The following is a 66480-nucleotide window of genomic DNA, read 5'->3' as shown; positions in this document are numbered from 1 at the left end:
TGTTACAATTCATCCTCAAGGGAGCATGAATGTCTGTGCCAAGTTTCATTGTTATTTGTCATTCAGGAACTGTGAGTGTCTGCACAATTGTTTGTGTCAATTCATCTGGTAGATGATGGGATATTTCACTTGATAAGTGAACATTTTGACCTACTATCATCAGAGGAAAAGTCAGAGATCACCAAAGTCAATAGGATTCATCCTCTGAGGAACATGAATTCCTGAACAGAATTTCATGGCAATCCATTGAATAGTTATTTACTGGAAGAAGTGTACCAAGGTGTTAGCGGCATGAGCCCTTGAGCCACTCTAGCAGAATATCTGGCAGTGCAATTTTAACCTGTTTCAATACAACACAAATCAATTCATTTCTAGAACTTTCTGGAACAAAAGACTTTTTGCATGATTCTAATGTTTCTGCCTGTACGCTTTCTTCTGGCTTCTTTAAACCTCCAATGACTGACATTTTTTGGTCACTTGGGGGCAGCAGAAACAAGTTGAGAACAAACAACATGTTCTCATCCCAACTCGTCACATGCTGACGCTTTGTCAGACCCCTTGGCGTCACTTTTCGGTTGCAGTAAATCTGTGGTTAATGTTGTTAAGTAAACAAAAACACTTGCTTAGGTTCAGGCAATAAAACCACTATAGTTAGGTTTAGGAAAAAACAACATGGTTTGGGCTTAAAACTACACAGTGAAAATGACACTGAACGTTGTGAACACAGCACAGCTGATTGTAACGTGATGCACGGGACACGAACAGCGGTCTCCTGGATGAAAGCCTTGTGTTTGTTGGGCCCATCCACTAGAACCCCACGCCCTCCCTTAGTGTGTCTCTTTTGCTCTTTAAACTACGTCACCGCAGCACTTTCTCTGAGCTTTCAATATTCAACACGGATGTGTTAAAGAGTAGTTAATGGAAAGCCCAGTGCGTCTCATACCATCACTAAAGGGTGCCTTGAGCGTCGGTATCTAACTCCAACGGCCGTGACAAAGCGTCAGCATTTGAGGCGCTGGGAATGAGATCGGGCTGGAACAAAACGTTATTATCACCTCTCAAGTTGATACGGTGAACTTGTTAGTAAAAAGTTGCTTACCCAGCAGATACGGAGCAACAATCTCCACATGCTCCTATTTTCACCAGCTCGTCTCCCAACTGTGTCTGTCTGCTGTTTGGTGCTGAGCAGGTAGTGTGTGTACAGAGAGTTTTTAGAGCTTTTTTTGCTGAAAACAGCAGCCTGCTGCAGCCGAGAGCGGAGAGAGTGAACCAAAACAGTAAAGTCGTGGGCCGGAGAGCCAAACAATGAGCCAAAACTCTGTAAATCCGAGTGGAGCTACAGATTCAAATGAGAATTCTCTGTATAGGTTCATCACTACGAGCGACCCCTTTCACATTGTTATTTGCTACACGGCCACTTTAGAGTTACTGACACTCAATTTTAAAAAGGTTGAAATAATCTTCCTGCACCAGCAGATAATAATAAAGGATAAAATATTGATAGAGACCAATTTGTCTGCTGTTCAAATGCCACAAAGTAGATTTTCACTTAAAAAGTCAAGCCGAGGGCTGATTTTCATCCTCACATGCAAACATTGGCTGTACAAACTGGCACTGATGAGCACGTTCCCTGCAACATTTCCCAGGTATTCCACAAAACTGAGGCACAAATTACAGAAATCGCTGAGATCACATATGAATTAATTTCGTGCAGCTTCTCCGCCCCGCTCTAACACGCCAGCGTGTCTCAATGGATGCTGAACAAAGACGCAGCGAGTCCTCAGCCCCCTCAGGACTCTCACAGCAGCACCCTGAGCTAAGTTGCTGCGCTATAACAAACCAGTGGATAAACATTGTTTCAAAATGGCTGAAAGGATCCAGCGATGCGAACACTCGGAACCCTCCCTCTGTCCTAATCTGCTTCTTCCCTCAGATTATTGCCGTGAATGGGCAGGCAACAAGAGAAGAGACTTATCACTCCCACCCTTTCATAGTATTTGTTGTGTGTATTTTCCCTGTATATTAAATTTGTCTCCTTTAAAAGGCGCTGACAATGTTTGCTATTTGTCTGTACGGTATTCGCAGCTGCAGCGCGACAATAAAACGCAGGCACTCGGTAAACTCCGAATTGTGGCGCTTGTTGAATTACTCATGAGTTTTGATACTTTGCTTTTGTGTAAACGCTTAATTCCACTAATCCCTATGGAGGAACAGTGAATGGCGTAAATTCCCTATGATATCTTGTCTAGGCTAAACATTTGCTCACTTACGTATACATTGGGTACAGAAAATTATTCTTTTGACAACATTACAACAGATTTAACCCAGTGCCCCGATTATCCCGCAATGACATGTATTAGCTGCATTGCGTTGGGAGGTACATTTCCATTTCAAATTACAGCTCAGCAACACACACATGGATCAAACATTCTTCTATTCGTTGGCAGTTGTTCTTCAGCTGAATTAATAATAACGGATTGCTGCATTTTTTTAAGTGCAGAAATGAAAATTCAAGAAATATTAACTCGCATGTTCATTATTTCTTTTAACTGTGTTAAAGGCCTTTTCTTCTCCGAGCCCCTCGAGGTCAAGCTCTGCAAAGCCTATTTGGCAATCAAACACCGTCCCTCCCTAACCCTCTTTTTCCTCCTTTCTCCACACACACCTCTCTTGCCCTCTTTCTCCTCTCATGGCCTTTTCTCTGCCTCATCATCCCCCCTTCTTTCTCCTCCCCTGCCCCACGTCCCTTTCTGTCCGACTGGCCCTCTCAGCGGGGCTATAGAGCCCTAACTTGTCTACATTTACCCCCTGCGTTGGCTGACCAATGAGGCCGTTGCGCCGGAGAGTCCCTCCTTTAGCGCGCCGCCATTCTCCCCGAGTCAGCTCATGCTCTCTGTTTTCCCAACCTCTGACCCCAGGCCATGGCAACAGGGGCAGGAATGTCAGGAGTGATTGGCAGGATAAAGAGCGCAGCCCCTCTCTCCTGCACAAGCGGATTTGAGACACTTTGAGGAGCGAACAATGGCGGATTTGGGCTTGATTGGATCACTGATGAGCTGATGACTGTCAAAAGAGCACGTCGTCTTTACATAAGCCTGATTATCTCTGCGTGGCGGAGGAGCGGAGAAGAGTAGGAGGGGTAACTGCTGCGGTGGGGGGCCGGGGGGGGGAATTGGCAGGGAGCTCACCCCCATGCAGAGAGCCTGGAAAGGGGATAGATGTGCACACGAGGGCCAGGCTATGGGGCCCGGGCCTCTCTCATCCACTGGGGGGCCTTTAACAAATCTATTCAGGCGACCAGGGGCCCTCACACATGTGGCCATAATCACAGGAGGATGGCTGAGGGTGGGAGTGTGAGGGGGGATGACACATGGAGGCAATCATTGTTCAATCCCTGACCATCCCATCAAGACAGACAGAGAGAAAGGACGAGGAGAAGGAGATATAGAGAGAGCGAGGTGCTGACAGAAAAGAGCAGTGGGACAGGCAAATCAAAGACAAATCCCTTCCATAATCTACCTCTTTAATAGGGATTAGAACTCACCAAAGAGCCTATATCAGAATACCAAAGCACCAATGAAGACTCTATTCACACTGAGAGTTTGAGGGGCTGATGCGACTCTAAAAAAACTCCACCAACAGAAGTGTTAGCGCTGGTTGTTTTCCTCCCTCGTGGCTTATTTTACAGTCCTATTTTTGAAAAAGTTTTGGGGCAGCTTGGGTGACAAACAACCAAACATGAAGCGTCAACTTTGAAACTCTGAAGAAGTTTTCCGGCAGCACCCGCCAGCAAACACTAATCATATTTTGGATCTGCTCACTTTTTCCACTCCTTTCATAACAAGACATGTTTTGGACACGCTGTGTAACTGATTAAACGGCCATTTGATGTCATTTTCAGCCCCATCATGCTAAGCTCACTGATATCCAACTCTGAAAGAATACCATATTGTTTGGGTACTTGGAAGAACAGTAGCGTGATCTGGCTGGGATGAAGTGTGGAAAAAGTGAAGTGTGTATAAGAGAAAGAGTGGCTGATATCCTCCTCAGCGGTGCTGATGGCAGTCTGTCAGAGTTGGCAGAGGAAGTGAAAATGGCCTCAAGTGTCTGGCTTCCCTCCATGCTGTTCTCACATCAATGACAGCTCTCGCTGCATCATCTCTCTCCCTCTCTCTCCCTCTCTCTCATTTGCTCTCTTTAGACTCCAGTTTGCTCTTTCTATCTCTTGTTTTCTGACTCTTTCTCTGTCTGTGAAAGAAAGGATGGATGGATGGATGAATTAGGAAATACAGACTTTTTTTTATCAGTGAGGCGAAAACACCAACAAAGTCACGACTCGTATTATTTTCCCACACGTCAGCTCTGACGCAGTAGTTCAGCATTTTATGAAATAATATGTTTATTTGTTTTCTTGCTGATGGTTAGATGAGAAGAATGATGCCCGTGCAGTAAATATGAAGCTACAGCCAGCAGTCCGTTAGCTTAGCTTAGCACAAAGACTGGAAACAAGGGTAAACAGCTAGCCTGGCTCGGTCTAAAGTTTAAAAATATTGCACTTGCCAGCACCTCTAAAGCTCACTGAGTAACACTTTATATTATATTTGTTTAATCAGTCCAAAAACTAAAGTGTAAAACTTACATTTCATGGTTTTTACAGGGGGTTGTGTGTCATCTAACTATTGACAAGAAGCGAATTAGTGTAATTCAAAATGTCAAATTATTCCTTTAAGACTGTTTGTAGGTTAAAAAAGTCTGATTAGCATTGAGAAATATCCAGTATTCAAATAAAAATAAAATATACTGAAATATTACAGTAGTACACGTATATTGCATTAGATGTATACTGTAACCTGTGATGTTTCCAGTGTATTTAAGTCATAGATCACTTAGAAGCAGCTTTACAGCTCCGAGGTAATAGTTTTTAAGATTATTCAACAAATGTAATGACCAAATGTTGAGCCTATTTGTAGCCTTTTTCAGGTTAACAGTTATAAAAAGGAGCATATTTTGTGAAGTACATGTTTCACACATCCTCCATAAAGATACACATTAGTTTCTGGCATGATACGTGTACATTTGTCGCAAAACAAGATGAACAATAAAGCCAGCATGGAGCCTGACTTAAAGGAGCATTTGGCAGTGCAGAATATTTTGTTCATTTGAGTCAAATATAAGAATGAATCAGTCATAATGTCATTAGCAGCATAAAATCGCTTCCCGTGCGATGAAAACCATGTATCTCCAACTCGTCTATTTTTCACAAAAAAAAATTTTGACAATGCATTTTTCAAATAATCTATTTTTTACTCATATTTAAGAAGTTTCTGTGGATTTCAATAAAAAAAGAAAAATTCAATATCACCAAATTTGAAGATATGTGGTTTTCAGAATGAAGCGACAGCATGCAAAATTTAGCAAAATTACCGGGTTGGTGTCGGTGTTTGTCAGCTGAAATGACAACTTTGTAAAGTATACGCCAATAAATATCTTACAGATGTTTACATTAATTAGGAATTTAAGAGTATAGACTCGCAGAAAGCTTCAGTGTGTTGTACCTCAGCGTGGACACACAGTCACAGTTCATAAAGTACAATTCTGCTTTACTTTTTCTGAGAGTGAGGTGGCAGCATTGAGTTAATCTGCAGGTCTGTGAACCTGGTGGCTCTGGTCCTGCTCAGATCACCATTTAACTGTGTGCTTTACTGTTCTGCTTTACTGTTCATCAGCCCTGCTGGGCCACACCCAAACAAAGTCCCCATTCTATTTAGGCAAATAATACTAAAGTAAATACAAAAGTTCCCCTTCAATTCAGCTATTTAACACATTGCCATACACTTATTTGTTACACCTTTGCAGACAACGTAACCAATTTGACCTTTGAGTTTAACCTAATCTTAACCATTTCACTGAAATCTCCAGCAGTACTTGACTTTACTAAGAGGCCACTTGACAGTCCAATCCGCGTTGGACTATCCAAATTAAGTGTGAACCTAAAACAGCTGCTTAATATACAACTTTTAAAGATTTTGTTTGTGTGCATAGCGAGTTTAAATTTGCAATTAAATCTAAATTGTGTCTGTATGTGAACCTGAGGCCTCCGGGCCCCTTGAGAGGCCAGAGGACTCCAATCATGTGGCATGCATGACCTGCTGCTAATCCAAGCATGTATATAGGACCACAGCTTTGAGAAACACTCACTATTAACAGCCCTGAGACCCCCCACCGTCCCTTTACCCCGACTTTGGGCCTGTGAACGTCAAGGATGGCTCACAGTGACACACAAACCCCCCTCCCATCCACCTCCCCCTGAGCTGCCGCCCCCATACTGGCTGCTGGCCTTTCCTGCCGTCTGATCCATATTTCAGAGGCGGCAGTGGTGGCACTGAGGGGGTATAATCCAACATTAAAGCAATGAGGCCTGGGCTGAAAGCACAGGCGCAGGTTCATAAGGTCCTGGAAATCTTCAATTTCAATTTCCGCAGCGTTTGCAGTGGCTTCCAAGGCGCTGGCATATAGTCGCAGAGTTTTGGCGAGAGTGCAGATTTCAATAAGGGTGAGAGTTTTCTTGCTAAAAAGGGCTGACACTGCATGGTTTAGTTGGCAGGGAGATTGTGAAACAAACTAGACACAGTGACGAAGGGGTCAATTAAAAGGTGGGGTGCACTGTGATCATCATTAAACAAGTGGAAATCAAGATTCTCTATATGTATTATTGTATAATCATTTAAATTTATGATTTGCTCTAAAAGTACAAAGTCATCTATGATTTCACACTTAATGTGTAAATAAAAAGAGATGATGGGATTAATACTAACATGCACACTAAAACTGATATCTGTCAGATGAAATAATATACTGTGAATTAACATTATATAAATCTCGATCAACCTTAAAAAAGATTATAAATACTTTCTGAAAAATAAGAGTTGGGCACCAGCTTTAGGAGTCGCCTCTATTGCACTCCCTGATTTTCTTTTTCATTTTTGACATTTTGTAATTAGAGAAAAAGTTTCCAATAATAAATGACTATAATGACATTTATTTAGTTCCCAAAAAATATATTCTTTAAAGACAAATTCATATCCTGTATTTACAATTTTGCAAGGTTTCCATTCACAACAGAAGAGGCGAAGAAGAAACAGAGGACATAAAAGGAGAGATACAAGCAAATCTGTGACAAAAACAACCATCTCTTTTGCATGTATAGAAGCTAAACAGTAATACTATGACAGGCAGCACTGTCAAAAAGAAAAATAGCCTTCAGTTAAACTGTTCTCCGTTAAATAAAATTATTCCTTTCTTTTTTGTTCTTTTCTTTGTCTTCTCATAATGTCGTTGTCAGAACTCGCTGTGGTGCTGTGCCATGGTGAGGTCTGGAGTTGAGGAAAGAAAAGAATAAAAGGTCAGAGGTTAAATAAGTGCAACAGTGGGATGCATTTCCTCAAATAATAGAGGGGGGAATATGTGTCCTAAATAATTAAAATAACACACCAGTTTCATTTTTAAAGATCATCTAAAACCAACTCTATTTATGCAAATTAAAAAAAAAAAAAATCACTAAATTGTTTTATGTCTTTTCACCCTCCACTGCATCCCTGATGTTGCTATCAGCGTTTTCTTTGACATACATTAGCTGCATTCACTGAGGGGGCGTGAATAAATGGCGGCAGATTATTTAAATGACATAGGTGGTGATAACTCAGCTTTGTTGGAGAGGAGAGGACTGGAGGGGGGGCACCCTGCAGGATATATTAGACTGCTGCCTGACGAGGCGTTAAAGTGGAGACTCAATCACATGATTTATGTGCTGAGGTCCACCAGTCAGGTGTAACAGTGTTTACCTCTGCGTTCAGGTTCATTTAGCAGAAGACATGTGGAAAGAAATCGAGGGCTGATAATGTCATAATGCCAAATTGATTTCAAATGCATCAACACAGAAACAGTTTTTAAAGCTAGTCACATGTCAAAGACGATTTTTGGAACAGTAATGCACTTTACTATGGACATAAATGCTGCTAAACACGACTGCAATTTGGGTTTATGACTGCAAATTGGGTGAAATTGTGTCTGAAACGTATACTTATGTTATTCTTCTATTGTTATTTTTAGGTATTGTTAATTTTAATAATTATTTATTTTATCCTTTTTAATGCACTGACGGGAGCTGCTGGGAGAAACGAGATTTCGTTTCCTTCTTCTGTGTATGCAAATACTCAGTGAAATGACAATAAAGTGAATCTTGAATCTTGAATCTTGAAATGCAATGAGGGTTTACCTGTCAGTGATCAGCTGGAATGGGGACTTCAGGGAGTCAGGCCTGTGGTCGCTCTCTTCGTCTGTAAAAAAAAAAAGTAGAATAAGAGCAAATAATTAAAAATGTATTAGTTAGAATTATCTTCAAAATTCCCCCCTGTAAATTGCACTTATATCGGCAAGGCAGCTTTATTTGTATAGCACATTTCAGCAACAGGGCAATTCAAAGTCCTTTACGTAAACATTCAAGAACATTGCGACAAAGTGCAAAAAGAACATTAAGACATAATTAAAACAATTATTAAAAACATTAAAGATTAGAAAATAAAAACAAGCTAAAAATAAAAGCTATAGGATAGAAGCTCAAATAGAATATTATAAAGATCATTATCTGGTTTAATATAAAGGCAGCAGCAGCAAACAGGAAAGTTTGAAGCTTTGATTTAAAAGAACTCAGAATTGGAGTTGGTCCTGCAGGTTTCTGGGAGCTTGTTCCAGATATTTGGTGCATAAAAACTTGAACTGAATGAACTTCTGCATGTTTAGTTGTGACTCTGGGGACACTAAGCAGACCTGATCCAGATGAACTGAGAGGTCTGGATGGTTCAGAACATATAGCAGAAGATCAGAAATGTATTTTGGCCCGAAACCATTTAGTGCTTTATAAACCAGCAGGAGATCATTATCTGTAGATCATTATTTAGTTGGATCACTTCTTGTTGATATGAGGCCTGTTTCAGTAAAACATATGAATTATAGACGAGTTGTAGTCCATTACCATCTCTTTTTGGGCTGAAGCTTCCCGACGACTCCACATCACTGTCGTCCTCCGTCCCAGAAGCTCCATGGCCCGCTGCAGCCGCCGCCGCCACCGCCGGCCGTGCGTCATGACGCGCCACCGGCACCGCGCCGTGGAGAGGCAGGTGTCCGGCCGGCGCGCCTCCGAGGAGCGACCTCATGTTCAAAAGAGAGTTGGCGTTCAGAAAAGCCGCGTTGGCCCAGTTGTGCAGCTTGCCAATCTGGCACGTGTAAATCCCATGACCCGGGAGTAAGGCCGGGTGGCCGGCGGAGGCCAAAGCAGCAGCCGCGTGGTGGTGCGCATGATGCGGGGAAGGTTTGTGAGAGCTGTCCGGAGCCGTGGCGGTCTCAGCCAGGGACCAGATTTTGGGTTTGCTCTGCGGAGGTCTCTGTTGGCACTCCTGTCTGCTGGGAGAGTTATCCACTGCTAGTTTGACAACAGGCGGTCTGTTGAGAGAAATAGCCGCCTCCACTCCTCCTCTCAAGGCCTCCGCAGAAAGCGTCCTGCTGCTCTCAGAGCTCCGAGGCTCCGAGGCCTGCTCTCTGTCGGCCAGGCCGGCCTCCACCTCTCCATCTCCGGCTACCTCCTCTACCTCTCCCGCTGCCTGCTGCTGCTCCTCGGGTCTCTCGATATCGACCGTCTCCAAATCGATCTCCTCCTCTTCGTCCTCGTCGTCGCTGCCGTTCTTGCCGGTTTCGTCCTCGTTGTCGCTGCTGAAGATGCGTCCGTCCCGGTCCTCCGCGCTGCGGCCCCACGTCACCTTGTTCTCCTTCTTCAGACGTCTGCGCGCGTTCGCGAACCACGTCGACACCTGGATGAGAAGAAGAAGGGAAAAGCGTTTTTTAAAGCATTATAATAAAATCAGAATAAAACAAATCACTGCTCCTTTGACCGGGGCTGCAAAAGTGGAAATATAATAAATTATTAAATATGTAAAACAAACTCATTATTCTTCTCCATAATTATTTTAAACGAGCTTTGAAATAAGAAATATCTGGAGACTTTTGCTCTCTTGGGTGAAAGTGTGACTTTTATTCAACTGGATTATCATATTACGCAATGAATCAATTAGATTAATTAACTAATTGCTCTTAGAGGAAGTGATAAGAATGACAAAAACAAGTATTATCCTTCTGTATGGAGATTCTTATCAAATGTCCCCCCAGGTATATATCCTCCTGAGACCCAGCCCATTGACATGTGTCCTCTGTAGTGGACATTTTGTCCACATGCATATCCTCTTACTCGTTTGACCTATACTCTATCAACCCCTATTGTAAAGAGGACATCCTAGGCTTTCCATGGATATGGCATGTGTTGTTTTTTTTAAATCAATTTGAATGTATTCTTGGTTTAATTTCACTCTACAGCCATAATAATCTGTTCATTTTTTTCAGTCTTTTCACACTGAAATAGTGTGCAGTGGACAATAAAAATAAAGTTTACCAAGCCCTAAATTGTTAAGATTTTCTTTTAACCCTAAATAGGAAGGAAATCACACAAAAAAAGTAATTGGAAGACACTTTTTTTTAACTCGGTTCCCAGGAGGATATAGGGCCCCTACTAATAATAATAAGAGGCTCATCACACACACACTAACCCACCTGTGTGAGTGTCATCCGGGTGATGATAGCCAGCATGATCTTCTCTCCTTTGGTTGGGTAGGGGTTCTTCTGGTGCTCCTGCAGCCAGGCCTTCAGGGTGCTGGTGGTCTCCCTGGTGGCGGTCTTGGCCCTCGACGGGTCCCCGTACGGGTACTGGCCGTATGGGTAGAAGCCCTGAGCGGCGTGGACCGGTAGGGAGGCTGGGTGGGAGCCCGGGCTGTCCTTCAGCTCATACTGGGAGCCCTGAGAGAGAGAGAGAGAGGTGACAACTTGTTGAGCAAAATGATTTCTTCTCCAAGTTCAAAGAAGGCGTAAAAAAATCCAGATTTTATTAATTATGTGTGCTGCAAAAAAGTTTTGAAAAGTTTCAATATTCCGTCAATTTGACACCAAATAGGCTATTTATCAGGAAATCAGTAATTAGACATTAAGAAAATCATAAATCATAACAAATCATAGTCAGCCAATTATTTAATTTCCTAATGTGGTTGCTTTTTTTTAATTATATTTAAACGTTTCAATTTTTGTTTCGATTTAACAAGAAAATAAGGAATATAATTAAACGGTCTCTGAATCTAATGTTTCTTACGTTATTAATTATTCATTGTGTTTTTTCTAATTAATAAACACTTAACAAAGGTCTTAATTAGATTTTCCCCTTCAAATTTCCATAATTTAGGCCTATACACACAAAAAAAATGACATTTGCAAAATTTTATTTTAACCTTAAAGATGACACTTTTTTTTATGTGTGTGATGATTCAATATTTTGCCATGAAGAAACCTATATACATATATATTAAGCATTTAAATCACAAAGATAATGGAATGTTAACTGAAAATTGGCAGGTTTGGACTTGAATAAAATTATGAATTATTAGCCACAAATATACCCCCAGAAAAAAAAAAAAAGATCTGTATTTACACATCTTAAATCACTTGACACTATTGGATATAATAGCGCATTATAGTTTACAATGAACAAGAAGCTCAGCCAGACAATGCTAAGTGTGTCATTAACACCTGAGCTGTGAACAAGGATCAACTCTCTCACCATCTGTGATATGAGTGCGAGGTCTGCGGCTCCGCTGTACGGCAGGAAGGCGCTGTAGTTGTGCGCCGCCCACGGGCTGCCGTACATCCCCAGCATGGAGCCGACGGCCGCGGCGGTGGCGGACGAGCTCAAGCCGCCTTCAGCGCCTCCTTCCCGGGCAGAGGCCGGCCGCTCGCCCGCGTACACCTCATGAGACGCACTGAGGAACTGGGGGTACCCCAGCTGAGGGAAAGACATGTCCGGATAAAATCTCCCTTCTCCAAAAGCCAAAGTCACACAGCAGAGAGGAGGCAAGGAAAGAAAAAAAAAAAAAAGGAGAAATCCCCCAGAAAGAAGTGTAGAGGATGAAGGGGGGGTGTCTAAATCACCAGAGTCCCCCTTTAAGAAACTGTCAAGCTTCCACACTTTTCCACCGACCCGGAGTTGTATCAGAGCCGCAGTTTGGCACCTCGAGTGCGGAGTGATGATGCGCGTATATCTGGCCGCAGGAGCTTCTGGATGTGGAGCTGACTGACTGATTGGCAGCCTACTTAAGCACCAAGCTCCTCCTATGCCCGGGGCAGGCGATTAGTGCATTGGTTAGCCTAGGTCGTGTGTGTGTGTGTGAGTGTGTGTGTTGGTGTGTGTGTGTGTGTGTGTGTTGGTCTGTGTGATCTAATTTCTGCAGTTCTTCACTGTGTCTATACAGAGAAAAGAAAACCTGTGAAGTGTGTGCAAGTGTGTGCATGAGTGTGTGCACGTGTGGTTAGTGTATATTTGCTCTTTTTGTGGCCAGTATGACTTTTTTGAACAAACACTGTTTCTTATTGTTGTGCACATATTGTTATATTATTAGCAATAGTTGTACTGTATAATAATAATAATTATTATTATTATCATCATCATCATTATTATTATTAATACGGTTTCTTATTGTTGTGCACATATTGTTATATTATTAGCAATAGTTGTACTGTATAATAATAATTATTATTATTATTATTATCATCATCATCATTATTATTATTAATACGGTTTCTTATTGTTGTGCACATATTGTTATATTATTAGCAATAGTTGTACTGTATAATAATAATAATAATAGTTATTATCATCATCATCATCATCATCATTATTATTATTATAAACAGCTGTTGCAATTTTGACAACTAACTGTTTTAACTAACTATAACTCGCATATTTTTTAGGTGTCATCCTTCCCTCCATATATACGCTTTTGACAGCTGATCCTGCAGGGTGTATATGCCGGGACATTCTGTCCAGCACCAGCACCAGCAGATGGGCCGGGAGGCATCGATATGCTCGGTCAGATCCGAGAGGAATGTCCGTGATTATCGACGGAAGTCAGTGGAGCATATTTTCAGAGCGAAGATAAAGGAGTGTGGAGGTAATGACAGAGATTGACGAGGATAAGAGATAGCAGAGATATGGAGCACACACATGGGGGGCTGTGGAGTGGAAAATGACAGATGTTTGTTGAAGAAGAATGAACTACTGTATACTCTGTTGTGGGCCTATATATAGGTATAAAGACACTAATGTTGAGTATATAATGTAATAAAAAAAACAAAGAGGTGAAAGTATAAAATTGAGATAAGATATGCATAAAATATTAAAGCTGTTAATCGATTAAAATATTTAATCGCGATTAATCCCACGATTGTCCATATAGTTAATCGTGATTAATTGAAATTAATCACATTTTTATCTTTTCAAAATGTACCTTAAAGGGAGATTTGTCAAGTATTTAAGACTCTTATCAACATGGGAATGGGCAAATAGGTTGCTTTATGCAAATGTATGTATATATTTTATTACCGTAAATCAATTAACAACACAAAACAATGACAAATGTTGTCCAGAAACCCTCACAGGTACTGCCAATCATAACATGGCAAACTGCAGCCCAACAGGCAACAGAAGCTGTCAGTGTGTCAGTGTGCTGACTTGACTATGACTTGCCCCAAACTGCATGTGATTATCATAAAGTGTCTGTAAAGGGGAGACTTGTGGGTACCCATAGAACCCATTTTCATCCACATATCTGGAGGTCAGAGGTCAAGGGACCCCTTTGAAAATGGCCATGCCAGTTTTTCTTCGCTAAAACCTAGCAGAACTTTGGAGCGTTATTTAACCTCCTTCACAACAAGCTAGTATGACATAGTTGGTACCAATGGATTGATTTGGTTTTGTAGTTTCATATGATATATGATGCCAGTATCTTCACTCTATAGCTTTAAAACCGAGCCCGCTACAACCTAAAAAATTGCACGTTGCGTTAATGCGTTAAAGAAAATGAGTGGCGTTAAAACAAAATGTGTGTTAATGCGTTATTATTATCCCGTTAACTTTGACAGCCCTAATAATAAATCTATTATTTTTATAAGGGAAAACGGGAAGGATACAGATTGATGTTTCCTCATTGACAGGCTTAACTATCAAAACTCTGTTTCAATCTGCTTCTTTGAACACACACACACACACACGCACATGCACATTCGGGCAGTGCTAATGAGGTTGAGCACCCTGCGCCCTGCTCGGTGGCCCTGTGGCCCTCCTGGGTTCCCTCAGAGGTTAGCTGTGTAATTACTCCATCCCCATAAATACAGATTCATCATTTCACACTGGAGCCCCTGATGAGCTTGGCTGAGCTGAGAGAGAGAGAGAGAGGAGAGAGGAGGAGAGGAGAGGAAGGGATGGAGGGAGGAGGAGGAGGATCTAATGATTTAATTACAGTGCTTAAAGCCCACTCTGGCTAAGTGATGGTCCTCTCTGTCTCTTTCTCCCGTTCTCTTCCCTCCTCAGCGCTGGCACCTAAAGGGCTTTACTCATGAATCTCAAAGCTGTTTTCCTAAACACATATTATGACGAGCACCGCCGCCGCCACCGCCACCACCACCGCTGCTGCTGATGTGTGTGTGTGTGTGTGTGAGAAATGGAGAGAGAGAGAGAGGGAGAGAGAGAGAGGATGCTTAATCTCCATGGCATTTTAAATGGCATTCATGGAGAGCGACTCTATCCTCATTGCCAAGGTAAATGGAGCCAGGGGACTCTCCATTTCAGCTCGATAAAAGAGCAATGTTAAAGACCCTCACCATTTCTCCCTCTCTCTCTCTCTCTCTCTCTCTCTCTCCCTCCCTCCCTCCCTCCCTCTGTCTCGTTTCTCACTTAAAATTAATGTTTTTCTCATGACAGGGAAGGGAAACGAGACATATCCACCATCTAATAGGATAATATAGCCCCATTCACCACCACCACCACCACCACCACCGCCACCACCCCTCCCTCTTCTCTCCCTCTCTCTCTCCCTCTCTCTCTGCCTTTGTAGCTGCCTGATTTCCATAGTGTCTCTGTGGAGAGGCAGTTAATGAATTCCTCTGAGCTGGAGAAAGGGGGAGAATGGTTTGGTGGTTTAGAGAGAGAAAGAGGCAGGGATAGGGGGAGGAAGGCTTTGAGCTATGCCATTCAACTTCACAGCCTCGGCCTGCTTGTGCATTCACCATGTGTGTGTGTGTGTGTGTGTGTGTGCGTGCGCGTGCGTGTGTGTGTGTGTGTGTGTGTGTGTGTGTGTGTGTGTCTTTTAACATGAACCTGCTAAGACTACCAAATATTTAGACTGGCCTCAGACCTCTTTTTATGGCGACGGTGGATTGAGGGATCTCAGGAGGCAGCTTGACTCTATTTGAATCCCATTCCCTGCTATTAGCTCGGCCCAGACAAAGGAATAACTTACTGCAGGAAACATTCAAATAAAGTCCCACAATCCACTTGCACTGGCCATTTCCTCTTGGGTAATTTGCAGTGAGGTAAATGAAGTAACCCGAAAACATCACGAAGCCGATTTTTATTCTTTGTTTGCAAACACTTCAACAAAGGAGGGATGATAGCAGTAATGCAATGATGATTAAATAATTGCCATTCATAGATACTATGTAGACGATCTCACTTTTTATTTGTGTAAAACCTTGAATTTAAGCAGTAAAATCATCTATAAAAATGGCCCTCTATAGCAGTGTTGTAATGTATTATTTAGTTACACATTACAGTAATGTGATGCCTTTTTTCAGTTTACTGATCCCTGTAACGCTGCGTTACTTAGACAGTTTGTAGGTCGGCTTGTTTGCAGTTTTACCCGAAGTTTGATGAAGAGTTGATATCAGTTTCATCTCTGTGTGTTCACTGGACAGACTGCTGGGAAACATGTTAGCTTAGCACAAAGGCTGGAGGGTAGCCTCGAACAAAATAGGAGTTTAACCAAAGAGTATAAAAGCAAAGAGACCAAACTCCGGTGTTTTTTTTTTACCGCCATTTTGGACTGAAAATACTTATTATATTTATACGATTTTTTTGGTAGAATATGACAATAGAATATACGTAATTTTGTCTCACTTTTGTACGGCACTTTTTAGGTAGATGTTTTACTGGCGTCCGGTAGTCACTTTCAGTCTAAAATGGCGGAAGCGTAGCTTTGCTGCTGGGCACTGATGTTGCAATGGAACGAGCAATTGACTTTCACTTCTTGGCAATATACGGTCTTTGGTTTCACTCCAAAGGTGTCTTTGGCTGTGCCCAAATCACTCCATATGGTCATTATGTTTACTCTCATTTTTAGAGTAAATCTACTTTCTGCTAACAATCCCACAATGCAATGGGTTGCATGTCAGTGGCGACGCAAAATGGCAACAATTTATAAAATGTCCAAAATTTCAATTAAGGGGCTCACAAAAGAGTGTGTGGAGGTCCTGGTAACACATTTTTATGCTACAACTATTGTGGCCAAAACATATGATGGTAAATGGTGTCACCATGATATCAATGAAACTTGCTGAAACACTATTAGAGCTATAAAGGAAGTCCCTTGTGGCTCATCAAAATAAAACTGCTAATGAAGGCAGGAACACCGTGCCATGTTCACGATGCCCTCTGAAAACAACAGTAGTTATGGTACTGACATGTTGTTGCCATCAGATTATTTCACCATAGTAAACCAGCACACCTCTATTTAGGGAGTATAGTCATAGACTGTATGTAGGAAGTGGACGTAGTCACCATGACTTCACCCATTGGTTTGTGGACTGCCGTTTTGAAGCCTCAAGTTCAGCATTTTGGCTGTCGACATTTTGATTTTTTGCAACCAGAATTGACATGAGAGGGTGGAGCTAAGTACAACCACTGAATAAAACATTTTTAGGCGACCGGACATCGCCATGATAGCGACCTGTCAATCACAAGGTAGCCAGGCCCTAAAGCATACCCTGCTTTATGGTCTATTTGACTCTAAATGGGACCATCATTTACTAAATGAACATCATGCTGTATTGAAGAAGACTTGAAACTAGCGATTGAGATCATAAACTCATGTTTACAATGTTTACTGAGGTAATAAATCAAGTGAGAAGTAGGCTCATTTTCTCATAGACTTCTATACCATCGGACTTCTGTTTGCAACCAGAGGAGTCGCCCCCTGCTGGCTATTAAAAAGAATGCAAGTTTAAGGCACTTCCATTTTGGCTTCACTTTTCAGACCCGGAGGTGGCCCACTGGTATGTACCTGTGTATATATATGAAGATTCTAATGAAGTTTAAGTTTTAAAAATAACGTAACAATCAATGAAATTAATTACTTTTGCTCTTAAGTAATTAGTTAAGTAATTTTTTAAGTAATATTTTATTGATTACATTGCCCAACACTGCTCTCTAGTCACATATACTCCTGTGAAATCTTGACAATATGTGAAATAATTCCACTTGTTTCTACTGTTGTCTTCCTAAAACAAATGTTAATTTCCTGAAAAACAAAGCAGATGAAGTCAGCCAAGAAAAAGACACTTGATAAGAGCCGACATGCTTTGCAAAGAAGCAAAATGAGCTCACTTAATTGTCACAGATTCCTTCCGTTGTTGTTTTATTTCGCTAAATAAATCATCTCCCGCTGGCTTTTGTGATCAGTTTCCAGGATGTCCGAGATGGTGAAGAGAGCAGCGGCGGGGAAGGAAGGACACCGGGCAGAGATAAAGAAAAAACCTGTCTTCACCTACTTGACAGCAGAGATAAGCAGTGATAGATTCAGCACTGACCTGATGTTAAAACAGATGGATCGCTCTGACGCATAACAGATAAGCCTGCCAGCCCTAAGGTAACACATTCAGCTACCCAACGTTTTATGGTCCCTCACACTGAGCTCCTGCTTACTTTATCGCTCTCTAACACTTTTTTTAATCACCGTGATATTTGACATACAGCACGCAAGATGTCATTCATGGTCTTAATGGCTTCTATCACCTATTAAATCGGCGGCAGTGTGACCTGACAGCCTGGAGATGGATCCTTGAACATTTTGACCCAGAGGGGAAACACTCGACAAAGAGACTATCATTAGCAATTAACGGGCACGCCGGTGTTTGTTTGTTAATAGCTGCTTTAGAAGTCCAATGGGACTCATTTACAGTGGATGTGGCTGATAACAAACCCTGACCTCCAGCGTGGGTCGCTTTGCTCAAAATGGCTGTGAAAAACTCAGCCGCGTTGTCTTTTTCTATTTGCCGACTGCGGCTGAGAGCGGCCATTAAATACAGCTCCATCATTCCCCGTAGAGAGAGCGATGAAAACAAGCGATGTTCAACAAGATTGCTGACTGAAAAAAAAGGTGAATTCCCACCTCCTCCTCTTTACAGAAAGACTTAGCGGGGGGCTTTTCTCATGGCCGGGGATCTGATTGTTTTCTAAACGGATTATTAACTCTTTTGTTACAGTAGGGGTCACTTTAATGCTTCTTAGGGCCCATTAGCATTGCTTTAAAGAGCACACACACACACACACACACGCACACACACACACGCACACACACACACACACACTCAGATTGCTGCGTTCTAGGACTTGGCGTTTCTTGTCTTTGTTGTTCACAGTGGGAGCGGAATGATACCGTTATAATGCTGTCAAAGACAATACCTCAACTTAAAAGGAGGAGTGTGAGAGAAGGGATGTGTGTGTGTGTGTGGGTTGTGATGAAAAGGTGCCCTTAGGAAGACCAGTAAGCTTAATGCAATAGTGCTGACTTCAATGGATACCTCAAAGAGAAGTGGCATTACACAGTCCTCTCTGCTGAAAATCCCCTACAAGTCCTTGACTGAGAGAAGGATCAGCTCTGTCTTCACTTCAGGACTGACAGAGATCAGCGAGGAGTTTGGATCCGATCGAAACCCGTCACCTATATGACAGATATTGTGTACCTGTGTTTTTTTTTATATGCAATATTTGCTATTCGAGCACAAGTTATACCCTTGGGAAAATCAAAAGACGCTCGGGTCAAAGCATCACGGGGTCTCTGAGGCGTTTGGCTCATATTGACCATATGAATGCGATGCCGGTGGTGGCGGGTGGGCCCCAGAGACCCTCGGAACCTGGCTGGGTGCCTCCTCCAGCTTTGAGCTCCTGTTCAGGGGGAAGGATAAAGAGCGTATCCCTTACAGGCCTGACCTCCAGCCACCCCCTCCATCAGAGTGAGGGTTCAAAGGTCAGATCAATTGGCTCCCCGTGGTCCACTGTCTGCATCGGGGCTTAATCACCTATTAACTGCTAGTGAGGAGGAGATGGCGATGGGCTGTGTCTCTTTCATCCACCTGAAATTGAAGCTCCTTGGTTTATATAATGTCATATTCTTATTGTGTTTTTCAGAAACCTTCTTGTCAGGTCTAATGTTAAATTCATATTTTTGTACATATTGCGGTGTTGACTTGAATTACAGTATGACTGCAGTTACAGCAGACAAAACTGAATAATATAAGCCAGTATGGGCATGCCAATACAAATTGGATACCAGCCAATATTGTTATCAGTTGCTGATATGATGGCGGCCACATAAAGGTCTAAATGGCCATGTGGAGACTTTTCAAAAGAGGTCAAATGAAGCACCAATGTATGGTTTACATTTTGTATTTCCTTGTCATTTGCAAGTCATCAGTTCAAGTCTGAATTGTTAAGAATGTTTTTTTATTAATTAACTAACTGTGCACCAAACTGCAGTCAACAATGTGGCCGTTTGGATTATATTAATGTATGAAAAGCATTATTCCATGTTACTCATTGAAAAGGTTATGACATTACTTCACTAATTAATCAACGGCTTAAGGTGCCTTTAAAAAACAGTAATGTAGTTACTGAAAACGTACAATGAATTGCAAATAAATCAAATTACGTCAAAGAGTATACAGTAAATCCTGTTGTTTACACTGTTTTTACCCCTTTATTATTTTTGCACTGTGGATATGTTGGGTGAAAAGTCAACCTTTATGTACTCAGGTCAAGTTTATTTCATTTATATAGCCCCAACATCACAATTTTGCCTCAAAGGGCAAAATAGTTAATCTGTACATCACACGTCACCCTTCATCCTTCACCCTTGATTCAGATAAGGAAAAAAAAAACTATTTGATGGATAAAAAAGAAAAAAAAACCTCAGGAAGATCAACCAGGGAGAAATTCCTCTTCCAGGACAGACAGAACTGCAGTAGATGGTTGTGTGGACAGAGCATACAGAAGTAACAATATAGTGAAATGACACTATGGAGAAACAGAGTGACAATATTGGTAAATACATTGCAAACATGTACAGTGGTAGGACCTGGACCACACAATCTCCTCTACCTCCTCTACCATGACCACCTGAAAGGAGGCCAGACTGCACTCCCACAATTATTATATGTAGATATACTGTATATCTACATTGATTCAAACAGAATATCGTTGTAATTACGTCCAATTTCTGGCATGAAAAGTGTCAACCTTGCTCTGAAATTGAATCTCAGCAAACATTCCATTTGAAATCCATTCTAAAAAGTATCATTACCATCAGTAGTGACCTTCAATATCCATATCATTCATATCCTTGTCACAAATATTAGCACACTCCCTCAATAAACCAAAGCAAACAGATACATGAACTTGAACTAACTGCAGAGATGTGCTGGAGTTTTTTTTTTTTGTTACTTTCAGGCTTTGACCACGAGCCATTTGGGTGTGCTTCCTGCTCTTAAGCTCCATCAACTTCCTCCTAAACCCAACACTCGCTCGAAACATCTCCACCCTGAAACAAGGCTGGTCTGACCTGGAGGAGAACCCTTTGGGTGAATTGTTGGCTACACAAGTAGCCTGAAATCTGCCTAAATACTTCAATGTACAAGTCATATGATTATGAAAACATCATTTATGTGTTCCCAAACCTGATCTCATGGGAAGGCGTATACTGTAAATAGCACGACATTACAAGGATATTCCGCGTGTCCCGAGGATGCATTTTAGGCTTTTCTATGGCAATGTCTGCAGTTAGGTTTGGGCACTCAGTTGGGTTTAGGCAAAAAAAAAACAGCTAGATTTAGAGGGGAAAAACAGTAAGGTTTATGAAAAACCTCATGGTTGGGCTTAAAATAAGTACACAAACTAAGTAAAATACATACGGAAAAGACTTAACAGAAGTACGGAAAATACGTCACAAACGTCACTAAAAAACATGTCACCAAATTTACAAACGTAACTAACGTAACTTGAAAAAAAAATACCAGTCTCCTGGTTGACTACATGGCGTGCAAACGACACACCAAAAGCAAGAGCTGCGTTCTTATTGCACGCTAAATGTTTTGCGAATTATCGTGTGAGTTACAAAATCACTCACTTGGGTCTAAGCAACAAAACCACTTAGTTAGGTTTAGGAAAAACCTCATGGTTGGGCTTAAAATATATACGGAAACTAAGTAAAATATGTACGAAAACAATGTAATAGAAGTACGGAGAACACGTCACAAACGTCACTAAAAAACACAACACCAATGTCACTTCATAAAAAAACAACGGTCTCCTGGTTGACTACATGTCACGTACAAACAGCACGCCAAAAGAAAGAACGGCGTTCTAATTGCACGTTAAATGTCTTGCAAATCCTCGTGTCATTCATACGCCTTTTTGTGCAACCAGGCTGGTTTCCCAAAAGCTTCATATACATTTTTTTTAAGATAATAACATAAGATAAAACTTCAATGATCTATGTGGGGAAGAGACCATACAGTATGAAGAGATCATACAGCAGCAATATTAATTAGATATAACACAGACAAGAATGTAAATAAATGGTGGCGAAGAAATATCTGCAACATTTTCATATAAATAAATGTTTGTTTGGAAATAATATAATTCAGCTTACACCCAGTTTATGAATCTTTGCATTCGCTAATCTAAACACCTGGTGTCTGGTAGGGCTTTCCTGGGTGAAATCCTCTGGCACACAGGAAGTGATGGGCTGTATTTGTTTGTTTGAAATAAACAGAAGAAGAAGAAGAAGAAGAACTGGGTAGTTAGCATCAGTGGTGATAGCCACCACGGCTAAACAGATGAAGAAACTCGCACTCTTGTCAACTGGAAATTCAAGAGAAAGATGACATGACACTGGCTGCAGTGTTTGATTGACAAGTGCTTTTTGGGAAATGTAGTGCAATAAACAAACTTTAACCTCAAAGTGTGTTTTGAACAATTTCAGCAATCAAATCATATCAAGATATATTCACAAGTGTAAAAAAAAAAACCCATCAAAACCAATTATAGCGGAAAAACATAAATAAAGACTATACAGTGACTCAGTGCATGTATGGATGTACGCAGTCAAGCCCAACAGAAGGCCAGACTGTCACATATCTGTGCAAAGACTCAATAACAGAGAGTCTGTCTTGCCGCTGTCTGTCAAGCCTTTGAGAAGCAACAGTGGAGGTGGGGAGCGTACATTCCTCACAGCGGCTCCATGCAGCTCGGCCAATTAGCAGCTGAGTGGTTTGTTTAAGTCCAAGTGATGATGAGATGTTGTGCTGGGAGGCAGCCCAGTTCATTAAGCACACTGTTGTCTCTGGTTTACCCAGCTTGCCGGCTTTAACAGCCTCTCAGCGCTTGTTTACCAGCCGCAAATATGACAGACTGTATGTCTATTTGACCGTCTGTTTGTGTGAGTGTGCATGTGTGGAGGTGACGGAGGAGGTGGCGAGTTTGTGCGCATGTGGGGGTGCGATTTAAGGTACTGTATATGTTCAGGAGGTGGACACAGCAACTACAATATATGCATTTCAATATAAAAACTCTACAAAACTCCTCGGAAATTACCATAAAGTTGAATCAACACCTGCCTGAAAATGTTTTTAACTTCACAAATGAAGCATTTACTGCAGAGCGGTTATATTGGTTACTGCATTGCATTTGATTGTATAGGGATTCATTTGAATGCGTATGCCTTTGTGAGGAGTGACACTGATGCATCTTGACTGAAGCTTGAGCTTTGAATTGGATCATTTTCATGCCAAATAAATAAATAATAGGTGTTTTCCCCAGTATGCTATCCTTGTTATGGAGAGGATGCCTTTGAAACAGAACATAGCATCCCTATCACCAGGAAAGAACATTAATATTGGAAAATTCTGCAAAACCTCGGATTATGTCCAATGCCGATGTTTCACAATTCTTCCTTCCTTCTACAATATCTATGCATGCCATCTGTGGTGTGGTTACGGCTAGGAAATGATCGTGGTTGTTGCAAATACACTGTGGTTAAACCGTTTGACATCTTGGAAAATTCACTTCTTCCCAAGAGTTTGATGAGAATATCTATATCAACCCGATCTCATGGGAAGGTGTATAAATAGCACAGCATGTCCGCATGTCATGATAACACCACATCATTACTGTGAAACGGTCCTGGTTATTTATCGGCAACAAAACCACAAATTTAGGTTTAGGAAAAATATTATGGTTGGGCTTAAAATAACTACGTTAACTAAGTAAAATGCATACGAAAACAATGTATGTAACAGTGTATGAGAAGTATGGAAAAAAGGTGACAGACGTCACTAACGTAACTTCAAAATAACTCAACAACACTTTAGGACACAAACATCGTTCTCCTGGTTGAAAGTCCTGTGTTTGTTGGACCCATCCACCTCCCCTCCCTCCAGTCTTTCTCGCTTTTTATTCTACATCACTTGCTCTGAGCGTAGCAGATTTAGGCGGTTGTATTTACATTACAGTCAGTGCAGACTACATGGCGTACAAATGACATGCGAAAAGCAATAAAGGCATTGTTATTGCACGCAAAATTACAAAAATACCGTATCATTCATACGCCATTTGGTGAGACCGGGCAGTCAATATCGAGCCTTGTCGTCACCGTGAGATAGCAAGGAAACCAGTAGACCCTTCGAGTTTTGGACGGATTGAAAAAAATGAGATATGGTGTGTTAATTTATTGTGTATGTTTGTTTTTTTTTTGTTTTTTTTTACTCCTTTAAGGGACGGTTAAGGTAAGGCAACTGCAACACTTGTTTAAAAACACACACCAGCAGCATGACGTGCATCAAAACATCCGCAGACATTGTTTTCTATGTACATAAGCAACACACAGCAGGGTCGGTCTTGATGGATGTAATTGCGGGTTGATGCGTGTTAATACATCAGGCTACTGTTCGATTTCCTGACATCGATCTACGTCAGATCTCCCAGAAAGCAGCAATCAGCACACCCGGGCTACTGTATCTATCGTCGCAATGCTAGGTGATGCTGCCAATATGTGCTCCACTTTACTTTCAGCCCGTTCTCATTCCCAGGGTGTCAAAATACGAAGGCTTTGCCACAGCTGTCGGCGTGTGATACCGCCGCACAAGGTAACCTTTAAACCTCAATTGTACCATCGGACGGACGCCTACATGGACAGCTGCAGACACCACGGACGCATAGTAGTTCTGTTTAAACTATCCATTTGGAGGACACGTTCTACACATGCGCAGTAGATCGATATGCTACCTTTTGTAGCGTAGTGGCCACCGTGGACAAGGCTGGACAGGTCCGCGCTGTCACAAAAAATTACCGGTATACGCGGACATCCACATGATGAAATCATGTGTCCCGTGCGTTAAATTTCACTTTCACACTCGTGGTAGTTTTAAGCCCAACCATGTAGTTCTTTCGAAAACCTAACTATAGTGGTTTTGATGCCAAACATAAAGTGACACAAAGGGGCGTGACAAAGTAGCAGTATGTGACAAGTTGGGATGAGAACATGTTGTTACCTTCCACTTCATTATATATTGGGCACACTACTTTCTGTATAAATATTGGCACTTAATGTAAATCATGCATGGCAGGTCCAGAATGAAGGTAATTCAAGGATACATATAAGCGTGCAGTTGTACCCAGGTAGAATTGGATCAAAATGCCTCATTAGAATTAGTTCAAATGGAGATTTTTTCAAACAGAAAGCCATGAAAATAAATAAATACACTGAATTATAATGCTGTAACATTAATTCAGATTAAGAAACATCACTGTCTGTCTGGAGCCAGGAACTAAAGAATAAACTATTTATTCTCCAACTAGGAAAACAAATTAAATACACTGAGAAACAAAGAGATCACCAGGAGCCACAATTCAGCTTCAACTCTGGGCTATGATAACAAACAAACTGACCAAGAAGTCAAAGAACAGACAGGTATAAATACACAAGGTGCTAATCATCAGACCAGGCTGGCCCAGCTGGAGAGGGCAGGGAACTGGAATAAGGAGGGAAACATACTGATTGGGTAACGAGACAACGAGGACTGGCAACACACAGGTGGGACTGACGAGGCTGGATACTAAACAGGTGTAACTAATCAAGGAGGAGGGAGGGCAGGAACTGAAACGACAGGAGAAGTTAGCCTTTCAAAATAAAACAGGGGACTGAATACATGACAAGAAACAAAGAAAACCTCAGAGCAGAGCAGATCATGTCACTTTCATTCTAAAATAATGTTGTTAGAAATGCTTCTCAGTGCTTACGAACATGCAACACAGCACCAAACGCATATGTATTTAGGGGTTTAAAACTACAGTGTAACAAATGCAAATGTACAAAAACAAATTCATGAAGCTGCAAGAAGAAGCAGACAATGTAATATTAATCATTATAAAAAAATCTAATATAAAATAGAGAAACAAAATGATGATTCATTGGATGGGAAGAATTAGTATTAGTTCTTCTGTACTTCTGCAGGCTGAGGGGTTGATGCTTTGGGCTCAACCAACTGTGAAAGAAAAAGTTTGACAATGCCGTTACAAAAAGTTGTAGTATTTTCTTTAAAACACCAAATATTGGCCTTAAGAAAACCTCATGTCTTTGATGTTCCTTTGTAAGAATTGCCTTTGTAACATAGACTGTATTTAAGAAGTGGACGTAGTCACCGTGACGTCACCCATTGGTTTGGGGACTGCTGTTTCAGAGCCTTGAGTTCGGCATTTTGGTCGTTGCCATCTTGATTTTTTTGCAACCAGAAGTGACACGAGAGGGTGGAGCTAAGCATAAACGAACGATGAATAAGACATTTTTAGGCAACCGAGCATCGCCATGGTAGCGACCTGTCAATCACAAGGTAGCCACGTCCTAAAGCATACCCTGCTTTATGGTCTCTTTGACTCTAAATGGGACCATAATTTACTAAATAAACACCCTACTGTATTGAAGAAGACTTGAAACTAATGATTGAGACCATAAACTCATGTTTACAATGTTTACTGAAGTAATAAATCAAGTGAGAAGTAGGCTCATTTTCTCATAGACTTCTATACAATTAGTATTCTTTTTGCAACCAGAGGAGTCGCCCCCTGCTGGCTGTTAGAAAGAATGCAAGTTTTAGGCACTTCTACATTGGCTTCACTTCTCAGACCCGGAGGTAGCCCACTGATTTGTAATGGAGGAGTGGAGATGACAGCCAAGAAAATTTAAGGGCAAATAAAGTGTGATGCAAAAGTTGTCATCAGTAACCAAATGATTCTGACTGAACCAACCAACAGCTGATAAAACTGCTCTGGGGCTTCATATATATTATATTAGTATTTAAAAAAATATTAATTGTATTGTGCATATTGAAATGTATCACAAACCAAGACAATATTAGCTTGAAAGTTTGATTATTTTTCCATATTTCGCCTGCCGTTCCACATTAATGCTCAACATTCATCCGACGTGTGCAGCCATTCAGCCCAATAATGACTCCTAATCAATGTGACTAATGTCGCCTTTCACCGCTTGGACAAATATTAGTCCAATAGCAGCAGTTAAAGTGCAATTATACCTCCCCTTGGCCCCTTTGTTTTCTCATTCAACATAGTGTGTCAACCATGCCAAATAAGCTACAATATAAGACCAGAGGATGTTGACCTAATGAGACCCAAGCCCGCTCTACTCTTACTGATAAAACAGAGCCAGAGTCACCCTCTTTTACACTCCGGCAACACTCGCACTCTTTCTCTGCGAAGACAAAGAGCGGTTATGAGCGACGGAGAGGAGGAAGAGAGACTTGCCGTGTGTCCTTTTCCCTTTTTTTTCTCCCCCCACCCCCCGCCCCTTCTTCCTCTGAAAATTTTTTGAAGGGCGGTTTATTCAAGATGTCACAGCTGCATGCGTCTTAGTTGGAGCGTTCAGGAGGGGTCACGGCTTTGTGACCGTGTGTGTGTGTGTGTGTGTCAGAGCGATTCTTAAGGCAGTAATGCAGTGGGCGATGACAGATCACTTCATTCACGCAAGACGAGGGCAATTACTTCAACCATGACAGATTGCCTCAGCAGAACTGAGTTTAGGATAAAACCTCCCTCTCTCTTTTTTCCTCTCTCTCTCTCTTTATATTTGCCTCACCCCTCTTCTTCCCCTGTTCAATAAGGAATCTTATGGTTTTCCCAGCTAATGACTTCCTCCTCACTGTTACACCATTGTGTGTGTGTGTGAGCAGGGGGTGACAGTACCATCTGTCTGGCTGCTGTAGCCCTTGCCCCTGCCCAGCTGGTGGGCACTGAGTAATGGGAGAGGACTTCCTCATCTCGCCCCCCTGAGAAACACACACATTAGTATGCAACACCTACTGTCAGAGCGAGCGGGAGAATAAGAGACACAGAGAGAGAGAGAGAGAGAGGGTTCTTTTTTTTTCTGTTTGAGCATTGAAACCTGAGCAGCTCGGGGTGTCAAGTGATGAGCACTGAATGCTCCGAGTCTGGAAAAATTGGCACATACAGCAACAATTTCTGTGTGTGTGTGTGTGTGACTGTGTGTGCTTGTGAGTGACAGTTTGAGGAATGTAAATGAGCTTATACTAAACCGCTGGATGGCTTATTGAATGGGAGGTGGAGGGAAAGGTGAGAGAAGGGCATAAAGTGGCAATGATATAAAAAAAAGAATGTGTGAAATGTGTGATTTGATATATTTCATTTGACATCACATGCGTGTATCATGTGAACTTTTTCATGTGTGTAATGTCCAAAAAATATGATTTGTGTCATCTCTTTACTGTCATTGTCCAATAAAACACACCTGAAAATTATTATTTAAAGAAAAAAAATAAACAAATGTAAGTTGAAAATCACATGTACCTCTATCATGTGAATTCACATGGGAACTGTTACACTTAAACTGACAGCAAAAACAAGTACAGCTGCAATTTTTTGCGACTGATTACATTTTCGATGAATCAATTATTAGTCATGAAGTTTATGAAAAAAATTGAAATGAGAAAAACGGGAGAAAAAAAAGGTCAATCATAATTTCCCAGAACCCAAAGAGACATCTTCAAATTACTCGCTTTTGCCTGACCAGCTGTCTAAAACCCCCAAATACTCAATTTACACCACAGAGACAAGCAGCAAATCATTGCATATGACTTATGAGTTAAATTTAACCAATTTTACTCATCACAATACTTGTCATGATGTGCACTGCTCAGCCTGTGAAAACTTTTGAGGAACTTTCTAAAGTCTGATAAAACGACCATGTGTCTCAGAAATTAGTATTAAGCTTTCTACTAAACTGCAACAGCGAATACATTTTGAGGGATACGTAATTCTAGAAAACGTTGTCAATGAACATATCTTCATCGGTTCAATTGTCAAGCAAATTATAGGAAAACTTCTGAAATGTCGCAAAAAGGAGATGCGAATTAAGCATGTTTCCATCAACTGGTTTGGAGCGAATAAACTCGGCTCGTTGGCTAAAGTGTCGTTTGGTCAGAAGGTGTCGCTATAGGCTACGCATGGCTTTAATCCGCCAGTAAACAGAGTGGAAGAAGTAGAGGTTGCCAACCGGAAACAAAACATGTCAAACTACCTCAAGCGATCATAACAACTTTTTTTGCGTAGTTTGATATAATTTTAACATTTCCATGCAGCTTTTCTAACGCGCATAAACATACGTGAATGGAAACACGGCTTCTGACAACACATTTCATTGGTTTCCAATGTGCCAATATGGTCTTTTGTAATACAAGATGCCCTCATAGCAACTGAAGCTTGATTACTTCATCAGGGAAAGATGGTGGACATCATCAGGGTTATCTTGGTTTGGGTTTGGAGATTTTCAACGGAGGCCTGCGTTACAATCTGTGGGAGTGGAGTTTGAGAGTTTGAAAGACATGGACATTTACCAGGCAGGGAGGGTCTAATGAAGAGACTCTTCTAAGCTGCATTGTGGGAAATGTAGGATCCAATGTTTTTGGAGCTTGACACCAAACTAGGGACTAAAAGTCAGGACATCTCCGCCTCTGCTGCTTCGATTTTGACCATTCATTTTTAAATCTGTCTCTCACAAGCCCCCTAACTTTATGAACATTTAACACAAATAATTTGCATACCCCTTTAATTTTCTGTTTATTAGCTTATTGATTAAATTGTCAGCACTACAAAATAGCAGCAAGGTTCAAAATAGATGACATTTTCCTTTAACTTTAACAGCAAATAACCGTTTGTTAGTTTTAGTTTGATTTCAGTCTAAAGCTTTATACTTTTATTGAAATTAATTTAAAGGGAAAGTGATGAAAAGAGTAGAGGAGTAACACTTTCTCCCCTCCCTCAACAATGGGTGCCATGCTGCCTTTGAGCAACTGAACCAGCTGCTCCGCTGACTGTGGCTGTATCTTCGAACAAGACAGCAGAAATAAAAGGTAACAGAAAAACTGGAGCTGGAATTAAACATGTTCGTTTGGCATTTGACAGGAGCCATCCTGAATTAGACTCCTCCAACATGGCTGATTAATGATGTTTCTTTATCTCCACGCTGGCTTCAGGCACCGGGTTGGAGCCGCAGTGTGTTGGCCCACAGAGTGTGATACCATCCCACACTGTGGCAAAAACCTCCTCTTTCTAAATCTCTCTCTCTCTGTTTCTCTTTCTCTTCCTCACACTCTCTCTCTCTCTCTCTCCTCCATCCCCTTTTTGTCTGGGTATCTCTCTCCCCTCGCTCTCTCTCTCGCTCTCTGTCTCTGTTTCTTTCTCCTTTCAAGCGTGGAATCATTTAATTATCGCCTATAGCTTTTTTGGCAGGCTGTTGAATGCCCACCTCTCAAAGCCTGGAGGAAACAATTTACCCAGGGATATCACACACACACACATGCGTGCACGCACACATGCACTCACACACACTTCAAGGGGAGGATTTATTACAGCAGGTCCATCCGCAGTTCACAGAAATCCATCACCAATTCCAGATTGAAGAAATATTTTCAGGGAAAAAATAAGATATTAGCCGGACTAAAAAAAAAATGTTTGGGCATTGCTCGGATCCTGTAACATTTTTGCATACGTCCTGAATGTATTTTTTGACAGATAAGGGTTGCGTTTGAGGCAACAGTTTGTGTGTGTGTTTGTGTTTGTGTGTGGGACTGTGCCTGTGTGAGGTAATGATTAAATGTCGTAAAGCATTTAGAGCGTTTAACTCCCCATTATAGGAACAGTAGGAGGTGATTCATTTAGGACTCTTGCCTATACTCGTGCATGTGTGTGTTTGTGTGTGTGTCAATTGGACCCCTATGGGATGGAGAAAGCCATCCCTATAGAGCTGGAGAGGGCGAACAAAACAGAGCAAGCAGAAGAAAGGAGAGAAGACAGGAGAAGAGGGGAAAACAACTGGGATCCATTGAGAGGAAATTAATGGCCCATCTCATATTGTCAGCATTGTTATTGTATACGGGGCTTTAGAGGGAGGGGAACCCTTTAAAATGATGTCTGTTGAGAAAAAGAGCACTAAAAATGAAGACAAGGCAAAGAGGGGGATGAAAGAGCGAAGGCTGTAAATTTTCGACAGAGCTCTCAGTTCATTACAGGGTGATCAGAGACGAGGCCGGGCCAGACAAAGGGCCTCAGTGTTGTAAGCCAGCTACGTCAGTGTTACACCGGGGTCAGCTCTTTAACTCACGGGCAATGAATAACTGGGCTTTCAGCTGGGACAATGGCGGGCCAGCTCTCCCCAGCTCCGGGTAGGACCTGCCTATTGTCGAGGAGTTGAACCGGGGAAGTCACCAATCTGTAGGAACGCTGAGAAGTTAAAAGACACGACGAATGAGTCGAGGAAAGGGAGCTGCAGACATTTAAGGTGGGTGTGTGTGTGTGGGGGGGGTGAGGGGGGGTGTGTGTGTGCAAACCTGGAGGTCAAGAGTACTCTATCATCACCATGTCATTAAAGATTAAAGTGCGCGGTGCTCATGGGGCCCACAAGAATTCAGTGGCCTCTGTGTGTTTTGTGCTGTGGTTTCTTTTACAGGTAGCTGCTCAAAGTCTGGACTGAAACAATCCAAGAAAAAACCCATAAATGAGTCACCCCCCGCCTCCTCTTGAGTCAGCAGACGCACGCAAATTAATCAAACGGCATCAACTTTACGATGGATTTGGCTGTGTGGGCTGCATTGAATGACTGCGAACAAATGACAGCCGTAGCACATACTGTACAATATGTCGTACAGTAAGTCAGTAAAATATTGAGCTCTTGGGAGGGATGGATAAACTCTGAACTTAAAGGAGAAGTTTGGTACAGCACCTACCTGTCACTCAAAGGTCATGCCGAACTTTAAGCCTTAATATAATTAAAACGGGTGAGTTATATAAAAACATTACACTCCCTGTCCTGTGTCATGAACGGGGAAATTAGCTGTTTAGAGACTAAAACAGATTTTTTTATACCAGGCTGTAAACATGTTTATTCCTGCTGTAAAGTTGGGCATTTCAACATGGGGGTCTATGAGGATTGACTCGCTTTCGGAGCCAGCCTCAAGTGGCCATTCAAAGAACTGCAATTTTTGGGCACTTCAGCGTTCATGGCTTCATTTTTCAGCACCGGAGGTTGTCGCTTGGTGGCATTGTGCCAACAAAAGGCAGGAAAGAAGAAGACTGCTTGCTAGTAAACATGAATATAAACAATGCAGGCTTCAAATCTTTAGGAAAAATCGGCTTTGCAATTATGAGGACGGAAATGCATTTATCACAATTGTTAGACCTAAAGGTTAAAAATAATTTGTTTCGAAGTAACACGGCTATAGATGTTAACACTCCACAGGTCACATTTAAGTGCTGCATAACATTTAGTTCAGGTCAGCTCCTGGTCTCAAGTGCATTGATTTAGTGCCAACCTGGTTGAAAACATACAACCATTTTACAATGAATTTCTTTAAAGAAATATGTTATATAACAAAGAACATATGAGACCGTGTGAAAAAGCCCAACAGCAAAATGAAAACTCAAACCCAGTTGGTTAGGAGGAAAAATATTACGTTAGAATCAGTGAAAACTAAGAAGTAAGCTAAATAAAATTGAAACATTTAAGCCAAGTTTGGATGGTTTGAAGGTAAATCTTTTTAATGAAGTGGTGTGATGCATTGAATGAATTGATCTAATAGGTACTATTAGATGGCAGCAGTGAGATGCGCTATCTTCCTGAGTTCAGTTCAAATCTGATCAATGGTGTCTCAGATTTTGCAGCTGATGGACAAATGAAAGCTCAAAATAAAAACAGCAGAACAATCCTCTGTTAGTAAGTTGCTGTCATTTCCTTGAACAACACATAGCCCATTTTTGCAAGAAGTTTAAGTTTGATAAATGCGGCGAAAACACTAAAAAGGACAAAAGACGACAACAAAAAAGGCCAAATTCTAACAAATAACCTTTTTTTTTTGTCTCTAATAGTTTTGTAAATATGTAAATCCCAAATGTCTGCACCAACCATAAAATCTAATTTTGTCATACAGTAATTGCTTGTATTTTCTATTTTATTTATCTCACATATTTTCTCTCATGTCACCAGTTTTTTATTTAGTTTTCCGGCTGCTTCTGTTCATTAGATAAAACTGTCTGTCTGCTCGCTTCTGTTGAAAACTCATTCAAATATGTAAATGAACATAACAGACCTGTCACAGTTGAGCCCCTTTTGAACCAGCACAGTCCCTCAGCCCGTATTATGCTCTCCTTGTGCTGATGGACACCTGCCTGCCGATGATCATCACATGATGATATTTACAGTATATCGGCGTCATTCCACACACCATACACTTCAAGACGTTAAATAAAAAAGGGTCCTTTTCTTGATTGACTGCACGCTGCAGTATTACCTCTTAACACCTGATTTAATCCGGCATTTTAAACCCTATAAATCTATTATTTTTTGCCAACAGCTGTGAGATCATTTAATTTGTTTCCTATGCAAATCAAGTCATGTGTGGGATACCACCTGAAAACTGATGCCTGAAACATTTGACGGACGGGTGGGTGCACACACACAATTACCACACCCCTCACTGGCGGGGGGATAAAAAAATGATTTCTTAAGCTGGGGTATCACTCACAGTGAGTGCACACACACATACACACACACACACACACACACAGACAGAGCAGCTGTCTGAGGCAGGCAGGGTCAAACGGTGGTTAATTAGTCCCGTCACCTGCTCAGGTCATCACACCTTCAGCTCTGCTCGGCTGAATAATAATCCTGCAATATTAACACTGTCACGTTGGCTGGGGTGCTGGAGTGAACCTGTTGTTGATATAATACATTACATCCCGCTGTCTCGCCTCCCTGACACACACACACACACACACACACACACACACACACACACACACACTCTCTCCTGCTTCCCCAGCTGACTGAAGGGCCACCAGAAACTGTCACTTTGCACTAATGACTGCTACAACGATGTGTGTGACAGGTCTCCTCTCCGTCTCTATCCTCGTCGCAGCAGCAGCAGCAGCAGCAGCAGCAGCAGCAGCATCACATGTGATTACTCAGCCTCTCGCTTTCTATCTGTTGCTGCTCTCTGTAAATTATATCAAATGTGAACCACCGCCGTAGTGGTCTGTCAAACTGTGAACCGGTTTTGAAATTTACTCTCTGAAATGTGTCTCATTAGCTCGATCTGCCTGCAAGTTCCGGCGACGGGAGTTAATGATGTATTGAGAATATTCTCAGGTTGTGAAAAGGTAGATTTCAGCATCAAAGCGTGTGCCAGGAGGCTGTTTAGTGTTTGTTTCTTTGGGGGTGGGGGGGGAGAGAGAGAGTCCCTCTGTATGGAAAACAGGCAGGTGCTTCACGGACGCAGGGAAAAGCAGGAATGATTTCCCATCTGTCTGTTCCGTAGAGAGATAACGGGACCGTCTTATCCGAGGTGGAGCGCATCTCCCTGCACTGGGAACCTTTTAATGGGGCGGAAAACCTGCCTTCCGCCCCTTAATATCCACCTTGGAATTCCCATTTCCAACAGCCTGTGACTACCTGTCTTTTCCAGAGCACCTTTCCCATCGATTTCTGCTCTTTTTTCTTAGATTCTCCATATCCTTATCACTGCATTAATTTGCCTATAGATGCAATTTATGTTAATATTTATTTTGATGCAGACAAATATCACAATAAATCTAGCCTGGAGATTGCTTTCCACACAAGCACACACCACACACACAAGGGGATAGAGGGCTGGATAAACGCCAGCCAAGCCTCATTAGCTTCTTGCTGCTTTTCTGGAAAGACAGGCAGAGCGAGACAGGAGGGGGAGACAGAGAAAGGGGGGAGGTTAGATAAGCAGAGGGGAGTTGAAAGGGAGCGAGAGGAGGCAGAAGGAGAGGAAAACCAGGTTTACGAGGGGCGGCAGCGAGGCAGAGCCCAGCACGCTGACCTGTTGGATTAAGACTATTAGAAACCCATCTGGGGCTGCTTGACCACTTCACTGGCGGATCCTCCCCCAGCAGCCGCTCAGCTGACCCCCACTGACACAACGCACCCCTGGGAGACACACACTCAGCAACACACGCACACACACATACACACACGCCTTCTCTGTTGGAACAGATGAAATGCTTCATGTCAGTCCCGAGTTGCTGCATGTGACCATATCTCTGACAGATGGAGAGGTGACCCGTGAGTCAAATATGGCTCCATTTACTGTCCCATACAGGGGTGTTAATGTGCTAAACCCATAATACCTGCAGTCATATTATGAACTCGCCTGGGCTGACCAGACTGAATTTTTCCATTTCAGTTTACTTCAGTCATTCATTAAAAATATGTGTGCTCGCTTAAAATTGCAGGTACAAAACGGGTTAGGATGTTTTATAGTGTTTATTGTTTGCGTGTGAGATTTTTTATGGCGATTGCAACTGAAGTAGTTACACCTAGAGCAGTTGAAGTATCAGGTGAAATTGATGAACTTAAAAGTGCCCGTTGAAAAGCTGAAAGAAGCTGAAGTCAGTTGAAAGCAATTGAAAGTGCAGTTTAAAGTTGAAGCCCTTTAATTAAAATTAAAATTAAAATGTAATTAAAATTCAAATTAAAATTTAATTAAAATTCATGGCAATTCATCCAATAGTTGTTTCAGTCTGGACCGTAGACAATATGTATATAATAATAATGTATATAAGAAGTTGACGTAGTCACTGTGACATCACCCATTGGTTTTGTGGACTGCTGTTTTGAAGCCTTGAGTTTGCCATTTTGGCCGTTGCCATCTTGGTTTTTGGAACCAGAAGTGGCACGAGAGGGTGGAGTTAAGTACAACCGAACGCTGGATAAGACATTTTCAGACGCCGAAAAAGGTTATAATTAACATTCATGAACTGAAAACACACTGTGAAAGGGGTAAAGTTGTAGACGAAAGTAGCGACCTGTCAATCACAAGGTAGCCACGCCCTAAAGCATCCCCTGCTTTATGGTCTATTTGACTCTAAATGGGACCATAATTTAATAAATGAACATCATGCTGTATTGAAGAAGACTTGAAACTAGCGATTGAGACCATAAACTCATGTTTACAATGTAATCAGACTTCTTTTTTCAACCAGAGGAGTCGCCCCCTGCTGGCTATTAGATGGAATGCAAGTTTAAGGCGCTTCCGCATTGGCTTCACTTTTCAGACCCCAGAGTTGCCCACTGGCGAGCACTGAGAGTATTTGAACAGTTGTAAAGTAATGCTGCGTTCGCACACTCAGATACAAAGCAGTGGACCGGCTCTGGCCTGTCACTAAGCTGTGGCTCTGCAGGTATGCTGCATTGAGCGTAAACGTAATTTACTGCTAAATTTGCGCAACAATTGCAAATTGAGTTCATCGGCGCTGAACTTTGACACATACATTTGCACCATTAATAGCAAGCTGTCTCAACAGTGCTGACCTTTGTAGAGAGTCGGAGAGTGGAAAATAAAGGAAGCTATTGTAACTCATGAGCTGCCATCCAGTTTTGTTTAACCTGAGTGTGAACTGCTCCACAAAAGAGAAATAGTTTGCAGTTATGAGACAGGAGTCGACGGTAAAAATGTGCCTTTGAATAAACTGTGTAAATTTATTGTCCAGTAAGTTAACTAACTTGCTACCTAACAGTTAACACGCTTAGTAGCTATTATCCTCTTTTAACTTTTTATTAAATTAAATGGTGTACAATCCTGAGTGAAGTGTCGGGGGGGAAGGAAATGGTACATAGAAAACAGGAAAATCTTCCGAGAACTATAGTGATTGTGACATAGATAAATTTCGCTGTGTCACTTTCTGGTGTGACCGGAGAACAAATCGGAGAGATTAGGGTGCTGATAAATGGATCTGGAACCAGGCTGAAAACTGTTGACTTCTTATGACAAGCTAGGGCTGGACATTATGACTTCAAATCTATTAGGGTTGTAAACCACAAGTTTCATCACGATACAATATTATATTGATTCTTTGGACAACTATACGATATTTACTGATATCATAAAATCTGCCACGATATGATTTTGATTTTTTTTTTTTCAATTCAGGGGCCTGCGATCAATATGAGACAATATCATTAAACACAATCAGTTACATTTATATCAACTCACAAAAAGCAACTAAAACATGATCAGACAATTTTAATACTGAGCCCTGTAGGAAGGAGGTCTGCTTGGATGGAAATGGTGACACAGATGTGCCATGGGAATTTCAAAATAAAGGCGCATCTTAAAGATGATGATCATCGAATCGATATATCGATCCAGTTTAATGTTTCGTAACACCCCTAAAATCTATATAACCACAAATTGTCACATTAATTTGATAACAATATTATAACAGTATTTTTTTATACATCAGTGCTATTTCATTTCTCGTGCTTCTGATTTGTGTGTCCTGATTAATATGGCCACTTTGTGAACTGATTGATTGTTTTTGTTGTTTTATTTAATTCAGTTATATGTCACTGGTTGTTGTAGGTAGTCTTAATGTTATTCTTATAGCTTAGATTCAGAAAATGTATTTACTGACAATTGCAACACAAGTTGGATCAGTTAAAGATTCATTGTCAATGTAATTCAATGAATTTGGTTTATTGCCCATCACAAACTATTAGAGGTGAAGACACTTAAATATCAGTCTAGTGAGTGTGCTGATTCTGAAATGACATATTTTTTTATAACGATCTGAGACGATTTCTCTGCAACCTTTGTTTTCCAAAAAGCGGCAACAAATTCAATATGGACTCATAGCTCCTCGCTGTTTTTTCTCTGTTCGCCGCTCTCTCTTCTGTCTCTCATCTCATTAGCCCATTTTGCGTCGCTGACGGGTTCCATCCCTTTCGGGAAACTTTTGTGGGTGGTTCCTTTGGTTTGAGTTCATCTTTGGCGGCTGTAAAATATTTCAGCCGGCTTCAGTTTTTCCGAGTCGTGAAGAGCCGCGCTACATGAGATTATGAGCTGTGGGGCTCAACGCAGACAGACGAGCTCCCAGCTGAATCACTCCACATCAAACCCTTCAATCACTTACCATTTACTGGGCTAAGCACAGATGAGAGGGCTCCCCGCTGGTCCACACACACACACACTTGTGTACACACAAACCTGCTGCACGAATGCTCATGCGCGAGAGAACAAAATGCAAAAAAATACACTTGTACACACAGACGTGCACGGGCGAGCGCGCCCACAATTAGATCAAATGCACACACTACACACACAAAATGAGCCGCCTTTTAAATATGCACTATGTCTTTGAAAAAAATGCAAAAGAGAAATATTTATTAGGTTGATATCGCTGTTTCTGTGTGAAAGTATCGCCTGTATTAGTGAAAGTGTGTGTGCGTCCCAACGGTGTCACCATAGGGACGAGGTGATTAGTGATATCTATCCGGCAAATCAAGTGCAAGCACATCATTACCGTGCCTCCCTCTCCCCCTTCTCTCTCCCTCCTCTCCTCTCATCTCTGTCTCTCTCTGGGGTGCGTTCGCTCCCAGCGCTCCTTAAGTGTTTTAACGTGTTAATAATCATTAGGCACTGTGCAGTCAAGTGGGAGAGGAGCGGGTGGTTGCTGTGGTGGTGGGGTGGTGGGGTGGATTGGGGGGGTGTAATGATCGGCCGACCTCTGACCTGTGACCCCCGACTCCCTCTCCTCCCCATCTCCCCCCTCTAGTGTTGAGTGGCTGGCCTCTCATCTTGGGGGTCCATCAGGGACCTATTAAGGGCTGTCTCACACTCCGCCACCTCACTTAACTCTGCCTTGTCAATATGCTACAGCATGTGTGTGAGGGACAGAGAGACAGGGAGTTTGTGTTTATATTCACCTCCCCGTCTAGGAAGCCAGTCTCCTCTCCTCCCCCCCTTCTCTCCCCCCTTCTTCTGTCGATCACACTTATTTTTCGCCTCATTTTTCTCTCTCTCTCTCTCTCTCTGTATTTCTCTGTGGCTCTCCCTCTCCCTCCCTCCCTCCCTCCGTCCCTCTCGCTGCGTCTGTCTTTGGAGATGCTAATTCCTGGTCCAGGGAGACTAGATGAAACAGAGCTGAGTTTCTCTCATTAGCTGACACAGATGCCGAGGCGTGTGGACCTGAATAACAACACTCTGGCAGGCTGCTGCCTCCTCTTCCCTTCCACATGCTCTGTTGACGATCTCACATTCCAGCCATATTCCCCACAAAGCTCAGAGTGTGTGTGTGTCTGTTTGCTTATCCGTATTGCAAGTTTTCTTGAAAAGTTGCGTGTGCTGTAATATCATTTCTCAAAGATCTGAGAGATTTTTTTGGGGAGTCGGACTAATTTTTAAAGCACCTTGTGTCTCTATTTAACTTCAACAAGTATTTCAATTTTCTATTTTAAAAACAAACGATCAAGACCATCACTGAGAAAAATTCACTGCACAGCCAGAACTGGGAGCGGCCCAATGGAGGTCAAATCATTTCAGAATAGGATTTTTTTTTTTATAATTTTTTTTTTTTTATTTGTATAATTTGGTTTGCCAGCCCAAGACAAAACCTGACGGTGCAGCAACCAAGCCAGAGTTGCAGAGTTTGCTTATTATAAGCAACTTTGGGCTTGTTTTCCCTGAAAAGTCGCTTACAAATATTGGTAGTATAGGTAAATGTTCAACTTCTTTAAGTTTAGTTGACAAGAAAAAAGGTAAAGTTACAGGCTAAAAATTAAATACAAAAATAAAATTAAATGTTCAACTTCTTTAAGTTTAGATAACAAGAAAAAATGTAAAGTTACAAACCAAAAATGGATGCAAAAATGCAATGAAATGCATGCAATCCGAAATAAATTCATACATATGAAGTGATCAAGTGGCCGATGCTCTCTCTCATATTGTGGTTTTGGGCTTTTTGGGCTTTTTGAGTTTCTTCTTTAAGGGCTTGTTTCCGTAGACCTGCATGGTTGCTTGTTTCTCTCATGAGATCTGGCACCACTGAACCAATCTCAAACACACAGAGATGCACACACAGATTAATAAAGTGCAGCTGCATAACTTCTGGTGTAATCTCTGTCTTTTTTCATCAAGAAAATATCTATAGGGACTCCTGGGCCACTAAATATTAGGTTACACTCCACAGTCTTTCTGTGTTTCCCTGTGAATGTGTCGTCCTTGTCCTTGTCCTTTTAAATTGTTTCAAAGTGCTAACGCATCAATTTGAGATTGTGATTTTCTGAGCTTGATCTCTAAATGCTTCTGAAGCATCTATACAGTAGTTCATCAGTCCTGGGATCCGCTTCCGTTGTGACATTAGAATCTTTCTGCATCGACTTTCATGTTGCGTTAGTGTCCTTCAGCGTCAGTTTACAGGTAGCATTAGCAGGTAGCATTAGCAAGTAGCGGTGACGCACCATCCTCAATCAAAGCACCTGTTGCCCTACTTTTTCCACTACTTCGTTTGTTCTAAAGTTTAAAGTTCCCTCCTTGTTGATGTTCCAGCTGTTTCTGTTTTTGCTGGGTCAAAATCGGCACTGATCTTTTTATTACCTCCGCCAAGGCCAAGGGCCTTGGGAAGGAGGTTATGTTTTCAACGGCGTTGGTTTGTTTGTCTGTCTGTCTGCTAGCGGGATCACTCCAAAAGTACGTGATGGATTTAAATGATATTTTTTGGAGGGGTGGGGAGTGACACAATCCATTAGATTTTGGTGGCGATCCGGTTCATGATCCGGATTCATGAATTTTTTCAAAGGATTCTGGTCAGCCTAAGCATTAAGACCACAGGGTACAACACATGCACAGTGTAACTGATGACGCGTTGATGACGCGGGACCCCGTCTACTTCCTGATTCGAGCAGAGAGATACGTGTGTGGATGTGTGGCGAGACTCCGAGGTGCGGTGAGAAAGAAAACAGCGGTAGATGACGGGATGAGAGATAACGTTGTGTGACGTTATACTGACGCTCTGCTGAATGAGAGGCGTTCGCTGAACACGTCACAGTACCGCCAGCTGTGAGCTGTGATCTGTTTTTAAAGTCAGGCACTTTGGTGGAGATCTGCGCTCTCAGAGTGCCATTCTAGTTGTTTTCTGGATTCATCCAGAAAACATATCGTTAATTAGTTGATGGTCGTGTCTGGAAGGTAATTACGAAAACGTGCAAAAATGCACACAAACTCTTGCAAGACCGGCTGCCTGACAACTAACCTTAATTATTCAAGGTCAATGCCTAATCATAACCATCTCAAGAGAGTTTCCCAAATTGTGGGTTACCTTCTAGACAACATCCTTAGTTGATGCTTTAGAGCTGTTAGCACTAAAATAACATGTTTAAAGTTATTAATCTCTCACAATGTGTGTGTGTGTGTGTGTGTGTGTGTGTGTGTGTGTGTGTGTGTGTGTGTGTGTGTGTGTGTGTGTTTGTGTGTGTGTGTAGAGCGTGTCGAGACAGATTTGGCAGAAAATGTGCAGCCCAGTAAACAGTAAGCAGGCTCCTCTCTTCCAGCACAAACAGAGAAAAGCTTTTGATTGGTTATCACATTTCCTTTATTTTCATCCTCTACAGTGAAGCCCAGAGACTTTTGACACCGTCTTTATCACTAAATGCCACAGTGTCATTTTATGCAAATAATCCAATGTATATGGGAAATGTAGTCTTAACTGGGGAGACACCAGCACTAACAATAGATCCGCTGTGTGGATGCTGTCAATCATCGTCACCATGGTCTAATTGATTTACAGAACTTAATTAGCACTATTAAATTAGCCATTTCTAAATGCTATGTATTGTATTGAGTCATCATGTTGTCTAGTATACGATTGAAGTTTCTATCTTGCATCTTAACCAAGCTGTTATATCACTTTAAATGGATTTATAACATGTGCAGATTCCACATATATGTATATAGATAAATTATATGTTGGTAATTCATTCTTATATCAGCCAAAGAAGTCAGAAAAACATGAAAGCTGCTAACAAACCTGAGAGAAAATCCTCGATCAAGCTTATAAATGTTGTATTAGAGGCTTTTCTGTAATGAATAGTGAGTAAAAATAAAATGAAGCCTTTGAGAAATTACTTGAAAATAATGACAATAAAGGAATTAGACGTTGGGTGAGAGCACAAAACTCACGGGAAGCTTCAATTTAAAAGGATTATCGGCATCAGTCTCCCAAACTGCTCAACCCTAATAAAGAACAGGGCATAGAGGGAAAACACACAAGCTGTACTCCACATAGAAGACAGAACAAAGAAGAAACACAAACAGTGCGTAGCAGCGCTGCGACAGGCGGTAATCCAGTAATAAACCAGATCCACATGTTGGCCAGATGATGCTCTCTGGCATTTGGGGGGCTTCCCTGAGAGTCAGACATGACCTCACCGGCCAATATATGTCACCACCATCATCATCGTCGTGTCCTACTGGATCTCCACCTCTGATAGTCACCTCTCCATGAAGGTCTCCCCTCTCACGCACACGCTGCTTTACATAATTCAGCACTCATTTATGGAAGCCCAGCTCCTACCTCCCTGCATAATGGATCAAAGAATAATCTGGCTTTAGCTGCGAATTTAACTCTAGTTTTCTATTTGCACACACACCCACACACACAGGACTCTTTAACTGAGAGATTGGTCTGAAGTGACAGTAATGTAATATTAATAGCCAGGGGGGATGACAGTCTGTCCCCATTGTGTTGATACCTGCAGGCTTGACAGAGCTTTGGTCACACATCCCACTGCTGTACATCTGCTAACACTGGTACAATAAGTCCTCTCTGTCTCTTTCAATCTTTCTCTTTCTCTCTGTCCTTCTGTTGCTGTCTCTCAGATTTTTAAGATTTGAGGCCTTAATCTCTCTGCCCAATACATTATTTGAAAAATGAATGTTCACCCCACTTCAAAATGACCTTATTGCACTGTAGTTACCTCTGCATAAACTCACGGAAAAAAATCAAAACCTCCCTCATAAATGTTAGTTAAAGAGGACCTATTATGCTTTTATGCTTTTCCCCTTTCCTTTAGTGTGTTATATACTGTACAGGTAGTTTTTGTGCATGTAAAAGGTCTGCAAAGTTACAAAGCAAAGCTTTTCTCTCCCCAACAGAAACACTGCTCCTGAACTGCCTGAAACGCCTTGATTGAAGTCATGCCTTTTTTCCCGTAACGTGGTGATGTCACCAAGTAACATATTTGCATAATACCTGCCTAGCAACTAGTTTGGCATGCCCTCAAAGAAAGCTAGTTAGAGTGGAGCTGGAGCGGAGTCCAAAGAGTTTGGTTCGGTTGACCAATCACAACAGTGGGCAAGCTGACCAATCAGAAAAGACTGGGCTTTTTTGGGGGGGGGTATGAGAAAAAAATAAAAAAAAAATGTTTTTATATTAAAGCATTTAAAAATATTCTAGTATAAAGCATGAGTATGATAGGTCCTCGTGAAATATTGGATATATAAAAACTAGGGCTGTCAAAGTTAACGCGATGGTAACGCATTAACGCAAATTTGTTTTAACGCCACTAATTTCTTTAACGCATTAAAGCAATCAATCTTTGTAGCAGGGTTGTAGCAGGCTTAGTTTTAAAGTTAGAGTGAATCATATAAAACTAAAAAAAACGAAGGAATCCATTGGTACCAACCATGTCACACTAGCTTGTCGAGAACTAGGCTAAATAACGTTCCAAATTGATGCTAAATTTTGGCGAGGAAAAACTGGCATGGCCATGTTCAAAGGGGTCCCTTGACCTTTGACCTCAAGATATGTGAATGAAAATGGGTTCTATGGGTACCCATGAGTCTCCCCTTTACAGACATGCCCACTTTATGATAATCACACGCAGGTTGGGGCAAGTCAATTGATTTCCAATAATAAATATATACATACGTTTGTATAAAGCAAGGATATATGTCCACTCCCATGTTGATAAGAGTATTAAATACTTGACAAATCTAAAAACAAAAGGAAAAGTGTGATTCATTTGCGAGAATTTAATGTTAACATGTTCTAGTAGAAAGCATGAGCATGATAGGTCTTCTTAAAATATTGGATACATAAAAAACATTCGCTGCAAAGTTGCTCCGCAATGTTTTTCATAGTTTCACAGTGTAATAGGATCTATATTTTATATTGTCAACAAATCCCATGAAAACAACAAAACTAAAAATGTATTGAACCTATGAAAAAGTATTGTCTGTGTAGCCAAAGCATGGTGTATCTTTTTGCCACTATACCCTAACCTCCACCTTATGTGCCTGTCCTTATGTTTTTAATACTGTTGATTTAACTATGATTTAATGTTCGACTATGTGTTCATTAAGGGGGAGATTAGTTCTCACAGAGCAGCTGCCCAGATTTTTTGAAAGAGCACAGCCTAATCTGCTGAATCTAACTGTACAACCATGTGCTATAAATGATCAATTCCTTGATGTAAGTGTCTATGAATGAAGAGGAAAACAAACTCATTCACGTGTGAGCGTTACATGTTGTCCTAGATTTTGTTTCTTCCTTATTGGAATACAATTCTGTGTAAAAACACTGAATAATTGTAATTTTTGGGGGAATGAAAAAACTTTTAAACTCATAATACTCAATATCTATTGAATATAGTCATTGTGTTTCTCTATATTTAATGTTTCCTTATGTGAATCAAGGGTTTAAGGGTAGAAGGTGCTGTATGTTGTTGACACAATATAGAGATATAATAAAACTGTCCTTATTCTATGATAGTTAAACCTGTGTAACAGCAGAGTGTGCATATATACAGGAAGTTTAACCTGAACATACTAATGGAGTGAAAGCAGTTTTGCCTCGGATGACGTTATGTGTCCAGGGTTCTTGGCCCTCAGCTATTCAGCCCTGATGTGCATGGCCACAGCGTCCTGGCCTGAAGGATAAAGGATCTTTTCCTTCAAATAGAGAGAGACAGAAGAGAGAGAGAGAGAGGAAGAGGAAGAGGCAGTGGCGCTTTGACTTAGCAGTTCTGTGTCTGGGACCGAAGAGTCACAGAAGGGAGAAAGATGGAGTCCGTCCGGCTTCAATCAGACGAGTACAAGTCAAAATCCCCATCTGAGACACAGATGCAGACGAGTGGCGATGGAGGGTGGAGGGATATGGGGGAAGAGGAAAGGGGGGAGGAGGAGGGTGAAGAGAGGACGAGGAGAAGAGAGGGAGAGCAGCAGGGGAAGTCATTATCACTTCCCAACCTCACTCGCCGTCTAATGTATTCAAGGGGAAACAGTTAGATTTGGTCCCTTTGGCAGCCGACCGTAAGCAAATCGATTTGAATGGGAGAGATATAAAGAGCTGTTTATAGTGCCCCCGCGTCTCTGAGCGTGTGTGTGCGTGCGTATTGTGAATATACATTTGTGTGACACAGTATGGAAATGCCATTATGCACGCTCACTGTTCGGCTTTAGCGTCTGCTGCAGCTTTGAACTGTATATTTCATGAAGAATAACTGATGCAGCACCTACATACCCGCCCATGTGTGTGTGTGTGTGTGTGTGTGTGTGTGTGTTTGTGCAAATTTGTGCACAGCCCCACGTGTTTATTCTTCTTCTTCTATGTGTTTTTTCTCTGCAGCACCAGTGGTGGTCTGCTGTGTGCTGTGGCCTCTTGTTTGAGCGGCGGTGTGCCGGCGTCTGGTTTAATCGAAAGTTCGAAGAGTCCCTGCTCCGCTCCTAGATCCGGACTGAGGGGGATTATTGTAATGACTTAAGAGGACGTTTGGGTGTGCGTGTGTGTGTGTGGGCAGGGGTGTTGTCCCTCGTTGAGTGAAGGTTCAACAGCCTGAAACCCCGTTCAGGTAGAAGGGGCTTTACCGGCCAAACATCCGCACAGGGCGCCGCTTGTCCCGATTTGATTTCGAACATATTTGGGGATCCATCAGAAAACTGATGAAAGGAAAATACAGAGCTAATCCTTGTTAAAATGGAGGGTCCTGCAGCGCACACACACCCGCAGGCACGCAGGCATACACACACACACACACACATGCTCAGACACACACCCTGTAGGACATGTGTAACCTAAGTCTGTTGTGATTCCTTTCCTGGTGAGGCCTGGAGGAGTCTAGGAGAGGTTAAAGAAACACCGCGCAGTGTGAAAACACACTCGTGAGGTGTGCGGCCTGAAATCTGACACGTACACACACACACACACACGGCTTTGATTAATTGCGTCTGCGTGTGTTTGCCAGTGAAACAGTATTCATACAGGTTAGGGACCCTCTCTTAATAAAAGGTCAGTGGATAAACAGCTCGGTAAGGCCAGCCATTTTGGGGGATTAATCCCAGGGTTTGGCCTTGGTTACCTCTGAGACGCCGAGGTTCAGAGGTGAGGGTTGTGAACTATTACAAGAGAAACACAAAATGGCCGCACACATTTACTGACTAATGAACAAGAACGGCTTTTTTGGATTCCAAGCCAAGGCTCTGCAGCAGTTTTCAAAACTGGAATTCGGTCACTGAGGGGGATTCGGGAAAATGAGGATTTGTTTTAATTCATCATAAATGCATACTTTTAAAATAACCCCGTAAGGAAATGAATCATTTCTGAATCATTAAATCACCAACAACAAAGTACATGAGACAAATAGTCACCAATAATCTGATCAAATTAGGATGTGTAGTTTAGAGGATGAGGTTGGTGATATTCAATGTTTTTCTTATCGTCAATAAATTCCATGAAAAGACCCCAAAACAATTAATTGATCATTCTAACAAGTAGTGTGTGTGTGTGTGTGTGTGTGTGTGTGTGTGTGTGTGTGTGTGTTTGTGTGTGTAACCAGCCTGATTATTCAACACAGTCTCGTGAAATAGTCACGAAATTTAATCTGTATGATTCGTGTACATAGACACGAATTTCCCTTTTTTTTAGTGATGCTCAGCACGACTTTCAAAAAACATATTTTTCGTGCTTTTTCCTATGAATATCCAGCAACATGTGACGCACATGTCAATTTCCGCACCAGTCTTTTCAAAATAAAACCACTTAGTTAGGTTTAGGAAAAGATCGCGGTTTGGGTTCTAATAACACCGGAAGTGCTGTAACTTAAGTACAGAACTTACGTGACAAATAAATCAACTTTGACTTGTGATTTCACACGAGACACAAACAGCGGCCTCCTGGTGAAAGTCCTCTGTTTGGGACCCGCCCATCCACCCCGACCTCCTCTTTACATGGCGTTTGCCACTCTCTATACTTCTTGGTTCACAATTTCCATGAAATACATAGGAATTGATTTTGTGCTGACCATCACAAAAAAAAGTGAATTTCTTGTCTATGTACACAAATCAGTACATTCAATTTCATGATTATTTCACGAACTGCTGTGCGACCGGGCTGGATTATTCCTCTGTGCCACAGAGCTCCATTGTCGTCCAAAAAGTGTTAAAAGCACTCAATGATCCTGTGTCACATACATACACATGTGACATACCACGTCACATGTAGTACCATGCTGAAAATAGTTCCAAACGTTTACTTCCATTTGAGATACATTTGCTGAGAACTACAGAGCCCAGCTGTTTTACAAATTAAATCACTGTATTTTTTTGGAATGAAACTATATATCTGCGACTTTGTTTTTAAAGATTTAGATCTTCAGCAGGAACCAATTAGCTTGGGGCTACAGACGGGGTAGGGAAGTCGGAAAGTATCTCGAGGCGGAGTAACACATTGTTGGTTTAGATGTTTTGATGGGACTTATTGACAGTAAGAAAAATACAGAACAACTAAAGCCTTATTCTTTGATTTAAAAAAAATACAATTGAAATCTCCTGCTGTCTGGTAATGATTCTGATGAAACGGTATAGTTACTGATGCTCATTATAAGAAAATATGAAGTGCATTTTGTCTGTTATTTTCCGCATAGAAAAGCCTTAAAGGTGCTGTTGATAACATTGATAACATTCAGCCACCAGATGTATCATTCTCCCGCCCCCGTTCCATTGCATTCACTTCACAACAAGTCGTTGCCAGGCACTTACCGTCAAACTCAGACATTTATCTGTTTTTTTCCACATTAACTGACGACACAGAGATACCACGTGAAACCAACTTTGTTTTACTATTGGCTCACAAGCCTTGTTAGAAGTGGGAACCAAACATCAGACATCTTCCACAGAGATAAACAAAACATTTATTTTGGACCCGTCAACATTTTTTAAAATGATTAACTCACAATCATAATAATTGTTTTCAGGAAAAGCCATACTTTTATCCGGCACCTTTCTAAGAGCTCTGTGTGTGTAGTATTTTTTTTAAATAAATTTGTCGACATAAAAATGTTATCAATAAAACCTTTCATTTGTATAGATTCAACCGTGCATATATAGCCGTCATGGCTACAGTATGTGATGTGATAACGGCGTAGCTAATAATGGCCACTCCAGCAGGTGTGTGTGTGACCTAAGAAGTGTCTCTCTCAGTCCCTCCCACACACACACACACACACACACACACACACACACCACAGGAAGGATGACGCAAATGTTACTCCTCAATTATTCAACTGCTTTAAATGGCAATCTGCACGAAGGGAGCGCTGGAGGAGGAAAGAGCAGAGCTACTAGAATACCACACTGTATATACAGTGTATATATCACGTAGAAATACATGCATATACTGCACAAACTAGTATTTTTATAATTTGATCTTCACCATGGGATCAAACAAGCAAAGTTCAACCATAAACAACACGCAGCAGCACATATTTAAAGAGTGACGATTACACTGGCGTGCTGTGTCATTAGATTGTCACTTTGTGATTTAAGGAAGCATATTGAACACATTTGGGAAGACACCGGCATCAGCAGATTTCCTGTGTGGACAGCAGTCGTCGCCGGGCGCCACGACTCTCACATGTTACTGATTCAGAAAGCGTTTCATATTCCTACCGTATGCATTCTTTTGTTCAGCACCACATGTTTATTTAGGATGACAAACAATCAAACCCGGCAACGCTGAGGCATCAACAGATGAATAGTGATGAGGTCAGGGTAAATATTAGTCATGTGCTGATAGCAGAGATGATAAATGGGGAGAATACACACACACACACCCACACACACACACTTTCACTCGGCGCTCTGTAGCTGGGATCACTTTGTGGCTCCGCTGCAGGCCAGCACAGTTTGGAAACTGTGGCGACAGTGTCAGCAATGTTTTGGAAACACTCAGTTATTGTGTTTTGAACAGCAAAATGTTGGCTTTCATTACCTTTAAATACAGATTTTTTTTTCCATAGATCAGTGTTTCACTTCTTTTATGCGGTTCCTTTGATGATATTTGTCTTGATTTTGAGGTAAAAAACATCAATAAATGCTGTTGACTTCATTAAAATCTCACAATATTCATCTGTGATCATCTTCCACGGACAGCATCACTTTATAGAAAAAGCCCACTATGATTTACTGTTTAATTAATTGCTCACCTTTATATTGAGAAGACTGAAACACATTGCCATAAAGAATTTGTAACACTTTATTATATAAAAAAAATACTTTATAAATGGTTTAAAAATATGGATAGACAGGAAGGCAAACCAGGCACTCCAAAATACAAAACAAAAGTGGCATCGAGGAAGGAAATATATTAAAAAGCCTTTATTGTAGTGGCTAAATCATTAAAAAAAAGCCAACATGTTTCGACCACTGTTGGTCTTCGTTAGAGCATTCAAATAAAATATACATTAATGCTTTATGGATTTGTAATAAGCCATAATTAAGGAGAAGCCAAAGTGACTTTTGTTGCTAATATATAAAAGCTTAGTAGCATTAAAGGATAAGACTGGAGATATTGAAAGGTCTTATTGATAAAATTTGAATGTAGACAAATAATAATAAAAAAAAGGAATACATCCACGGAGCTTTTAAAAAGTTGCCGAATAAAAATATATTTTTCCAGAAATATTTTTATGATTGTGAATTAATCATTTCAGAAATTTTGAAGGTTCCAAAATGAATGTTTTGCTTATATCTGGGTTTCGGTTCCCACTTCTAACAAGGCTTGTGAGCCATTATTATAATGACGTTGGTATCAAGTGGAGTCTCTGTGTCGTCACTCATCAGCGATCAAGTTGCCAATTAATGTGGAAAAAACTGAAATTTCTGAGGGAGAATACGACATCTAGTGACTGAATGTTATCAATATTATCAATTGCATCTTTAATATTTTTGTTATTGTCGACAAATCCCATGAAAAGACCACAAACAGCTAGTTTCTCAACTCTCTCAATACCATGTCTGTGGTTCTCAGCCCCAAAACCATTGGCTCCTGTTGAAAACGTAACTCTATCTAAAGGGTAATGTGTATATGTTTTAATTAAAGAAAGAAAAAAAAAGCATATTTCTTTCTTTTAAAAACCTGGGCAAACGTTACTCAAACTGGAGTTAATAACACGTTTGTTGGGGACTATTTTCAACGGTGGATTAATACACAATTGGTGCTCTAGTGAGTGTTTACGCACAAGGATGTGTATGTGTGATTGTTTCAATATAAACAACAGTGCCTATGTGCATGTTAATGAAGTACGCAGTGCAACAGTTTGGCTCACTGATGTATTTTTAATTGTTTTTGGACGACAACAACAGAGCTCTATGTCAGAGAGGAAAAAAGGTTTATCAGGCAGTACTTGTTAATAGGATCAACGCACAAAATATAGAATAGCACCGGACTTATCCTTTCCTAAATTATTTAATAAAACATGAAACATAAAGTATGCCTAATTATAAAGTGGTAGCGAAAGATCCGATGACGGTACGTCGTACTATATGTAGCACAGCAGTGCAACCCTCCGTGATGAGATGATTGCACAGTAAAGAGTGAAGATCCAGGTCAGCTGTAGTAAAGGTGAAAGGTGGCATTCGGGGTGGGTGCTGCAGCACCTGGTTAACTGGCCTACCATCCCCTGCCTTTGTATTTAATACAGCGGTGATGGGATAATCCTCCCACTTCTACACGATAAAGATGTCTCCATCCTCTGGCCCTTATCACACACACACACATACGTGCAGCGACATCTGAGGCGCAGTCTGTGTGTTTGAGGTACCAATCTCATAGGAGCAGCTGTAGCCTACAGCCTATATGGAGATGGAGGGGACCCAGTCACCCTGACCCTGTCACCCCGCACACACTGCACAGTTCTCGCAGAACAAGAGGCGAAGGCTGGGGGAGGGCTGCAGTTCACTGGAGCTACTTCAAACGGCTCACTATAGAGACTTAGAGAGCATTATCTGATCTAGGTGTCTGCACACAGAGATGGAGAAACAGCTCTGTCCACCACTGAGTCGGAGGTGGGAATAAAATAGATGGTCATTGATGGATGTGTGTTTGCTGGCTCTTTAAAATACAAGCCTCTGCTACATGCTGTGTTTTAACTGTGAAAGCATCTTTAAATTGAATCAATACCAAAATATAATATCAATATATAATAGATTAAATTTATTCTGACACCTCGGAATAATTGAGGAAATAAGAGCAACGCATCTCGAAGCATCCGTTTGGTTAGTGTTTGTGTTTTTCAAATTAAAGACCACATTTCCCATAAACCCTCTAATTTACTGTAGAGCAGAAAATGTGTGAACTTGTGCCACCTCCTCCTCTCTAGTGTTTGTTTTCTCATTTGGTTTAACTGAAGAGAGTAAACACTTTGTGAGTGTCTTTTTCCAATTTGCTTTTACCGTTTCTTTCACTGTATCGGCTTTTCACCCTTCTCCATCCTGTGCTGCTGAAAGAAATTGATAATGTTTGTTATTTGCACATGAAGCAAGTAATGTTTGTTAAAAAAAAGTTATTTTGTTGTGTTTTTCTTTTGACTTTAACACAAATTGACACATCGCAAATTAATCGCACATTTATTTATCTGTTCAAAATGTACCGTAAAGACAAATTTGTAAGTATTTAATACTCTTATCAACATGGGAGTGGGCAAATATGCTGCTTCATGCAAATGTATGTATATATTCATTACTGGAAATCAATTAACAACACAAAACAACGACAAATATTGTCCAGAAACCCTCACAAGTACTGCATCCGGCATAAAAAAATATGCTCAAATCATAACATGGCAAACTGCAGCCCAACAGGCAACAGCAGCTGTCAGTGTGTCAGTGTGCTGACTTGACTATGACTTGCCCACAAACTGCATGTGATTATCATAAAGTGGGCATGTCTGTAAAGGAGAGACTCATGGGTACTCATAGAACCCATTTACATTCACATATCTTGAGGTCAGAGGTCAAGGGACCCCTTTGAAAATGCCTATGCCTGTTTTTCCTCGCCAAAATTAAGCGTAAGTTTGGAGCTTTATTTAGCCTCCTTCTTGACATGACATGGCTGGTACAAGTGGATTCCTTAGGTTTAAAGATGTGTTAAATAAATTAGTGGCGTTAAAACAAATTTGCGATAACGCGTTATTATCGCGTTAACTTTGACAGCCCTAATTGTAATATTTAATATAGAGGCTACCAGCAATGTTTTTTTTTTCATAGTTATAATGCCAATTCCAGTAAAATAATAATGCAATGAATTCTCACATCTATCAGCTGCCAGTAACCCGAAAGAGTGATTTGTGTTTCTCAAAATTAAGATCACATTTCCCATAAATCCTCTTTTTTACCGTAGTACAGAGGATGGCATTTCGCTCTTTCCACTACCGGTTCCCATCATTTGAAAAGGTTTTTTTTGCTAATTTTGCAGAAAAAGAGCAACAACATCCCAATTTGTAGTAATATTCGTAAAAAATATTAGACCAATTATTATCATTTGAGTTATACCCATAAAAAAGGCAATCTAACTGAATCAAATCCACCAGTATTGCATGTTCAATCAGCACCCAATAATGCAATTAAAAAGTTACTGTGGCACCCCAGAGATCAGTTCAGATTTCAGCTGATTGTTGGTGCATCCTGTTGCGGGGTATCATGTACCTGAGCAGAGCTCCAGCTAGTGTGTATCACAGCAGAGCGGTGACTGTTGATTATAAGGCTCTGCAGTAGGGATGCTCATTAATCACCCCGCTACTGATAATCTCATTTAGTGCCGCCAAATTACCTCAGGCTATCGCATGCGTGCACGTCTTGTGTGTGTGTGCGTGTGTCAACATTCACCCCTAATTATGGCCCATTACTCGCAGTCAACCTCCCATACTCTCACTCTCACCATGAGCACATCCACTTGCACACATGTACACACACACACACACACACACACACGCACACAATCACATTGATCTACAGATAACAGTGTGTCTCCACAGCTAAGGAGGATGCTTGAGGTTTAATGACTCTATAATTACTAATATAAACAGCAGAGGAGATCAGTCCCTGGTGCCACTCACATGTTCTCACATGTTGGTGTCTGCTGCCACCTTCCTGTCACAGTGAGAAGTGACTCAATAAAGAGCTCATTAGCTCGTAAAGCCTGCAGAGGGCGATGCTCAAGTCTAAATGTAACAGTGTAAAATACCATCAGCAGTTTATACTCAAATATTAAATGTAAATGTACTCCTTGTGCAGAATTTGCACTTTTGAGTGGTATATTGTATTGTTGTATTCTCATAATAAAAGGTCCCACATTATAAAAAAGTGAGATTTTCATGTTTTTTTATTATGAAGCACGCTTAAGTCCTATATAAATACTGTGAAAGTATTGCAACACTCAATCCACAGGGAAATACACACAGCCCGTATTCAGAAACTCTGCATTTGAAACAAGCTTTCAGGATTTCTGTCCATTTGTGATGTCACAAATTTACAATATTTAGACCCTTGACACAATTTTAAACGTAAACATTCTAAATGTGTCCCAGTTTATTCCTGGTTGCAGTGTGTGTGAATGTCATCAGCTGACAGGAAGTACACATGGACCCAAGCTGTTGTCTAGCAATGCAATTATGTTGCAATTCCGTCAAAATGCGCTAAAATGGAGCGTTTAAGACAGAGGGTAAATACAGGTATATTCAGGCCGACAGTATGAGGAAAAAAAGTTTTTTTTTTAACATTACAGCATGTAAACACATTCTAGTAGAAACACAAAATACAAGTATGAACCTGAAAATGAGCACGATATGGGACCTTTAACATAATATTCTGGTGTACACTGTTTACGTACTAGACTTGCTGCTATTAATCTTACCGTGTCATTTTAACTTTACTACCTCGTAAGTTTGCCTTCAATTGCTCTTGTTTATTCCTGTATAGTTTCTATTATTATACTAGTTGTATATTCCTCTTGTTTTAGCACTTGACTTGTATATAGACGTTTTTATTTTATTTCTTATTTAATGTTGGTCATTGGTGCCTTATATTAATATATATATAATATTTATATGCACACCTATTTCTTGCACTACTTGTGTACATAACAGTCGTGTCTATTCCTGATTCCATTTGTCCAGTTTTGTTGTCTTTGTCCTTAGCTGTTTTTTTCTATTTCTGTGTAAGTACGTTTAGAGAGATGCATAAAAGCCGAAGTCAAATTCCTGTATGTACTTGGCAAATATCATTCTGATTATCTTTATTTTTACTTCTCCATTTATTTGTATTTATTCTGTCTTTGTACTGATGTAAAACCTGTATTTCCCCTCTGGGGATCAATAAATGTTTATCTTATCTATCTTATTATTGATACTTTTACATAACAGCATTTTTGATATTGCAGCAGATCAAGGTGGAGCTAATCTTAAGTTTTTTGTTTGATAGTTTATTCTATGATACTGCATCATATAAAATAACTAAATCATGTGCTTTGTAAGTAAAATTTTCAAATTAACTAGGGACAGCAGTAAATTAAATGCACTGGAGTAAATAATACATACTAATACACTACTTTCAGTGGGAAAAGTAGTGTATCAGAAGCATAAAGTAGCATGTAAATGATAAAACTCAAGTAAAGAATTAATTGTAAGTACAGTACTTTTCATCACTGAAATATGGTTTGCAGGAAATTCAGTTTAATTTCTGTGCAGCTTCATTCTGGATCTGATAATGCTGCAAAATTTGGTTGTAAAACAACAACCTGATTTTTCATGGCTGACATTTTGACTTAATTTCAAAGGAAATTCCATTCTCACACACAGATATCACCTCTGCATTGATTGATTGATTTAATACGAGTCCACATTTCAGTCACAGGGATCTTTCTGAAGACATCAACAACAACCACAAAGTGACACAGTGCTTAAATACAGCTCATAATTACTTCATAGTCCACAGCTGTGGAGGAGGTGTGTCCATGATCACACACACACACACAACAGAAGAAACACCCACTCAGTGTTTCCCTCAACTGTCAGAAACAAGCAAAATCCATCAGTTAATACTCAGTCAAAATCCTTGACATTACTAAAAAACATTTTGTTCAAGCATATATTTCATTTAACATGCAAAGATAACAGCAGGCTCAACAGTTGAGTCAGTCTTGATGTCACATCTTGACTTGATCAGACATTTTGACTTGTCATAGTAGGAAAAACACATGTGAAACCAGTATCGTTAACGATGGTTCAGAACCAGTACCGTGGAACTGGTCCAACTTAATGTAAAGCAGTCGATTTTAATGTCATCAAATACACCTGTGCTTTTCTTACTATGACAAGCCAAAGTGTCTGCTGTGAAAAAGGTCTAATAGTCTCCAATCTTGTTCAGTGGAGTAGATTAATTTTTTGTGGATGTTTTCCCCTCATTTCAATTGTTGGGGGCATATTCAAGTACATAAATTGACAACAAACATATCCTTGTCATTATGGTTTTATAAATACACACACAAACTCCTTTGCTTTACGTATTTTAGGTTTAATAACTCTATATACATAATTTTTTAGTTTTTTATGGTAATTTGTCAAATCATTCTGTTGAAATAGCTCGGTTTTAAAGGTGCTCCGTACCATATCCAGTGCATTTAAGAGGACCTGTTATGTTTTTGTACTTTTTCCCTTTCCTTTAGTGTGTTATATAGTTTTTTTTGTACACGTAAAATGTCTGCAAAGTGACAAAGCTCACGCCAAAGGGAGTTACTCTCCTCCTCAGAAACACTGCTCCTGAACTGCCTGAAATGCCTTGATTGAAGTCCTGCCTTTTCTTCCATAACGTGGTGATGTCACAAAGTAACACATTTGCATAATACCTCCCTAGCGGCTAGATTGGCACGCCCTCAAACAAAGCTAGTTAGAGCGGAGCTGGAGCAAAGTCTGAAGAGTTTGATTCGGTTGACCAATCAGAGGAGCTCAAACGGAGCGTTTCAGACAGAGGGTGAAAAGAGGTGCAGCAGCACAGCCGGTATGAGAAAAGTAAAGCGTTTTTTGAACATTAAAGCAAGTAAACATGTTCTAGTAGAAACCCAAAATAAAAGTATCGACCTTAAAATCAGCATAATAGGTCCTCTTTAAATATAGTGGCAAACTAACTAAAGCTATAGAGGAGTAATGTCTCCCTGAGCAGAGAATGAAGTCAATCTCCCTCTGCGTGTGTTGTAATCAGAGCTTCTCCGTGCTTTGTTGACATGGCCGGTCCGGCCGCACATGCTTTAAGTATATGTTCGTGCATGTGAGCGTGCACCACTGGCTAGCTCACGGCCGCCACTCTGCACTGCTCTCATTCGCCAGTTACAGACAATAACGCCGTCCCGACTGACGGCGTTATTGTGGAAGCGTAGCACCCACCCTCCAGTTCCTCCAACCTGCTATAGTGCCATTTCCAGCCTTGTGGCATTTTCTCTTATTTCTACTATTGGATGATATTTTATTTCAGTGTCCAATTACCTTATGTCTCTTATAATCATGTTAGTTTTTTCTTTAAAGGAACAATGTTTGTATTTCTTCTACACAGATTTTGTATTTCTTCTCATTTTCCGTTTTTATCTTTAGTATTATGCATAAAATTCTAAATGTCCCGGATCACAGTTCGTACAGTGACATTCCCTTTTCAATTCCCCAACCAATCTCAAATCTCACCTTCATTATAATTCTCATTCGGTGTCATCCAGGTCTGCTGAATATCATTACCGACTTCAAAGCAGGACACAGAGGAGGACTTTAATCAGAAAGTTCCAGCGATAGTGAGACTGCGTAACCCCAGGGTTGTCTAGTGCAGCTGATTCCAGCCAAATGAATATGGAGATGGAGTCCTGTACGTGTGGGAGGACTTGTGATAAGTGGAGGATGAAGGTGTAACAGAGCTGAGAAAGTGAGTCGAGCACTGAAGTGTCTGAGTTTGTTATGCAGCGGTTATACTCGCATGGACTGGTGATGTAGTTCAGAGAGTTGAAGAGGGACTAGCTGCAGTGACTCACGCTTATAGATTTAAAAAAATATTAAGAAAACAGGAACATAACACATCTCTTCTGTGTGCAAACTGCTGGATATGACCACCAGGGGGCAATCATGTTACACCCAGTAAGTTGTATACCTTACATTGCAAGGCCAGAGAAGGACTTAGAAAGAATACTTATTGCTTCTTTTTCAGGAGGAATTTCAATAGATGGCGAAAGGATCAGACTTCTTAATTAAGCGCATTCAAGCCGAACCCGCAAGTGTGTGTAGGATGCTTGAGAGACATCCAACATGTCATCTCATTAGACATCCATTCATCCTGACATGTAATAAAACACACTGTATGATCAGAGAAAAGCACACTCTATTAAGGATGTTTGAATTCTATTTGCAGAGGATGGTTTGCTCAAGGTCAGCAGCATTTTGGGCTGCAGAGGGGAAGGACAGAAGGGTTTAAAGAATTAAAGGAAAGAGACATGAAATCTATAGGGAAAGAGAAAGAGTAGACGGAGTGATGAGGTGACACGTTGTCCTTGCGTGGTGAACCGTGTCTACACCGTGAGTCCATCCCCCTGGCGACTCCAACACAGACCTGATAAAAATGCAACAGTGCATCGTTCCTCCCTCCTCCCTCGGCTCCCCTTGCACGCCACGTTCCCTCCCCCTTCTTATCTATTTTCACGCTTTACTCTCCAAACACGCACTCGTCCTCCTTCCTCCCTCATCAGCCAGATAAAAAAACCTCCACAAACCTCTCTCTCTCTCTCTTCCAGGGTCTGAGAACGCTGCTGCGGTTCCTCTCCTCCACGTTTTGCTCTCACCCTCCTCTTGAGGAAACGTGACCCCGGGGGCTTCATGAATGATCTCATTTCTGCTATGCAAACAACATCATGTACACTGAGGCACTGAAGCAGCTTTGAAAGAGACTACCTCTCTGTGTGTGTGTGCGGATACAAGTGTGTGTGTCTGCATAATGGAGTGACAAATTGGCTATTTTGTTCTAATAATAACATATCGCGATGATTTTCCACACCCATCTGATTGATTACCATGCCAACATCGGCCTGGCAACCACACAACTTCCCTTCGGCTGGCTGGAAATCACATGCGACACGATTACGCTTTACTTGGTTAACCTTTATTTAACCAGAAACCAAGAACAAACACAAAAAAAAGGATGTGTTGGAATCAATCTCCATATAAATCAGCTTTAAATAAAGATATTGCCTCTAATCTTGAAAGTGTTGTAAGTACTTGATCTCTCGATTAACTTCATTACAAGTATTTAACGCAGACTCACGCAGAGAAGAAAACTGCTGGCGCGGAGCTGTCGCTGGGTTGGGAACTTCAAGCATGTTGCACTTTTCACCACACCCCAATCAGTGATGTCACAGCGGGGGTTTCCATCAGCTGTCAAAGTCACAACACCCGCTGTGTGCACATCACTGATTGGAGACACAAAGTTTCAACCCACAGAAAGTAGAGCAGCAGTACTTTTATACTGTGTGTTTAAAGGAGCAGTGTGCCAACATTTCGGGGTATCTATTAGCAGAAATGAAAAATAATATTCATAACCGTGTTTTCATTAATGTATAATTACCTGAAACTAAGAATCGTTGTGTTTTCCCTTCATATCTAACTTACATAGGGGGCGGGTCCTCTTCACGGAGTCCACCATGCTGCTCCGCAATGTTTCTACAGTACAGAACAGACAAACCAAACACTGGCTCTAGAGAGAGCCTTTCACATTTTTACGTTACCTGAAGGCCACCGTAGTTCTCCGACACGCTTGTGAAACCGTGGTACCGCCAGCCGCCGTCTGACTTCCGTTGCTCCTAAAGTAGTGTTATTATGGTAAGGACGGCCTCTGAGCCAGGTGAACGGCGTTACCATGGTTTCACACTTGCCGGCTCATGTCCCTGCAGCCTTGGAAAGGAATGAGTGAGCGGAGGGGTACTCAGTTGGTTGCAATCTGCAACCACACCACTAGATGCTGCCAAATCCTACACACTGTACCTTTAATGCTGCACTGGTCGATATGTTTATGTACAACATTTTATTTATGTGAAAGGTGCTGCTCATAGTGACAAACCTACTATATTACCTGACTCTGCAGTTCACCTTCAGCTATACTGAGCATTTTAGCATCTTTGAGCTCATTGTTTTGGTTTTACTGTTACGGTTTTGGTTCACTCTCACGCTCTCATCAACCTTGTTTCCAGCAGTTTTCGGAAAACCCCACTATACACTACCTGCTCAGCACCACATGGGAGACATAGCTACAGTAGGGACTAGCTGGTGAAAATAGTTGAGCGCCTAGCAAGCTAACGATAGAGATATATTCCTTAAGGCCATTCACACAGAACGCGGTCTGAGCCAGATATTTTAGATATTTAGAAGAGTCAGTTTTGAAATATGGCCGTCTTTTGGTAATCACAAAATCTCCAGCCGTCTGGGGCCTAATGATGGTTCACTGGAATATTATGGTTGGTAGTTTTTTAATGAGTTTTGGACTCATTAATTGTCTTAAATCCTGCAAAATCATTATGTGGGTACTTAAAGGTGCAGTGTGTAGTCTCTGGCGGTATCTAGAAATGAGGGGTGATGAGAAGTGAGTGGTGAAGTAAGAGAGAGAGGACCAGGCAGGAAAAGGTTTGTCCATTCTAACATGGCGGTGCACCGTGTGTAGATATAAACGGCTCATTCTAAGGTAACGAAAACTCAACGATTCTTATTTTCAGGTGATTATACACTGAAGAAAACATACTTATTAATATCATATTCCACTTCTGCCAATAGATTCCCCTAATTGTTACACACTGGTCCTTTAACGAGAAGCCCAGTGATTCATGGAGGATGTAACTCTGATGCTGACTGCACTGTGCGGAAGTGAGTGTGTTTAACTGATGTCACTGAGGAGGTATTTTTAGCCAGCTCGCCCAGTTCAACAGCAGTACATGAATATAAAACGCTTTTGCTCTAATTATCTTTGCGGACATCGATCCTAGCCGTACAAATCGCCATCATTTCATTTGGCGGCGTCGCTAATGCGTCTAATCTGTTATGATACGGGGATGGCAGGAGGAGAACGAGAGGGCAGCAGCGAGTGCGTGTCTGAATTAGCTCTTTATTTTAGTCATGTTCTCACGCTACAGTGTGCGGCGGGCGAGAGCACACCGGATGGGTGCACACCTAATGGGACACCGAGACCCCGGCTCATCCGGCGGCTTTACCTCGCACTGGCTGTGTGACTCTTATGCCCTTGTGCTCACCGGGAATAAATTGCCCTGCAATGCATTGTGGTCCAGAGAGAGAGCAGACTAACATTCATTATGTACTTGCTGCAGGGTAAGTCGCAGAGGTTGGAGGGGGAGTACCAAGGCTCAGGTTTGAAACTGTAGAAGAAGAGTTTCACAGCGGAGGAAGCTTTCACCTTTTTCCACCCTGCGTTCCGGGCTCCTCTCTCTCCTCCCATTTATTTTCCATTACCCTCTCTTCAAGTCTGGTGTTTATCGTCACTCCTCCACCACCACGTCCCTTTCATCTTGTCTTCCACGCCACCGCCCCCTGCTCTTCTTTTCTCTCCCTCCCCTCTCCACCCAGACAGACCAGAGACAGAGAGAGAGAGAGAGATCCCCCAGACACAGTAGATCAATGATAGGAGCCTCCGAGACTCAGGAAAGGAAATTACACGGCTGTGCTCACCGCCAGCAGATTTCTTATTTCCAAAAGCCTCTCATTCCTGCCTCTCATCTTGATTTCCACAGCTCTGATAAGTTCCACTGATGCCGACTTAAAAGGAGAGGCTTGGTTGGCAACGTGATGGCATCTCTCTCTCATTCTCTCCTCGGCTTTGTGTGAACAATATCCACTTAATAAAGCCTTTACTCCCGTCCTCAGCTGACTATTATGAAGCATGAATATGAGTCATTGTGGTGTGAAGCAGCCGTGATGGTGTTTGGAGTGAATGGGATGGCGTTTGTTTTGTGCAGAAGCTATACCATACAGTCCACCATGCCCGTATGTGACCTCTGGACATGTGTGTGTGTGTGTGTGATGGGGAGGGGTGTGTGAGGCGTTCGAGTGCTGGATGAGTGACAGAAGAGAGCATCTGTCAGAGAAACACACGAGCAGACAACTCATACATTATTCACTAAATGGAGGCATAATACAGGCAGGAGGTGTGTGCATACATACTTGTTAGTGTGCGTGTGTGTGTGTGTGTGTGTGTGTGTGTGTGTGTGTGTGTGTGTGTGTGTGTGTCTATGTGTGCTAGCCGGGTTGTGTTTGTGTTTTTAATGACTCGTGTTCAAGTGAAATGTGAGCTAGTGTCCAATGAATGAAGTGACATAATTGACATGAAAACAAAAGATTAGCAATCGCCACTCCTACCAAGAGTACTACCTAATGCCAACACCCAGATGAAAAGATAAATGCAGATAAAACATTTGTATCTACTATGTAGGGCTGTTACTTTTTAATTTAAAATTCCAATTACCATTCGAACATGAGAACAAATATAATATTCAACGTGTAATGATCTGTTTTAAGCGCAACAGTTCAACATGCTTTGTACTCCACTGGTCTGACCCATGCCCCTATACTAGGCTATTGTTGTTTTCTTTGCTAATGTAAAATGGAGAAATCTAGCGAGCGGTGCTGAACCAATAATTATGACAGAAAACCATCTGAAAAGTAAAGTGACAAAGCATTTTGAAATCAGAGATGGAGAGTTTGTAGATAAAAGTAAGCTGTTTGCTGACTGCCTTACATTAACGGTAGCTTGTCACTTAAGGCTGAAGAAGGCGAGATTGGAGCAAATCTGATTAAAAAAAGTTATTTTCATAAAACGGTCACTATATTGTGACAGTAGTATGAAACAGGTAACATGAAAAAAGATCAAAAACTCCGATCAAACGGTCAAACTAGGCAGCGCTGATCAAATATGAATCAACATTCTCTTACTGTAATGCCAATTTCTCGCCTGAAATGTTTTCAGAAATATCTTGTAGTGTACTGTTTAGCTGTAAAATCTGAACGTTTGGGACCCCGCAGCCATGTTGAGATCTCTTGCGGAATACCAAACACCGCTCACATGATGGGAGCACAGCCAATAGGAACGCTCTCTCTCTCTCTGAAGTGGCCTGTGATTGGTCAAAGTCTCCCGTCACGGGCTAGATTTTCTAAAGCCTGAAAACAGAGCCATGAGGTGGTGCAGAAGTCTATATGAATTACAATATACTGAAAGGTTACTATGTAATTTTTTGCCCAATGATGCCAAAAAAGAGTTGCCTACTGAAGCTTTAAGAGTTCATAAGATCTCAAGGTCTCCGTCTCATCTTGGATTCGACCACTATTTTACTTGGTCTTGGGACTCTGGATTTTATTTCAATCATTATTGTATATGTTCATGATTTTGAGTTTTACTCGTCTTATAGAAGCAGTAGGGTACTAACTGGAAGTCCATTATCCACTTCGGCACCCTCTGATGCTAACAGGTATGGATGGGTGATGCATCCATCTGTCCATTCCCTTTCTTCTTCTCCCCAGAGACAGGACCGTAGCTCCTTCCTCAGCATTCCTCAGACATCGTGCGGGGGGGGGTGGGTCGTGGTGACATTGTCGCGCGACCTTTGACCCCATCCTGTCACTGAACACGTCTCCCCTTCTTCAATCTAGCAGAGTTGTTGGCTGGCTTTTCTTACTCCATCCCCCCACTTCCCTTCCCTTCAACCTCCCAGTTACTGCATGTTAAGTCTGGTGTTCTGGCTGTCCAATAGGCCTCTCTCACAGCGGATATTTGGACTTGTCATAGTAGGTAAAGCACAGGTGTCACTAATAATGTTAACTGCTCCGTTCTATTTAAGTGTTCCAGTGAGAGTGACGTGAGCCAGCATGCACGATAACCTGAAATCATATTATTATTCGTAATTTCTATAATTACACCTGTGCTTTTCCTACTGTGACAAGTCAAAATGTCTTCTGTGAAATTGGTTTAATGAAACATTTAAAACATTTGTTGAAAATTCAATTCAATTCAATACAACTTTATTGATCCACAAAGGCAATTTGATTTTTGGACATATGCAAAGACAGACAAGCAAAGGAGCTGATTTTGGTTGTTGGACTGATGGTGCAATTGTTTGTTTTTTTAAACAATATGAAATAAATAAGTCATAATAAAATAACAATAAAAATAGCTGAATAAAAAAAATTTATCATTAAACTCTAAAAAATAATATGTGGAAATATGACAATGTGACAATAACAATCAATATATTAGTCAATGTACACATTTAAAATATGTAGACATAAAATCTGTTTTTTTCTTCATTGTGAGTGTTTCTCAGATCTGAATTTGCGTTCAGTGTATAGCTCACTTTTATCCTGTTATGCTTCCGCAGTACATTGTAGTTTTACACTTGGGGTAAAGCACTTCTAAATGATTATTCATATTATTTTTATAAAGATGAGAGTGCTGACATCTCTTCCCCAGACAGACAAAACAGCTGCCACCACTAATATACCTCAGTGCTTCTTCTTCTGTGTTGCTTACGAACAGAAGAGTGCCTCCAATTTTCTGCTTGAAATCTATTACCTACAGACTGGATCACACCACAGATCATAGACTGTATATAAAGAGGTTTTGACGTCATTTGGAGCCAGAGTCTGCGCAGTATGATCAGGTGGTGGAGCCGCGCTATCAGCGAGAAAGACTTACAGCTGTCAATCATGACATCTCACCCCCTTTTTGAAGCATCAAATAACTAATTAAAACCAAACTTATCATAAAAATTAATACTTGAACATACATCAGCGAGATAAGAACTACCTAAAATGACAAAAACCATCTTTGGGAAAGAATTATTTGACGTGTATTTTGACTTTTTAGTTTGGCCAATGACTCTATGACCTATACTGCAACCAGCCACCAGGGGGCGATCCAGATGTTTTGGCTTCACTTTTGGGGAGCTGTCATGTTGTCCATCTTTATATACAATCTATGCTACAGATGCAGTAGATTATATATATTGTTGATATACACACATAAATTTACTTTTATGTAGAACAGTTTGAGTTGTCTTGAGTCCACCAATTCAGTGCTTCTCGTAGGTTAGAAAATAATAATTTACTTCCACTGAAACAAGGAGCGCAAAGGAGTTGGTTCATATCTGTCAAATGAAAAATGCCAATCAATCACTGTACTTCAAGCTCTGTCTTCTGTCGCAATTACTTTAGCACTTCCTGTGAATATATGTGTGAAAATTTAGCTTTTTTTTAAGGTTAGATTTTTTTTTTTTAACTTGACACAGTTACCAATAAACAGATAACACTGAAAAAATCCATACAGATTACAAATCCATAACTCGTTGACCGACTGTGGAGACACCACATTGATTTCAGTTGGGTTGATGGAAATAAAATTAGATTCAATACAATTTGTGAGATACTGATTATTAACTGATTATCTCTCATTAGGTTAGCAGGTCTGCGGAGTGCCTCCCATGTGTTCCAAATAATTGTGTTTTCTGGGGGGTTTTGCCACTAGTAATCGGATGATCCGTTATTATTGGGTTTCATAATCCATTCTTACCAGTCCATTACACCAGTTATATGTAGGAAGTGAGTGGCAGCCAGCGGAAGCCTGCGTCAGTCTGGGATGAGTGAAAACATTACAGGGATTTCCATGAAAAGGATTCCATATTCCCCGATGTCGTTTTGGTGTGGGCTAAGCCAGCGTCATTCGGTGGGGGTTAAGCTGTTAATTGAATTTGATGGCGCATCTGCTGCCTTATGAAATGACATAAGATGTCACGGCCTACTGCCTGGTGCCCTCATACTGCGCTCTGTCTCTCTGTTCTCTCTATATATCTATCACTCTGTCAAGACATGGAAACCAACGGTATGATGGATTACAGAGCAGACAATCACACAGAGCAATTTGACCCAGGTATGAACCGTGGGTCATTTGCAGCTGGTTATAGAAGAGATGTGATGTAAAACACCCCCCGGCAGACGTATTAGAGGTCCTTAGCTCTTGTGACAGTGAACAGCTGGTTGCATTTTCAGATTTACAAAGACATGGGCTGTGTCCGAAATCATTAACTCCTTCACTACACAGGGAAGGACTATATGGTGTGTCAGATGACAAAATCAGCTCATTCCTCTAATCTGACCATCACAATTTACCTTTTTTCCCGTTTGTCTAATTCTTAATGGTAGATAAATATTTGGTAAATGACTATCATTTGTCACGTACACTGTATTAATTGTAGACTGCATTGTGCAACATGATGTGATTTTTTTTTTTATTAGGAAGCATGTGCACATCAGTAATACAGACTTGCAAACACACACAAAAATTAAATAAAAATAAATAAATAATAATAATAATAATAAATAAAAATAATAAAAAATTTAAATAAAAATAATTATTATTATTCTAAATAAACCCACATACAACACCATAATGCACACACAAAAAATGTTAATGCTCTAACTCACCAAACAGTATCCCCTCCACCAACCCAACCTTCATATCCCTGATAAAGACTACATGTGCATTGCATCTTAAATGTCTGTCACTTCCATAGAGGAGATCATCGGCCTCCAAATCCATTCAAACACCTCCAGTCTGTAATTAAGGATATGTCAGATTCTTTCCTGGTGGAGGGTATCAGTCAGTGTTGCGTTGCGATCTCACAGAAATTCATGAAATGACCACGACCTCTTGACAGCACATTATGTGCACAAGTTACATGGCGCCACCACGGAAACAATTTAATGTTCGGTTTAGGCAACAAAACTATACGTTGTTTTATTTAGGAAAGAAAACATCATAGTTTGGGTTAAAAGAACTATGTTTTTTACATAACTTCTTAAGTAGCCTATGTCATTTAAAATAACTCATAACGTTGACTTGTTCTTTCACACGGGACATGAACACCAGTCACCACGTAATGCACTGTTAACAGGTCGTGGTCATTTCACGTATTTCTGTGAGATCAGGCTGGCATTGTGGGATCATTTCAGTACAATATGCAACGTAACACTCACATTATTTTAGACATTCAGACAACACTGCAAAATGGTGAACACAGCGGACTACTGAATAACACATGGTTTTGTACACGGCCATACTTAAATGTGTGTTTTGTGTTTTCGTAATGTGGCTTGTTAGCTATAGCTGGTCAGCTACCATCACCGTCTTGTTGGCATCATCTTAATCGAACACTAGCTTAGGCATCAAGTTGAGGCTAAAGTAGCTACACAGATAACAATACAGGTATTTTTTTTTTCCATTTGATTTCAATTCATAATAAGCTATTATTTGCAACATTGACTCATGATGCTGGCAGCCGTGAGTATGAGGAACAGTCACCCCTTCCTAACATACATCGAGCAAGTGAACTCTGACGAATGGAGCGCGAAAAATTAAGTGGTGCGAGTAATGTCACTCTATTATATAGAGAGCGTGATTTTGGTTAACAGCGTTGATTTTGACCATTGAAAAAAGGTT

General features: G+C 41.1%; 1 protein-coding gene and 1 long non-coding RNA gene across 2 annotated transcripts in view; one reads left to right on the top strand and one right to left on the bottom strand.

Moving 5' to 3' along the window:
* Positions 1–7027: 7027 nt before the first annotated feature.
* Positions 7028–12226, bottom strand: irx1b (iroquois homeobox 1b). The gene is made up of 5 exons (XM_074613954.1): positions 11711–12226; positions 10657–10899; positions 9032–9863; positions 8276–8336; positions 7028–7373 (listed from the first exon to the last, which is right to left on the bottom strand). The coding sequence occupies exons 1-5, from the start codon at positions 11945–11947 to the stop codon at positions 7325–7327; spliced, it is 1422 nt and encodes a 473-aa protein (XP_074470055.1). The 5' UTR covers positions 11948–12226; the 3' UTR covers positions 7028–7324.
* A 54041-nt stretch (positions 12227–66267) lies between these two features.
* LOC141754863 (uncharacterized) overlaps positions 66268–66480 on the top strand; it is a 4597-nt gene continuing 4384 nt past the window's right edge. The window contains exon 1 of the long non-coding RNA XR_012590737.1: positions 66268–66480. This exon is cut by the window's right edge and continues 671 nt beyond it. This is a non-coding gene — a long non-coding RNA (uncharacterized LOC141754863).

The sequence above is a fragment of the Sebastes fasciatus genome, chromosome 17, assembly GCF_043250625.1.
Source record: "Sebastes fasciatus isolate fSebFas1 chromosome 17, fSebFas1.pri, whole genome shotgun sequence".
NCBI lineage: Eukaryota > Metazoa > Chordata > Actinopteri > Perciformes > Sebastidae > Sebastes > Sebastes fasciatus.
The sequence above is the reverse complement of the archived record's forward strand: the minus strand, read 5'-3'. Positions and strand labels throughout refer to the sequence as shown.

What these genes read in the sequence shown, in the direction of transcription:
- irx1b (XM_074613954.1), bottom strand. Translation starts at nt 11,947, where the DNA reads ATGTCTTTCCCTCAGCTGGGGTACCCCCAGTTCCTCAGTGCGTCTCAT. An exon ending in TCGCACTCATATCACAGATG is followed by an intron (nt 10,900 to 11,710) that starts GTGAGAGAGTTG and finishes TCTCTCTCTCAG; the next exon opens with GGCTCCCAGTATGAGCTGAA. An exon ending in TTCCAGCTGATCACTGACAG is followed by an intron (nt 7,374 to 8,275) that starts GTAAACCCTCAT and finishes CCTCAACTCCAG; the next exon opens with ACCTCACCATGGCACAGCAC.